This window comes from Ruditapes philippinarum, unplaced genomic scaffold (assembly GCF_026571515.1).
Source record: "Ruditapes philippinarum isolate M1 unplaced genomic scaffold, ASM2657151v2 ctg1663_1_1_1_1, whole genome shotgun sequence".
Classification (NCBI taxonomy): Eukaryota; Metazoa; Mollusca; class Bivalvia; order Venerida; family Veneridae; genus Ruditapes; species Ruditapes philippinarum.
The window spans coordinates 1-55,621 of record NW_026858070.1 but is presented as its reverse complement, the minus strand read 5'-3'; the positions used below and the strand labels follow the sequence as shown (position 1 = coordinate 55,621).

At 33.6% G+C, this 55,621-nt stretch overlaps 1 protein-coding gene across 1 annotated transcript; it reads right to left on the bottom strand.

Moving 5' to 3' along the window:
* Positions 1–1,684: 1,684 nt before the first annotated feature.
* Positions 1,685–45,372, bottom strand: LOC132752004 (uncharacterized). The gene is made up of 8 exons (XM_060742234.1): positions 45,262–45,372; positions 40,510–40,669; positions 37,840–37,893; positions 35,473–35,637; positions 33,569–33,628; positions 32,533–32,574; positions 11,985–12,099; positions 1,685–3,864 (listed from the first exon to the last, which is right to left on the bottom strand). Exons 1-8 carry the CDS (start codon positions 45,370–45,372, stop codon positions 3,264–3,266), a joined length of 1,308 nt encoding a protein of 435 aa, XP_060598217.1. The 3' UTR covers positions 1,685–3,263.
* Between the last annotated feature and the right edge of the window lie 10,249 nt (positions 45,373–55,621).

Sequence of the window (55,621 nt, the reverse complement as noted above, 5' to 3'; positions counted from 1 at the left end):
GCTGAATGAAGTATCATAGCACTTTCAACAACATATATGCACCAATAAGTTACATTTAATATACAGAATGTACATATATGAATTAGTGTTACATGTTGTATTCTTAATCATAATCATACATTTTTTTTATAGAAAAGTAAATAGTCAATGTAACATTTGACCTTCTATTAAAAAAAAACTAGAACTATCACTAAATGTGATTAATACCCCCACAAGACTGCTTCGGAAATGAGGATGTTACTAGTAAAAGAATATCTTGTAAAAGAATTGAAATATAGAGTTTATAATGGTTGTGGGCAATTAAAGATAGTTGTGGTTCTTGTATATTGCATTTCCTTTCAATGTGGCTGGCCATTGATGAAGTTTTATTGAATTACTCTGTAATAAGTCCAGAAAGACAAAGAAAAGGAACAAAGGGCAATAACTCTATAAATACTGAAGATGGAGTTAGAGTTCTTGTGCACTGCACTTCCTCTTTTTGTGCTTGACCATTGTATGAAGTTGTTTTGAATTTCAACCAGTACGTTTTAAGTTATGCTCCAGACACGGAAAAGTATCAAAGGGCAGTAACTCTGTATTTTGTCAAAATGGAGTTATGTCTCTTATGCACTGCACTTCCTTTTAATGTCCTTGACAACTGTATGAAGTTGTATTGAATTCCAAACAGTAGTTTTCAAGTTATGCTCTGGACAAGGAAAAGTAACAAAGGGCAATAACTCCTGTAATTTGTCAAGATGGAGTTATGGTTCTTGTGCACTGCACTTCCTCTCAATGTGCTTGACCATTGTATGAAGTTATATTGAATTCCAACCATTAGTCTTCAAAGTTATGCTCCGGACAAAAAAAAGCATGGAAAAGTAACAAAGGGCAGTAACTCTGTAATTAGTCAAAGATGGAGTTATGGTTCTTGTGCACTGCACTTCCTCTCAATGTGCTTGACAATTGTATGAAGTTATAATGAATTCCAACCATTAGTCTTCAAGTTATACTCCGGACAAAAGAAAGCAATGGAAAAGTAACAAAGGGCAATAACTCTGTAATTACTTTAGAAAGAGTTATGGTTCTTATGCACTGCACTTCCCCTTATTGTGGGGTTTGACAATTGTATGAAGTTGTTTTGAATTCCAACCAGTAGTGTTCAAGTTATGCCCCGGACAAGGAAAAGTAACAAAGGGCAGTAACTCTGTATTTAGTCAAGATAGAGTTATGGTTCTTGTGCACTGCACTTCCTCTCAATGTGCGTAGTTATATTGAATTCCAACCATTAGTCTTCAAGTTATGGTCCGGACAAAAGAAAGCAATGGAAAAGTAACAAAGGGCAATAACTCTGTAATTACTTTAGATAGAGTTATGGTTCTTGTGCACTGCACTTCCCCTTATTGTGTTTGACAATTGTATGAAGTTGTTTTGAATTCCAACCAGTAGTTTTTCAAGTTATGCCCCGGACAAGGAAAGTAACAAAGGGCAATAACTCTGTAATTAGTCAAGATAGAGTTATGGTTCTTGTGCACTGCACTTCCTCTCAATGTGCTTGACCATTGTATGTAGGTATATTGAATTCCAACCATTAGTCTTCAAGTTATGGTCCGGACAAGGAAAATGCAACGGACGTCTGGACCGACCGACCGACCGCCCGACCGACCGACCACCGGGTGACTCCTATATACCCCCCCAAACTTCGTTTTTGGGGGTATAATAAAGCTGGATTTCAGAATAAGATGGGTACCAATATACATCAATGGACTATTAACATATATAATACCATAATACTTAAAACTCCTGGAACCCGTTCTACCAGTGCAGACCAACATCAGTACATATCTTGCCCCAACATTATAAATGGTTTGATCCTCATAGTAAGTGAGACAAGTCCATTCTATATATCAAGCATGGTAAGGGCTAATGACTATATTCAATTAATTGGCACATGCCAACAAATATTAATTTATTTCAACATGACAAAAGAATAATTCAAGTACGTATCACTTTAGGCCTGGGTTAAATCTTCAACTCCACATTCAAGTTATTGTGATTTTAAAACCAGGAAAAATATTAACTAAGTTTAAATAATATTATTATTCAAACAATAGATGGCATACATGTATAGTTATTACTAATTTCTTCAAAATTGTTTTAAACCGAAGCTATTGAACTACATGAATTCACTCTTAAAACAGTTTCCTTGACTTACACAATCTTCATGCCATTACAAGAAAACAGGATCGTGAACATTTGTGAAATCCAAACAACAAACCCTAAACTCTGATCTTGTTGCAACTTAAAGTGATAAGCTTTTGACGCCTGTATAAAAACAGGCCAGATTTTCAACCTGTTATCCCTTAAATTGATAATGGACAGTTACCAAAATAGAAACTGGACAAGTCCATTAAAGAATTACAGCAGGTTAAGGGTTAAATGTAATCATTGTAACAAAGAGGCCACCATTTCTCCCCCCATCTTAAATTGTTATTTAAACAAAAATCATACAACTTGACTTTAACCAGTATAACCATCTGCCACCTACTACTATACTAAACACTAACAATTACAATTTAGCACCATTGAAACATATAACAGATGTAATGGCAGAACACTTACAATAAGTAACAGATTCACTTTCAGTATTGAAGTACTCAAGAAGCCTCTTCAAACAGAACAATGAACAATAGTATGTACAGTATCATAGGATAATATATTCAGAAACTTATCTTGGAAAAAGCTTTACAAAACCACACAATACATAACACTAATAGTGATGTTTAGAGAGGTTCTTTGAAAGCTATTAATGGAATTAAAGATATGATATGTGTATATACGTATGCTGTAGTCTGACATTATGTACAAAATACATGTATTATATACATGTGTATCATACCTTATTTCATAAATATGATCTAGAAGAAATTTTCACTTTTTTCAATTTCCCTAGTAGATGGCAGAGAAACATACCAGTTCCCTGAATCTACATGAAAATATCTGTGTATCATTTTATATTACCGGTACATTAAAAATAATGTAAACATAATAAATGCAGTAGTCATTACTAATCAAAATGTTATGTAAAATTTTAGTAAATTACTAAAAGAACATTTTTCAGAATAATTCTGAAATGCCATTTCTGTAATTTTATAGATCTCAATTTTGTAAACATAACAGTGTGAAAATCCCCAGCCAGATTGTGATTGGTCAATTTATAATCATAAAATAAATTTGACTAGAAAACTAACTAATTGCAAATTAAGTAAATAACTATTACATAACTATTACACGCTTTTCCTATATCCCGCCATGTCCTGCGATATATCCTCTATTCCTTTAACCGGAGCTGATTTTCTTTGTAAATATATCGGCTTTTTCTTCTTCGGTGATCTGATTCCATCATTTGAAGATTTACTTGTCCGAATAGACATATCTACAGGAGGTAATTTCTCTCCAGTTTTATGTTTCTGATCTGTTTCGTTTATTTTATTTAAAGAAGATCTTTCAATACTTGGCACCACATTAGGTAATCCTGACCCATCAATCATGTCAAACAATGGTGTCTGACTGTTAGCCCCAGGACTTTCTTCTCCATCCTTGTCAAAATTTTCATTATCATATGCTAACTTATCTTCTGATAACACACTTTTATTCATTTTATCAAATTCTCTTGGCGATTCCGGCTGTACTTCATCAGATGTTCTGTTTGATCCTTGTACATACTGCGCAGCTCCATTCTCTGGTGGAAGTGACCCATAGTGATTACCTTTACATGTTGAATCAGTAGTTAGTTGACTCAGTGATTGATTCCAAGAATGGTTGGCCCGCGCTTTGTTGTCTAGATAATTTGTATTGGTGTATTTTTCCATAGGTAGAGAGTTGATACTGAAATGCAAAATCACAGTTGATTTATTAATTTGTAAACATGAAATTTCTTCATTTATTACAATACATAAGTTTTTTAAAGATTTGTTTTTTTTAAGTCACTATATTCTATTTTTCATAGTTACTTCAATGTATTAATGCTTAAACATATTTGTGATTGTATCAAAACTTTTGTTTTGTTTAATTAAATCAACAATTATATCAGAAATTAACACATTAAATTTAAAATATTGACAATTAAAATATGAAATACTTTTTTCTGTTTTCATAGCATGACATATATTTCAAAAGAAATTTCTTTTCCAGAATATTTTTTTTTAACTGTGAGAAAACCGAAATAAAAGAACAATTTCTGACAATTTTAAGCATACTACAATTTTGCATAAAATTTAAAGAAGCTACTTTTGCTGGTAAAAACGAATATGATTTTTGCAGTAGTAATTAAAATCAGTTACAAGGAAATTGAATTTCCATTCTTTTTTTTTCCTTCAAAGAGTTTGTTGCACAGTATGTAAAATATCTATTGATTAATTCTTAGACATTACAAACTTTTTAACAAGAAAATTTTCAGTCAACATGTAGTTGTATAATGTTGATGTATTTGAAAAAAAATTGTAACCTGTATTCTCTCACATGACCTTTAACAGGGGCATTAATTATTATTAGCTTATTGTTTTTTCTAATAATATTTTCAATCCTATAAAATGCTTAACTTTTATAGTGGTCTTTGAGTGAACCAGCATTGTTAATTCAAACAATTTCAATAATTAGAGCCAGAAATATTATATTTTAACCATTATATCATAACCACAATTCTACATGTTACTGGTGACCTAGGCATGTCATTAATTAGTCGCCGGTAGAAACCGGCGACTATATTTGTAACAGTTTAATATTGTATCTATGGTAGGAGAAGGCCTTAAAATCTGAAAATAAAAGCAAATCATTATCAATTACTGAACAATTAAGGACCACAATTATTTTTCAGAATCTTAAAAATTCAAAAATAAATTAACGTTGCTAAATGAAATGAAATATACAAATATTGACATCTTAAAAAGCAACATTACAATTTTCATAAAATGAATTAATAACGTATCCCTATGGACCAGTCATTGAATGTAGGGATACTTTTACTTTTTTCTAAGTGTCAAGCGTTGCTATTTTATGATTGATAAATCATGAATGATATTTAAAATGACACATTTAAATTATCTGGTTGTTTTATATCTTATGACACCTATTATATTTCATTATTTTATCTAATTATAAACAGATTCTCCCTGTTCTATTGTAAGAATCACGTGACTACACGTTGTATGTTAGTGTTATAGAATCTATTAATAGTAACAGATTGCTGATAAGACATACTAGTTGGAAAACGGTATGGGGGCTAATTAGATGCAAATGTATAAATAATTACAAAGTTATCTTTCATTAATCAGTTTCATATTTTATATCATTAGAAAGGATTAGTACATTAAAGAATTAAATAAATTTTCAAAACCTTTTCATTTTATGTTGGTAAAGGGTTAAATTTTGCCCTTTCTGTCAATGTTCAATAGTTTAGTTTAGGTTGAACATCACAAAATAGATTTATGCTAAAGAGGCACATTTATTGAAATAAATAGTGGTAATCGTCGTCTTCGTTATATTCCGTCGATTTCCGTCGCGCAGGTTACCAAAACGGTACGACACATAATAATGAAAACTAATAAACTATCTTTTTGTTAATATTTTATCGAACTGAAAGGCAATTAAACGTTAACTATATATCGTATGTAACAACAGGAATATTGATTTCAACTAAATAGCTTATTTTTTTCGATAGCGCAAAAAAATAGTTTCATGAAAACTGCAAAAGGGATTTTCAAAGATTCGAATTTGGCCTACTAGGTCACAACTTCGTCCTATACTTACCACATATTAATTAATTTAATATCGAGATCTATACTATCAATAAAATCTTTAGCATAAATCATAATAAGTTACGTAAACTAACGTACGAAATACTTGCTTAATAATCATAGCAGTTCCTTAACAATATTGCTAAGCAAGTTTGCTTCATATATGATGTTTTATTGTGAATAAACAGTTACTCAACATAAATTGTACCTCTTTTCTTTATACCTGAACCATTAATTAAACTGATTTTTTTATATATTTATGATAATACAGTCATTTTCTATCCAGCGACTTGATGCTTTAGCATCAATATCTCTACTTGTACTTAATGAGCTAGTTTGTAGCTTGCTTTTTTTTTTGAGCTAGTCCCTGTAGCTTTTGTTAGTATTGTACTTTGTTACAAATACTTCCTAATGGTACTCTAATCAACAAAGTCTTTCACTGTAAAGATCAAGGAAGTTGATAAATAAAGCTTCATCTATTATATAAGATATCACTTGATCTAAAACAATTCAACTGGGGACCTGGTACTTTATATATAGCATCCATGCTTTACAAACAAATAAAACTGTGCAATGTACAAAAAAAATCATAACATCAAATAGGTGGGTTGTAAAAAAAATGCAAAACTGAAAATAATTATTAATATAACACTATAAGCATCATAATTACATAGATAAAATGAAAGGTTGGGAGGCAAGTCAAGGATCACAACAAACTGTGGTATAAAACATGTGAACATAGAACCTACATGTACTTACATAATCATGCTTACAACTACAAAAATCACCAAATATCTCAATATATCTCTACATATTATATAACAACCATTGTATATTATTTAAGTAAATTTGTAAATTACATATAATTTATAAACATTTTTGTGGTTTCCTGAATTACTATAATGATTGTATATATTGTACTTATTTTTTCTGGAATATGTAATTTCTTTTACAGATATTTTTCTCATATAAAAACACAACAAAATCATAATTAAATATTTCTCTCATTTTGTGTATATATGACTTTTGTGTATTAATATCCAAGTCTATATGAATTCACTACAAATGCCAATAAAATTATGTGTGCTCACAAGATACAAATTAATTAATTTTTTTTTTTAAATAATAAAATAAGCTTTAAATTTTCATGTCTGTAACAAGACAGAATCCAACCAGTGGCAGTGTATATAAAGCAGTCAGTATTAAAATCTGATTAAATTGGGAAAACAAAGGGTGATGCTCTATATACATAATGTGAAAAGCTGATCTTTCGTTAGCATACAAAGTCAGATGTTAAAATGGAAGAAAGAACAACTCTTGTTGAAAATGATGAAAAAAATCTAACAAATAAATCACACTACTAAGCAATTGTAAAATGAAATAATTCAAATACTATTAATTCTGAAATCCATTAAAATCCATTCTATGCAGCATTCAGAAAAATAGCACCAAGATGTTAACATCTCATAGAAGTACCCTTTAACCTTTATCACTATATTATTATTATTGTATTAATTATTTTATAATTGTTTAAAAAGTTTAAAACACTAGCCCGCATGCCACTGTCAATAACAAAATTATACTTAATATTCATATTTATATTTAATATTCATGCACATGCTGTTTGTAATTAATATTATATCAAATATATATAAAGTATATATAAATATACATTTCTTTTTACATAAATTCTTATTTTGAAATAGAAAATATGAAACAAAACAAAAAATATGATCAAGAACTGTCGGAGGACAGTAACGCTCGACTATTCGAAAAAGTTGTTACAAGGTTGTTTCATTGAGTATAATAATGCTTACCTATATGAATAATAAAATTGTTCAAAAAGGTACAAAGGCTTGTTTTGTCAGAAAAGGTACAAATGCTTGTTATTAAGATGTTTTAGCGAGTAAATCACTGCTTTATTATTATGAATGCATAAAATTGTCCCCCAAAAGGCACAAACCCTTCAGTAGTTATGGCCATACCAGCTAACAAAGGAAAACCTTTACCAAGAATTTCTAAGCCAAAAATGGGGCATAATTATGCAAAAAAGCAAATCAAGTGGGACTTGTGCCAATCATGTTAGATAATCACAGAGAACAAGTGTGTGAAGTTTCAATCCATTCCCTTCAGTAGTTATAGAGATACCAGCTTACACACAAAATATGATAAACAAGATCAACAAGGAAAGGCGGCGTTCAATGAACGCAACCCCCATATGACCCAGCAACAAGAACCAGTGGCAAGGAGCCAAGGCGGAACCCAAACAAAAACAGGGCAGGGCAAAGACAGAGCAATGACAGGTTAATCATTAAATGATAAATAATTTGTAACTGATTAGGAATTCAAAGAAAAGAATAATAACTTAACCAAGAATTTCTAAGTCGAAAAAGGGGCATAAATATGCAAAAAAGCAATCAGAGTTATGGGACTTGAGCCAATCATGTAAGATAATCATTGAGAACAAGTGTGTGAAATTTCAATCCAATCCCTTCAGTAGTTATGGAGATACCAGCTTTCAAGCAAAATCTTAAACAAGTCGAAAAAGGAGCATAAATATGCAAAAAAGCAAATCAGAGTTATGGGACTTGTGCCAATCATGTTAAATAATCACAGAGATCAAACGTGTGAAATTTCAATTCATTCCCATCAGTTGTTATGGAGATACTTGCTTACACGCAAAAACTTAACCACAGGGACCCCGATGCCAACAAATGGGTGACTGCATTAGCTTGATTATTCTGAGAATAGTTAAGCTAAAAACAACTTTCAAAACCATGTGATTGGTAAGAAGCATGAAGGTTAAAGTTAATACTAAAGTCTGTTTCAAAGTATCCTTTCTGATACATGTAACACATCTAATATTACATGGTCATTATAACATTAATAGTATGTTTCACTGCCAGACTGCAGTCCCTCTATACCACTGCTTCATTTAAAGACTGAATAGTTGTAATGGTGGCTGATTTCTGCCATTTCGTGTCTTAGCCCCTCAAAAGACTAACGATATTTTTATAAATCTTCTTCTGTAAAATTATTGTGTCAGCGGGTAGAAATCTTTGTATCAGCAATTCCTAATGAGAATTAAGTTTGGTAATTGTTTGATAATTGCATACATTTAATAAACTGCTGCTTGTTTACAATAAGACATGTTACTGGCATAGTCACTTGCCACAGTCACTATGTCATTTACTTGTTCTACAATCTCACCAGAAAACATTAATTAAAGGTCTTCTAGGCAATCATGCTATGACAAGGTTCATACAAACATCTAATGCCAAAATTCACACACTTTTTAAGCATGTTTTTTTTAATAGAAGAACAACTACAGTATATTCGTACCCAAACTAGTTTTGAATCAACTGCAATTTGTCTCCTTACTGTTACCATTGAGCAAACATTTCATTGATTTTGGTATTAAATTGGATTGCTTTTTTGTTAACTTTCACTCAATCATTATTTAGCATATTTTCAGCGAATTTAAGCAATTTTCAGGCACATTTCAAAATAGTTATCAAATTCAGGTACTTTTAAGCCTTTTTTTCCCCTTTTTTAAGAAAAGGGACTCAAATCTAAACACTTTTTAAGATATAAAAACCATGTATGGAATTTAGAGGTTGTGGTCAAATCATACTCAAATTACTGAACAGATACAAAATGGTATTCTGACTAATGGAGTAATAATACAGTGCATCCAACATTAATATGCGAGCCAATATACTCTTACTTTTTCAAAGTTGGACATAAATTAGCTTGTTTCTGTGTCCGATATTAAATTAGAAGACATATTTATCAGAAAGGTTGTATTTGAAACAGACAACCACTCACTAAACAACCACACTTCAATGTGTACCTACCAAAAACGAACAATCATACTTAAAATTTAAAATAAAACTTAACAAGGGCTAGATGTTGTTCAAAATCTAGTTTTTGTTCAAAATCTAGTTGATAATAGTTCTCTGTTTTAAGTTGCATTATTCTAATATTGTTATATTCTTCTTTGGAAGTCTCAAGTGTATCACCAATCAGGATCTCTTTTGACTTAACAATTCTACCATTCTTTGCTCTCACTAATTTCAAATATAGAAAATTACTTCAAAGTAAAACAAGGACTTGTTTAGTAAGCACACATGCCCTCGGTTTACCCATTTACTCAGTTATGACATAAAAATTGTCCCAAAAATTAAAATATAAACACAGTTATGTAACTTGACACTCATGGCCTTTGATATTTGTGAAAAATGTAAGTTGGCATGTCATTGCTATTTGATGAAGTTGAAAAATATTCAACTACCCAATAAAAGTTTATCACATAAGATATATCCAACCATTGCTTCTAAGGTTAACCATATCCATTTTCAAAGGGCAATAACTTGTAAAACAAGAGGGCCATGATGGCCCTGAGGTCGCTCACCTGTATATAGCCCCCCCCCCCCACCACCAGGCCAATTTTTACCCAAGGGCTTTTATTTGTTTATTTGAACAGACTTGGTAGACACCCATAAGAAGATGTTTCATGCTAAACATCTAAGTTCTAGCTCATTGGGTTTTTTAAAAGAAGATTTTTTAAGTTTTTACTATACACATATAGTTAAAAACAATGACACCCCTGGGGCAGGGCCAGTTTTGACCCCCGGGCTTTTATTTGAACAAACTTTGTAGATATTTACTAAAAGATGTTTCATGCTTAATATCTAAACTCTAGCTATTTGGGTTTTTTCAAAGAAGATTTTTAAGTTTTTGCTATACACAAAAAAGGAAAATCAATGACCCCCGGGGCAGGGCCAATTTTGACCCCGGGGTTTTTATTTGAACAAATTTTGTAGACACTGATTAGAAGATGTTTTATGCTTAATATCTAAACTCTAGCTATATGGGTTTTTTTAAAGAAGATTTTTAAGTTTTTGCCATACACATATAAGGAAAATCAATGACCCCCGGGGCGGGGCCAATTTTGACCCCAGGGCTTTTATTTGAACAAACTTGGTAGACACCCATTAGAACATGTTTCATGCTAAATATCTTAGCTCTAGCTCTTTGGGTTCTTTAAAAGAAGATTTTTTAAGTTTTTACTATATGCATATAGGGAAAATCAATGACCCCCTGGGGCGGGGGCAATTTTGACCCTAGGGCTTTTATTTGAACAAACTTGGTAGACACTCACTAGAAGATGATTCATGTCAAATATCTTAGCTCTAGCTCTTTGGGTTCTTTAAAAGAAGATTTTTTAAGTTTTTACTATATGCATTTAGGGAAAATCTATGACCCCCTGGGGCGGGGCCAATTTTGACCCCAGGGCTTTTATTTGAACAAACTTGGTAGACACTCACTAGAAGATGTTTCATGCCAAATAACTTAGCTCTAGCTCTTTGGGTTCTTTAAAAGAAGATTTTTTAAGTTTTTACTATATGCATATAGGGAAAATCAATGACCCCCTGGGGCGGGGCCAATTTTGACCCCAGGGCTTTTATTTGAACAAAGTTGGTAGACACTCACTAGAAGATGTTACATGCCAAATATCTAAGCTCTAGGTCTTAGGGTTGTTTTAAAGAAGATATATAAAGATTTTTCTTTTGGTTGCCATGGCAACCAGAGTTCTGCATGGAATTAAATTCTTTGAACAATTTTTAAAGGTGACCACCAAAGGAACATTCCTGTGAAGTTTGGATGAAATTGGCTCAGTGGTTGATGAGGAGATGTCATTTAAAGCAAAAGTTTACGGACGGACGACGGACGAGAGACGGACGCCAGACGAAAAGCGATCACAAAAGCTCACCCTGTCACTTTGTGACAGGTGAGCTAAAAAGGAAGCCATAGTTATGTAACTTGCAAAGATCATGTACTTTGTATGTGTCATGTATGAAGCCATTGGTACAGTAGAATATAAGATAAATCCAACTTGCCAGTTTATGTTAACCTTGTACAGACGGACGCTTCCATTACTATATGTCCAACTTTGCAGACCCTCTATGAAATTTATCAACTGATTTTAATAAAAAGCGCAGAAATTTCAATTTTGTAAGATCAATCATCAGAGAGAGGTGCACGAGTATACTGTCAGATTTTGACAACAGCTGAAGTAACATAATACAAGCATTCACTCCAGATCATTCACATATCTTGAATTCTTATTCTCAATTTAACTCAAAATATCAAAAAGTAAGATGGTTAGGAAAAGTCAAGCAAAAGAAAAGTCTACGACATACATTGTACCTTCCGGTCTTTCTTTTGTTACGCTTCCACAAGTACCACATGACTACGACCAGTGCTATCAGTACTAGCAGAACAAAAATAACACTCAATGCTATTGTAACTCCTGCTGTGGCAGCTGAAATAGAATAATATATAAACCACTTAAATATCAATCTGTACAAAAAAATTTGCTGATATAACCTATATGCCAGCTAGGCTAGTTTGCATTTCTAGTCTTTAATTATTCTGACTATAGTGCTGAAAAAAAAATCACAAACATACAGCAAAGAACAGTGAAAATTCTTAATTGCATTTGTCTGTGATTTATCATATGATTCTATGGCTGGTAGGTCAAGAATGCAAAAATATTGATTGATTCAAGCTTATAACAAGATATGTTTGTAAAACATGTATGCCCCCTATCAGCAGCCAATTAGTCATGTGATAAGGTTATTATGCATGACGTCTGACCCAGTGATCAAACAATTAATAAGGGTTATAAAGTATCTACTGGTCATGACCTTGACCTTTGACCCCTTGACCCAAAACTCAATAGGGGTCATCTGCTGGTCACGACCAATCATCATAGAAAGTTTGAAGTTCCTAGGCCTAGGCGTTTTTAGTAAATTGATCAGAAACCGTTTTTACCTACACGGTCAATGTGACCTTGACCTTTGACCCCTTGACCCCAAAATCAATAGGGGTCATCTGCTGGTCATGACCAATCACCATGCCAAGTTTGAAGTTCTTAGGCTTAAGGGTTCTCTTATTATTGATCGGAAACCGTTTTAACATACAATGTCAATGTGACCTTGACCTTTGACCCCAAAATCAATAGGGTCATCTGCTGGTCATGACCAATCACCATGCCAACTTTGAAGTTTCTAGGCCGAAGCGTTCTTTAGTTATTGATCAGAAACCGTTTTTACTTACAAGGTCATTGTGACCTTGACCTTTGACCCTTGATCCCAAAATCAATAGGAGTAATCTGCTGGTCATGACAAATCACCATACCAAGTTTGAAGTTCCTAGGCCTAAGCGTTCTTGAGTTATTGATCAGAAACCGTTTTTACTTAAAAGGTCAATGTGACCTTGACCTTTGACCCAAAATCAATAGGGGTCATCAGCTGGTCATGACCAATCACCATGCCAAGTTTGAAGTTTCTAGGACGAAGCGTTCTTTAGTTATTGATCAGAAACCGTTTTTACTTACAAGGTCATTGTGACCTTGACCTTTGACCCATTGATCCCAAAATCAATAGGAGTAATCTGCTGGTCATGACAAATCACCATACCAAGTTTGAAGTTCCTAGGCCTAAGCGTTCTTGAGTTATTGATCAGAAACCGTTTTTACTTAAAAGGTCAATGTGACCTTGACCTTTGACTCCTTCACCTAAAACTCAATAGGGGTCATCTGCTGGTCATGACCAATCATCACACAAAGTTTGAAGTTCCTAGGCCTAAGCGTTTTTTAGTTAATTGATCTGAAACCGTTTTTACCTACAAGGTCAATGTGACCTTGACCTTTGACCCCTTGACCCCAAAATCAATAGGTCATCTGCTGGTCATGACCAATCACCATACCAAGTTTGAAGTTCCTAGGCATAAGGGTTCTTAAGTTATTGATCCGAAAGCATTTTTACCTACAAGGTCAATGTGACCTTGACCTTTGACCCCTAGACCCCAAAATCAATAGGGGTCATCTACTGATCATGACCAATCACCATCTCAAGTTTGAAGTCCCTAGGCCTAAGGGTTCTTTCATTATTGATCGGAAACCGTTTTTACCTACAAGGTCAATGTGACCTTGACCTTTGACCCCTTGACCCCAAAATCAATAGGGGTCATCTGATTGGTCATAACCAATCACCATACCAAGTTTGAAGTTCCTAGGCCTAAGGGTTCTTTTGTTATTGATCAGAAACCGTTTTTAATTAAAAGGTCAATGTGACCTTGACCTTTGACCCCTTGACCCCAAAATCTATACGGGTCATCTACTGATCATGACCAATCACCATACCAAGTTTGAAGTTCCTAGGCCTTAAGGTTCTTTAGTTATTGAACGGAAACCATTTTTACCTACAAGGTCAATGTGACCTTGACCTTTGACCCCTTGACCCCAAAATCAATAGGGGTCATCTACTGATCATGACCAATCACCATACCAAGTTTGAAGTTCCTAGGCCTTAAGGTTCTTTAGTTATTGATCGGAAACCGTTTTTGCTTTTAAGGTCAATGTGACCTTGACCTTTGACCCCTTGACCCCAAAATCAATAGGGGTCATCTACTGGTCATGACTAATCACCATACCAAGTTTGAAGTTCCTAGGCCTCAAGGTTCTTTAGTTATTGATCGGAAACTGTTTTTGCTTTCAAGGTCAATGTGACCTTGACCTTTGACCCCTTGACCCCAAAATCAATAGGGGTCATCTACTGGTCATGACCAATCACCATACCAAGTTTGAAGTTCCTAGGCCTTAAGGTTCTTTAGTTATCACTCGGAAACCGTTTTTGCTTTCAAGGTCAATGTGACCTTGACCTTTGACCCCTTGACCCCAATATCAATAGGGGTCATCTACTGGTCATGACCTATCACCATACCAAGTTTGAAGTTCCTAGGCCTAAGGGTTCTTTAGTTATCACTCGGAAACCATTTGGTCTACGGACCGACGGACCGACAAGTGCAAAGCAATATACCCCCTTTTTTTCAAAATGGGGGCATAATAATAACTTGTCTAAATTTTAAAAGAAACAAGGAAATTATAAAATTGTCATTTGCATGTCTGACTCTAATAGTGTTAAAGCCTTGATCACAAATAAAATCATAAAATTTAAATATCCAACTGACAGAAAAATAACAATTCTTCAATTATCAAGCAGTAACATTCAGCTTCTCTGGCAATATTATATGATAGTTTAACTTGAAGCTGCTAACACAGGTCAGTGGGTGTGTGATAATGATGCTGGCAACCATAACCGGTCTAGTCAATTAAGAAGGCCTAATTCCGGAAGATTCAACCACAAAAATACTTCTTTAACTAGACAGACATCTCTACATGGGAATAGTAGATCAATAATGAATGAAATATATCTCCTTTCACATGAGGAAATTTAACTTAAAAGTACTCAATGTTGATAGAAAGTTTCCTCATTTATAAAGAACAAAGGGCCAATTGTATATTGTTCACATAAGTAAATGGTAAAGAAGACAAAAAGTTCCAAGGTTCAATGCCATTTTTGACCCCAAGACAAATCATTGTATAACTTACATAAAGGCCTACTATATAGACTGGCTTTTGAAGCAAAACTCTTTGGGCCTTTTCATTTGAAGAAGAACTTTAGTATGAGAAAAGTTATAATTTGAGTATAGAGTCAAATGTCAGCCAGAACATTTGTAAAACCTGCCAGGACTTGTTGCCTGCTTAAATCATAAATCATTATTCAACTCAAAGCAAAACATCAAGAACATCAATAATATTCAGCTATGTAAAAGCAAAGTACCATCTATTTTCATATTATAAAAGTCGATTTTTTAAAATTCTTGGCAAATTATACATTGAAACTAATGATGCGATTGCTAAATGTCAACACTGTTATTACAAATTGTTTATGTTAGATGTCAACCAATCAAAGCACAGTATTGATTGTTAGAAATAATAATGTTCATAAAATAATGACAGAATGTGATTATCTGAGAGGTTAGAATTTAATTAGAGAGATCTATATGAAAATTCATTCTCTGACAGTTATATACATGATGTAGTTTATTATTGAAGTAACACACAGGAGATGTTAAGGGTAAAATCAATACAAAAAGACAAGAATGAGAAAGTAGAAAACAGATTTCTCTAATTAACTAATTCAACAGTGAAGACCAGTTTTGGTAAATTAAATTGTTACATAAACTAATGTTCATTTATCACCATAGCAACCAAATGAGGGACAGAAAATCTTGACAAAGTGCTGGTGTATTAGATAATTATCAATCCTAGGTAAAGCGATTGATAATCAATCATGGAGGGTTAAATGAGAAATCCAATTACGTAAGAGTTCAATCAATCCCTAGTGTGAGTCAGTTTTCCTGTCACATATAACAATGTAGAACTGGTGTACATATTGAAATATTCATCTCCTACTCATCATCTAATGATGATGCTTTAAAAAAATTTCATGTCAATTCTAAGCATGACTGTCATATTTATCTGTTCATCAATGAAAAATGTGAATGGGGAAAAACCCTGCTTGTTGCAAAGTACTTCAAAGTTATAATATTATTATATTGTGTGGTTGGGTTTTTTTTGTGTGTGTTTTTTTACACTTTCATGTTTGATATGATTATAATCATTTTCTATCACACTTATTGTTTTATCATGTGAGAAAAATTAATGTATTTATGCCAGACAAAAATCTTTAATTTTCCCTTTGTTTTAGTTTCTTTGTTGGTTTTTTTGTTGTTTTTAGGGCAAGAAAAAAAGGAACTCTTAACATACTTTATTATATCAAGTAATATTGACAAGTAGAGAAATAGTTGGGATTTTTTAAGTAAAAAAACCACAAGGAAATTTCATGCAACAATCATTGTAGAGATGAAATCTTTCATGTCAATAAAATCATCCTTACTCATGTGTCTATAGACCATTCAACAGGTATGGAATACACTACAGTAAGATTTATAAACAAATATTAATACCCGGATAGGATATCAAATACCTTTAGAGTTAAATCTGTGTGAATATAGGTATTGCAACCCTGTATCTACAGACCACTGTAAAGGTAGCAAATACCTCCAAGTTAAGCTTCTTTCTACAGACCACTGTAAAGGTATGAAATACCTATAAGGAGTTAAACCTCTTTCTACAGACCACTGTAAAGGTATCAAAAACCTCTAAGTTAAACCTCTTTCTACAGACCACTGTAAAGGTATCAAAAACACCTCTAAGTTAAACCTCTTTCTACAGACCACTGTAAAGGTATCAAACATCTCTAAGTTAAACCTCTTTCTACAGACCACTGTAAAGGTATCAAATACCTCTAAGTTAAACCTCTTTCTACAGACCGCTGTAAAGGTATCAAACACCTCTAAGTTAAACCTCTTTCTACAGACCACTGTAAAGGTATCAAATACCTCTAAGTTAAACCTCTTTCTACAGACCACTGTAAAGGTATCAAACATCTCTAAGTTAAACCTCTTTCTAGAGGCCACTGTAAAGGTATCAAACACCTCTAAGTTAAACCTCTTTCTACAGACCACTGTAAAGGTATCAAACACCTCTTAAGTTCAACCTCTTTCTACAGACCACTGTAAAGGTATCAAATACCTCTAAGTTAAACCTCTTTCTACGGTCCACTGTAAAGGTATCAAACACCTCTAAGTTAAACCTCTTTCTACAGACCACTGTAAAGGTATCAAATACCTTCAAGTTAAACCTCTTTCTACAGACCACTGTAAAGGTATCAAATACCTCTAAGTTAAACCTCTTTCTACAGACCACTGTAAAGGTATCAAATACCTCTAAGTTAAACCTCTTTCTACAGTCCGCTGTAAAGGTATCAAATACCTTCAAGTTAAACCTCTTTCTACAGACCACTGTAAAGGTATCAAATACCTCTAAGTTAAACCTCTTTCTACGGTCCACTGTAAAGGTATCAAACATCTCTAAGTTAAACCTCTTTCTACAGACCGCTGTAAAGGTATCAAATACCTCTAAGTTAAACCTCTTTCTACAGACCACTGTAAAGGTATCAAATACCTCTAAGTTAAACCTCTTTCTACAGTCCACTGTAAAGGTATCAAATACCTCTAAGTTAAACCTCTTTCTACAGACCACTGTAAAGGTATCAAACACCTCAAAGTTAAACCTCTTTCTACAGACCACTGTTAAGGTATCAAATACCTCTAAGTTAAACCTCTTTCTACAGACCACTGTAAAGGTATCAAATACCTCTAAGTTAAACCTCTTTCTACAGACCATTGTAAAGGTATCAAATACCTCTAAGTTAAACCTCTTTCTACGGTCCACTGTAAAGGTATCAAATACCTCTAAGTTAAACCTCTTTCTACAGTCCGCTTTAAAGGTATCAAATACCTTCAAGTTAAACCTCTTTCTACAGACCACTGTAAAGGTATCAAATACCTCTAAGTTAAACCTCTTTCTACAGACCACTGTAAAGGTATCAAAGACCTCAAAGTTAAACCTCTTTCTACAGACCACTGTAAAGGTATCAAAGACCTCTAAGTTAAACCTCTTTCTACAGTCCGCTGTAAAGGTATCAAACACCTCTAAGTTAAACCTCTTTCTACAGACCACTGTAAAGGTATCAAATACCTCTAAGTTAAACCTCTTTCTACAGACCACTGTAAAGGTATCAAACATCTCTAAGTTAAACCTCTTTCTAGAGGCCACTGTAAAGGTATCAAACACCTCTAAGTTAAACCTCTTTCTACAGACCACTGTAAAGGTATCAAACACCTCTCAGTTCAACCTCTTTCTACAGACCACTGTAAAGGTATCAAATACCTCTAAGTTAAACCTCTTTCTACGGTCCACTGTAAAGGTATCAAACACCTCTAAGTTAAACCTCTTTCTACAGACCACTGTAAAGGTATCAAATACCTTCAAGTTAAACCTCTTTCTACAGACCACTGTAAAGGTATCAAATACCTCTAAGTTAAACCTCTTTCTACAGACCACTGTAAAGGTATCAAATACCTCTAAGTTAAACCTCTTTCTACAGTCCGCTGTAAAGGTATCAAATACCTTCAAGTTAAACCTCTTTCTACAGACCACTGTAAAGGTATCAAATACCTCTAAGTTAAACCTCTTTCTACGGTCCACTTTAAAGGTATCAAACATCTCTAAGTTAAACCTCTTTCTAAAGACCGCTGTAAAGGTATCAAATACCTCTAAGTTAAACCTCTTTCTACAGACCACTGTAAAGGTATCAAATACCTCAAAGTTAAACCTCTTTCTACAGTCCACTGTAAAGGTATCAAATACCTCTAAGTTAAACCTCTTTCTACAGCCCACTGTAAAGGTATCAAACACCTCAAAGTTAAACCTCTTTCTACAGACCACTGTAAAGGTATCAAATACCTCTAAGTTAAACCTCTTTCTACGGTCCACTGTAAAGGTATCAAATACCTCTAAGTTAAACCTCTTTCTACAGTCCGCTGTAAAGGTATCAAATACCTTCAAGTTAAACCTCTTTCTACAGACCACTGTAAAGGTATTAAATACCTCTAAGTTAAACCTCTTTCTATGGTCCACTGTAAAGGTATCAAACATCTCTAAGTTAAACCTTTTTCTACAGTCCACTATAAAGGTATCAAACATCTCTAAGTTAAACTCTTTCTACAGACCGCTGTAAAGGTATCAAAATACCTCTAAGTTAAACCCCTTTCTACAGACAACTGTAAAGGTATCAAAGACCTCTAAGTTAAACCTCTTTCTACAGTCCGCTGTAAAGGTATCAAACACCTCTAAGTTAAACCTCTTTCTACAGTCCGCTGTAAAGGTATCAAACACCTCTAAGTTAAACCTCTTTCTACAGACCGCTGTAAAGGTATCAAACACCTCTAAGTTAAACCTCTTTCTACAGTCCGCTGTAAAGGTATCAAACACCTCTAAGTTAAACCTCTTTCTACAGACCACTGTAAAGGTATCAAACATCTCTAAGTTAAACCTCTTTCTACAGACCACTGTAAAGGTATCAAAATACCTCTAAGTTCAACCTCTTTCTACAGACCATTGTAAAGGTATCAAACACCTCTAAGTTAAACCTCTTTCTACAGACCACTGTAAAGGTATCAAATACCTTCAAGTTAAACCTCTTTCTACAGACCACTGTAAAGGTATCAAATACCTCTAAGTTAAACCTCTTTCTACAGACCACTGTAAAGGTATCAAATACCTCTAAGTTAAACCTCTTTCTACAGTCCGCTGTAAAGGTATCAAATACCTTCAAGTTAAACCTCTTTCTACAGACCACTGTAAAGGTATCAAATACCTCTAAGTTAAACCTCTTTCTACGGTCCACTGTAAAGGTATCAAACATCTCTAAGTTAAACCTCTTTCTACAGACCGCTGTAAAGGTATCAAATACCTCTAAGTTAAACCTCTTTCTACAGACCACTGTAAAGGTATCAAATACCTCTAAGTTAAACCTCTTTCTACAGTCCACTGTAAAGGTATCAAATACCTCTAAGTTAAACCTCTTTCTACAGACCACTGTAAAGGTATCAAACACCTCAAAGTTAAACCTCTTTCTACAGACCACTGTTAAGGTATCAAATACCTCTAAGTTAAACCTCTTTCTACAGACCACTGTAAAGGTATCAAATACCTCTAAGTTAAACCTCTTTCTACAGACCATTGTAAAGGTATCAAATACCTCTAAGTTAAACCTCTTTCTACGGTCCACTGTAAAGGTATCAAATACCTCTAAGTTAAACCTCTTTCTACAGTCCGCTTTAAAGGTATCAAATACCTTCAAGTTAAACCTCTTTCTACAGACCACTGTAAAGGTATCAAATACCTCTAAGTTAAACCTCTTTCTACAGACCACTGTAAAGGTATCAAAGACCTCAAAGTTAAACCTCTTTCTACAGACCACTGTAAAGGTATCAAAGACCTCTAAGTTAAACCTCTTTCTACAGTCCGCTGTAAAGGTATCAAACACCTCTAAGTTAAACCTCTTTCTACAGACCACTGTAAAGGTATCAAATACCTCTAAGTTAAACCTCTTTCTACAGACCACTGTAAAGGTATCAAACATCTCTAAGTTAAACCTCTTTCTAGAGGCCACTGTAAAGGTATCAAACACCTCTAAGTTAAACCTCTTTCTACAGACCACTGTAAAGGTATCAAACACCTCTCAGTTCAACCTGTTTCTACAGACCACTGTAAAGGTATCAAATACCTCTAAGTTAAACTCTTTCTACGGTCCACTGTAAAGGTATCAAACACCTCTAAGTTAAACCTCTTTCTACAGACCACTGTAAAGGTATCAAATACCTTCAAGTTAAACCTCTTTCTACAGACCACTGTAAAGGTATCAAATACCTCTAAGTTAAACCTCTTTCTACAGACCACTGTAAAGGTATCAAATACCTCTAAGTTAAACCTCTTTCTACAGTCCGCTGTAAAGGTATCAAATACCTTCAAGTTAAACCTCTTTCTACAGACCACTGTAAAGGTATCAAATACCTCTAAGTTAAACCTCTTTCTACGGTCCACTTTAAAGGTATCAAACATCTCTAAGTTAAACCTCTTTCTAAAGACCGCTGTAAAGGTATCAAATACCTCTAAGTTAAACCTCTTTCTACAGACCACTGTAAAGGTATCAAATACCTCAAAGTTAAACCTCTTTCTACAGTCCACTGTAAAGGTATCAAATACCTCTAAGTTAAACCTCTTTCTACAGCCCACTGTAAAGGTATCAAACACCTCAAAGTTAAACCTCTTTCTACAGACCACTGTAAAGGTATCAAATACCTCTAAGTTAAACCTCTTTCTACGGTCCACTGTAAAGGTATCAAAATACCTCTAAGTTAAACCTCTTTCTACAGTCCGCTGTAAAGGTATCAAATACCTTCAAGTTAAACCTCTTTCTACAGACCACTGTAAAGGTATTAAATACCTCTAAGTTAAACCTCTTTCTATGGTCCACTGTAAAGGTATCAAACATCTCTAAGTTAAACCTTTTTCTACAGTCCACTATAAAGGTATCAAACATCTCTAAGTTAAACCTCTTTCTACAGACCGCTGTAAAGGTATCAAATACCTCTAAGTTAAACCCCTTTCTACAGACCACTGTAAAGGTATCAAAGACCTCTAAGTTAAACCTCTTTCTACAGTCCGCTGTAAAGGTATCAAACACCTCTAAGTTAAACCTCTTTCTACAGTCCGCTGTAAAGGTATCAAACACCTCTAAGTTAAACCTCTTTCTACAGACCGCTGTAAAGGTATCAAACACCTCTAAGTTAAACCTCTTTCTACAGTCCGCTGTAAAGGTATCAAACACCTCTAAGTTAAACCTCTTTCTACAGACCACTGTAAAGGTATCAAACATCTCTAAGTTAAACCTCTTTCTACAGACCACTGTAAAGGTATCAAATACCTCTAAGTTCAACCTCTTTCTACAGACCATTGTAAAGGTATCAAACACCTCTAAGTTAAACCTCTTTCTACAGACCACTGTAAAGGTATCAAATACCTTCAAGTTAAACCTTTTTCTACGGTCCACTGTAAAGGTATCAAACACCTCTAAGTTAAACCTCTTTCTAAAGACCACTGTAAAGGTATCAAACACCTCTAAGTTAAACCTCTTTCTACAGTCCGCTGTAAAGGTATCAAACACCTCTAAGTTAAACCTCTTTCTACAGACCACTGTAAAGGTATCAAAGACCTCTAAGTTAAACCTCTTTCTACAGACCACTGTAAAGGTATCAAAGACCTCTAAGTTAAACCTCTTTCTACAGTCCACTGTAAAGGTATCAAATACCTCCAAGTTAAACCTCTTTCTACAGACCACTGTATAGGTATCAAATACCTCTAAGTTAAAGCTCTTTCTACAGTCCACTATAAAGGTATCAAATACCTCTAAGTTAAACCTCTTTCTACAGACCGCTGTAAAGGTATCAAAGACCTCTAAGTTAAACCTCTTTCTACAGACCACTGTAAAGGTATCAAACACCTCTAAGTTAAACCTCTTTCTACAGACCACTGTAAAGGTATCAAATACCTCTAAGTTAAACCTCTTTCTACAGACCACTGTAAAGGTATCAAAATACCTCTAAGTTAAACCTCTTTCTACAGTCCGCTGTAAAGTTATCAAATACCTTCAAGTTAAACCTCTTTCTACAGACCACTGTAAAGGTATCAAATACCTCTAAGTTAAACCTCTTTCTACGGTCCACTTTAAAGGTATCAAACATCTCTAAGTTAAACCTCTTTCTAAAGACCGCTGTAAAGGTATCAAATACCTCTAAGTTAAACCTCTTTCTACAGACCACTGTAAAGGTATCAAATACCTCAAAGTTAAACCTCTTTCTACAGTCCACTGTAAAGGTATCAAATACCTCTAAGTTAAACCTCTTTCTACAGCCCACTGTAAAGGTATCAAACACCTCAAAGTTAAACCTCTTTCTACAGACCACTGTAAAGGTATCAAATACCTCTAAGTTAAACCTCTTTCTACGGTCCACTGTAAAGGTATCAAATACCTCTAAGTTAAACCTCTTTCTACAGTCCGCTGTAAAGGTATCAAATACCTTCAAGTTAAACCTCTTTCTACAGACCACTGTAAAGGTATTAAATACCTCTAAGTTAAACCTCTTTCTATGGTCCACTGTAAAGGTATCAAACATCTCTAAGTTAAACCTTTTTCTACAGTCCACTATAAAGGTATCAAACATCTCTAAGTTAAACCTCTTTCTACAGACCGCTGTAAAGGTATCAAATACCTCTAAGTTAAACCCCTTTCTACAGACCACTGTAAAGGTATCAAAGACCTCTAAGTTAAACCTCTTTCTACAGTCCGCTGTAAAGGTATCAAACACCTCTAAGTTAAACCTCTTTCTACAGTCCGCTGTAAAGGTATCAAACACCTCTAAGTTAAACCTCTTTCTACAGACCGCTGTAAAGGTATCAAACACCTCTAAGTTAAACCTCTTTCTACAGTCCGCTGTAAAGGTATCAAACACCTCTAAGTTAAACCTCTTTCTACAGACCACTGTAAAGGTATCAAACATCTCTAAGTTAAACCTCTTTCTACAGACCACTGTAAAGGTATCAAATACCTCTAAGTTCAACCTCTTTCTACAGACCATTGTAAAGGTATCAAACACCTCTAAGTTAAACCTCTTTCTACAGACCACTGTAAAGGTATCAAATACCTTCAAGTTAAACCTTTTTCTACGGTCCACTGTAAAGGTATCAAACACCTCTAAGTTAAACCTCTTTCTAAAGACCACTGTAAAGGTATCAAACACCTCTAAGTTAAACCTCTTTCTACAGTCCGCTGTAAAGGTATCAAACACCTCTAAGTTAAACCTCTTTCTACAGACCACTGTAAAGGTATCAAAGACCTCTAAGTTAAACCTCTTTCTACAGACCACTGTAAAGGTATCAAAGACCTCTAAAGTTAAACCTCTTTCTACAGTCCACTGTAAAGGTATCAAATACCTCCAAGTTAAAACCTCTTTCTACAGACCACTGTATAGGTATCAAATACCTCTAAGTTAAAGCTCTTTCTACAGTCCACTATAAAGGTATCAAATACCTCTAAGTTAAACCTCTTTCTACAGACCGCTGTAAAGGTATCAAAGACCTCTAAGTTTAACCTCTTTCTACAGACCACTGTAAAGGTATCAAACACCTCTAAGTTAAACCTCTTTCTACAGACCACTGTAAGGTATCAAATACCTCTAAGTTAAACCTCTTTCTACAGTCCACTGTAAAGGTATCAAACACCTCTAAGTTAAACCTCTTTCTACAGACCACTGTAAAGGTATCAAATACCTCTAAGTTAAACCTCTTTCTAGAGGCCACTGTAAAGGTATCAAACACCTCTAAGTTAAACCTCTTTCTACAGACCACTGTAAAGGTATTAAATACCTATAAGTTAAACCTCTTTCTACAGACCACTGTAAAGGTATCAAACATCTCTAAGTTAAACCTCTTTCTAGAGGCCACTGTAAAGGTATCAAACACCTCTAAGTTAAACCTCTTTCTACAGACCACTGTAAAGGTATCAAACACCTCTCAGTTCAACCTCTTTCTACAGACCACTGTAAAGGTATCAAATACCTCTAAGTTAAACCTCTTTCTACGGTCCACTGTAAAGGTATCAAACACCTCTAAGTTAAACCTCTTTCTACAGACCACTGTAAAGGTATCAAATACCTTCAAGTTAAACCTCTTTCTACAGACCACTGTAAAGGTATCAAATACCTCTAAGTTAAACCTCTTTCTACAGACCACTGTAAAGGTATCAAATACCTCTAAGTTAAACCTCTTTCTACAGTCCGCTGTAAAGGTATCAAATACCTTCAAGTTAAACCTCTTTCTACAGACCACTGTAAAGGTATCAAATACCTCTAAGTTAAACCTCTTTCTACGGTCCACTTTAAAGGTATCAAACATCTCTAAGTTAAACCTCTTTCTAAAGACCGCTGTAAAGGTATCAAATACCTCTAAGTTAAACCTCTTTCTACAGACCACTGTAAAGGTATCAAATACCTCAAAGTTAAACCTCTTTCTACAGTCCACTGTAAAGGTATCAAATACCTCTAAGTTAAACCTCTTTCTACAGCCCACTGTAAAAGGTATCAAACACCTCAAAGTTAAACCTCTTTCTACAGACCACTGTAAAGGTATCAAATACCTCTAAGTTAAACCTCTTTCTACGGTCCACTGTAAAGGTATCAAATACCTCTAAGTTAAACCTCTTTCTACAGTCCGCTGTAAAGGTATCAAATACCTTCAAGTTAAACCTCTTTCTACAGACCACTGTAAAGGTATTAAATACCTCTAAGTTAAACCTCTTTCTATGGTCCACTGTAAAGGTATCAAACATCTCTAAGTTAAACCTTTTTCTACAGTCCACTATAAAGGTATCAAACATCTCTAAGTTAAACCTCTTTCTACAGACCGCTGTAAAGGTATCAAATACCTCTAAGTTAAACCCCTTTCTACAGACAACTGTAAAGGTATCAAAGACCTCTAAGTTAAACCTCTTTCTACAGTCCGCTGTAAAGGTATCAAACACCTCTAAGTTAAACCTCTTTCTACAGTCCGCTGTAAAGGTATCAAACACCTCTAAGTTAAACCTCTTTCTACAGACCGCTGTAAAGGTATCAAACACCTCTAAGTTAAACCTCTTTCTACAGTCCGCTGTAAAGGTATCAAAACACCTCTAAGTTAAACCTCTTTCTACAGACCACTGTAAAGGTATCAAACATCTCTAAGTTAAACCTCTTTCTACAGACCACTGTAAAGGTATCAAATACCTCTAAGTTCAACCTCTTTCTACAGACCATTGTAAAGTATCAAACACCTCTAAGTTAAACCTCTTTCTACAGACCACTGTAAAGGTATCAAATACCCTTCAAGTTAAACCTCTTTCTACAGACCACTGTAAAGGTATCAAATACCTCTAAGTTAAACCTCTTTCTACAGACCACTGTAAAGGTATCAAATACCTCTAAGTTAAACCTCTTTCTACAGTCCGCTGTAAAGGTATCAAATACCTTCAAGTTAAACTCTTTCTACAGACCACTGTAAAGGTATCAAATACCTCTAAGTTAAACCTCTTTCTACGGTCCACTGTAAAGGTATCAAACATCTCTAAGTTAAACCTCTTTCTACAGACCGCTGTAAAGGTATCAAATACCTCTAAGTTAAACCTCTTTCTACAGACCACTGTAAAGGTATCAAATACCTCTAAGTTAAACCTCTTTCTACAGTCCACTGTAAAGGTATCAAATACCTCTAAGTTAAACCTCTTTCTACAGACCACTGTAAAGGTATCAAACACCTCAAAGTTAAACCTCTTTCTACAGACCACTGTTAAGGTATCAAATACCTCTAAGTTAAACCTCTTTCTACAGACCACTGTAAAAGGTATCAAATACCTCTAAGTTAAACCTCTTTCTACAGACCATTGTAAAGGTATCAAATACCTCTAAGTTAAACCTCTTTCTACGGTCCACTGTAAAGGTATCAAATACCTCTAAGTTAAACCCTTTCTACAGTCCGCTTTAAAGGTATCAAATACCTTCAAGTTAAACCTCTTTTCTACAGACCACTGTAAAGGTATCAAATACCTCTAAGTTAAACCTCTTTCTACAGACCACTGTAAAGGTATCAAAGACCTCAAAGTTAAACCTCTTTCTACAGACCCACTGTAAAGGTATCAAAGACCTCTAAGTTAAACCTCTTTCTACAGTCCGCTGTAAAGGTATCAAACACCTCTAAGTTAAACCTCTTTCTACAGACCACTGTAAAGGTATCAAATACCTCTAAGTTAAACCTCTTTCTACAGACCACTGTAAAGGTATCAAACATCTCTAAGTTAAACCTCTTTCTAGAGGCCACTGTAAAGGTATCAAACACCTCTAAGTTAAACCTCTTTCTACAGACCACTGTAAAGGTATCAAACACCTCTCAGTTCAACCTGTTTCTACAGACCACTGTAAAGGTATCAAATACCTCTAAGTTAAACCTCTTTCTACGGTCCACTGTAAAGGTATCAAACACCTCTAAGTTAAACCTCTTTCTACAGACCACTGTAAAGGTATCAAATACCTTCAAGTTAAACCTCTTTCTACAGACCACTGTAAAGGTATCAAATACCTCTAAGTTAAACCTCTTTCTACAGACCACTGTAAAGGTATCAAATACCTCTAAGTTAAACCTCTTTCTACAGTCCGCTGTAAAGGTATCAAATACCTTCAAGTTAAACCTCTTTCTACAGACCACTGTAAAAGGTATCAAATACCTCTAAGTTAAACCTCTTTCTACGGTCCACTTTAAAGGTATCAAACATCTCTAAGTTAAACCTCTTTCTAAAGACCGCTGTAAAGGTATCAAATACCTCTAAGTTAAACCTCTTTCTACAGACCACTGTAAAGGTATCAAATACCTCAAAAGTTAAACCTCTTTCTACAGTCCACTGTAAAGGTATCAAAACTACCTCTAAGTTAAACCTCTTTCTACAGCCCACTGTAAAGGTATCAAACACCTCAAAGTTAAACCTCTTTCTACAGACCACTGTAAAGGTATCAAATACCTCTAAGTTAAACCTCTTTCTACGGTCCACTGTAAAAGGTATCAAATACCTCTAAGTTAAACCTCTTTCTACAGTCCGCTGTAAAGGTATCAAATACCTTCAAGTTAAACCTCTTTCTACAGACCACTGTAAAGGTATTAAATACCTCTAAGTTAAACCTCTTTCTATGGTCCACTGTAAAGGTATCAAACATCTCTAAGTTAAACCTTTTTCTACAGTCCACTATAAAGGTATCAAACATCTCTAAGTTTAACCTCTTTCTACAGACCGCTGTAAAGGTATCAAATACCTCTAAGTTAAACCCCTTTCTACAGACCACTGTAAAGGTATCAAAGACCTCTAAGTTAAACCTCTTTCTACAGTCCGCTGTAAAGGTATCAAACACCTCTAAGTTAAACCTCTTTTCTACAGTCCGCTGTAAAGGTATCAAACACCTCTAAGTTAAACCTCTTTCTACAGACCGCTGTAAAGGTATCAAACACCTCTAAGTTAAACCTCTTTCTACAGTCCGCTGTAAAGGTATCAAACACCTCTAAGTTAAACCTCTTTCTACAGACCACTGTAAAGGTATCAAACATCTCTAAGTTAAACCTCTTTCTACAGACCACTGTAAAGGTATCAAATACCTCTAAGTTCAACCTCTTTCTACAGACCATTGTAAAGGTATCAAACACCTCTAAGTTAAACCTCTTTCTACAGACCACTGTAAAGGTATCAAATACCTTCAAGTTAAACCTTTTTCTACGGTCCACTGTAAAGGTATCAAACACCTCTAAGTTAAACCTCTTTCTAAAGACCACTGTAAAGGTATCAAACACCTCTAAGTTAAACCTCTTTCTACAGTCCGCTGTAAAGGTATCAAACACCTCTAAGTTAAACCTCTTTCTACAGACCACTGTAAAGGTATCAAAGACCTCTAAGTTAAACCTCTTTCTACAGACCACTGTAAAGGTATCAAAGACCTCTAAGTTAAACCTCTTTCTACAGTCCACTGTAAAGGTATCAAATACCTCCAAGTTAAACCTCTTTCTACAGACCACTGTATAGGTATCAAATACCTCTAAGTTAAAGCTCTTTCTACAGTCCACTATAAAGGTATCAAATACCTCTAAGTTAAACCTCTTTCTACAGACCGCTGTAAAGGTATCAAAGACCTCTAAGTTAAACCTCTTTCTACAGACCACTGTAAAGGTATCAAACACCTCTAAGTTAAACCTCTTTCTTACAGACCACTGTAAAGGTATCAAATACCTCTAAGTTAAACCTCTTTCTACAGTCCACTGTAAAGGTATCAAACACCTCTAAGTTAAACCTCTTTCTACAGACCACTGTAAAGGTATCAAATACCTCTAAGTTAAACCTCTTTCTAGAGGCCACTGTAAAGGTATCAAACACCTCTAAGTTAAACCTCTTTCTACAGACCACTGTAAAGGTATCAAACACCTCTCAGTTCAACCTCTTTCTACAGACCACTGTAAAGGTATCAAATACCTTCAAGTTAAACTTCTTTCTACAGACCACTGTAAAGGTATCAAATACCTTCAAGTTAAACCTCTTTCTACAGACCGCTGTAAAGGTATCAAATACCTCTAAGTTAAACCTCTTTCTACAGACCACTGTAAAGGTATCAAATACCTCTAAGTTAAACCTCTTTCTACAGTCCACTGTAAAGGTATCAAATACCTTCAAGTTAAACCTCTTTCTACAGACCACTGTAAAGGTATCAAATACCTCTAAGTTAAACCTCTTTCTACGGTCCACTGTAAAGGTATCAAACATCTCTAAGTTAAACCTCTTTCTAAAGACCGCTGTAAAGGTATCAAATACCTCTAAGTTAAACCTCTTTCTACAGACCACTGTAAAGGTATCAAATACCTCTAAGTTAAACCTCTTTCTACAGTCCACTGTAAAGGTATCAAATACCTCTAAGTTAAACCTCTTTCTACAGACCACTGTAAAGGTATCAAACACCTCAAAGTTAAACCTCTTTCTACAGACCACTGTAAAGGTATCAAATACCTCTAAGTTAAACCTCTTTCTACAGACCACTGTAAAGGTATCAAATACCTCTAAGTTAAACCTCTTTCTACAGACCATTGTAAAGGTATCAAATACCTCTAAGTTAAACCTCTTTCTACGGTCCACTGTAAAGGTATCAAATACCTCTAAGTTTAACCTCTTTCTACAGTCCGCTGTAAAGGTATCAAATACCTTCAAGTTAAACCTCTTTCTACAGACCACTGTAAAGGTATCAAATACCTCTAAGTTAAACCTCTTTCTATGGTCCACTGTAAAGGTATCAAAACATCTCTAAGTTAAACCTTTTCTACTACAGTCCACTATAAAGGTATCAAACATCTCTAAGTTTAACCTCTTTCTACAGACCGCTGTAAAGGTATCAAATACCTCTAAGTTAAACCCCTTTCTACAGACCACTGTAAAGGTATCAAAGACCTCTAAGTTAAACCTCTTTCTACAGTCCGCTGTAAAGGTATCAAACACCTCTAAGTTAAACCTCTTTCTACAGTCCGCTGTAAAGGTATCAAACACCTCTAAGTTAAACCTCTTTCTACAGACCGCTGTAAAGGTATCAAACACCTCTAAGTTAAACCTCTTTCTACAGTCCGCTGTAAAGGTATCAAACACCTCTAAGTTAAACCTCTTTCTACAGACCACTGTAAAGGTATCAAACATCTCTAAGTTAAACCTCTTTCTACAGACCACTGTAAAGGTATCAAATACCTCTAAGTTCAACCTCTTTCTACAGACCATTGTAAAGGTATCAAACACCTCTAAGTTAAACCTCTTTCTACAGACCACTGTAAAGGTATCAAATACCTTCAAGTTAAACCTTTTTCTACAGTCCACTGTAAAGGTATCAAACACCTCTAAGTTAAACCTCTTTCTAAAGACCACTGTAAAGGTATCAAACACCTCTAAGTTAAACCTCTTTCTACAGTCCGCTGTAAAGGTATCAAACACCTCTAAGTTAAACCTCTTTCTACAGACCACTGTAAAGGTATCAAAGACCTCTAAGTTAAACCTCTTTCTACAGACCACTGTAAAGGTATCAAAGACCTCTAAGTGAAACCTCTTTCTACAGACCACTGTAAAGGTATCAAAGACCTCTAAGTTAAACCTCTTTCTACAGTCCACTGTATAGGTATCAAATACCTCTAAGTTAAACCTCTTTCTACAGACCACTGTATAGGTATCAAATACCTCTAAGTTAAAGCTCTTTCTACAGTCCACTATAAAGGTATCAAATACCTCTAAGTTAAACCTCTTTCTACAGACCGCTGTAAAGGTATCAAATACCTCTAAGTAAAACCTCTTTCTACAGACCACTGTAAAGGTATCAAACACCTCTAAGTTAAACTTCTTTCTACAGACCACTGTAAAGGTATCAAAAACCTCTAAGTTAAACCTCTTTCTACAGACCACTGTAAAGGTATCAAATACCTCTAAGTTAAACCTCTTTCTACAGACCACTGTAAAGGTATCAAATACCTACAAGTTAAACCTCTTTCTACAGACCACTGTAAAGGTATCAAACACCTCAAAGTTCAACCTCTTTCTACATGCCACTGTTAAGGTATCAAACACCTCTAAGTTAAACCTCTTTCTACAGACCACTGTAAAGGTATCAAATACCTCTAAGTTAAACCTCTTTCTACGGTCCACTGTAAAGGTATCAAATACCTCTAAGTTAAACCTCTTTCTACAGACCACTGTAAAGGTATCAAATACCTCTAAGTTAAACCTCTTTCTACAGACCACTGTAAAGGTATCAAATACCTCTAAGTTAAACCTCTTTCTACAGACCACTGTAAAGGTATCAAACACCTCTAAGTTAAACCTCTTTCTACAGACCACTGTAAAGGTATCAAATACCTCTAAGTTAAACCTCTTTCTACAGACCACTGTAAAGGTATCAAACACCTCTAAGTTAAACCTCTTTCTACAGACCACTGTAAAGGTATCAAATACCTCTAAGTTAAACCTCTTTCTACAGACCACTGTAAAGGTATCAAAGACCTCTAAGTTAAACCTCTTTCTACAGACCACTGTAAAGGTATCAAAGACCTCAAAGTTAAACCTCTTTCTACAGACCACTGTAAAGGTATCAAATACCTCTAAGTTAAACCTCTTTCTACGGTCCAGTGTAAAGGTATCAAATACCTCTAAGTTAAACCTCTTTCTATAGACCACATAATTATAATGAAGAACAAATGAAATTTTTGACAAGAAATTTCACAAGACAAGTGGCATCATATTTAAAGGCAGCCATTGAGAAAGGTTTGGCTGTAAATTATTTCAAGTTAGCACAGAATATTTGACAGTAGGAGAATACAGAAGTTCTGAAATTATATTATGTCATCTTAGAATGAAGGCCTAGTACAAAAACACTTCAGTTTAATTTTATAATTTGAGTAAGTAAAGATATAGTAAGTATCATATAAGACATAATTATACAGAGAATGGGTGTTGATGCAAAATGGTAGCAACTTTGTTATTTAACTTAACATTATTTGCTTTTGCCTGATTAAAGAGGAAACTTGTTACTTTTTAAAGAGCTTTCCAAGCATTTCCCTAGTCTAGGCTAACCAGTTCTGGTGTCCTATGAGAAAACATGGCTGTGACATTTGTAGGTATCACACCCACATTTTCACTAGCTAGAGAGGCATTTATTTTAACCAATAAACCAACAAATTCATGATATTTAATATAATTTACAACCATTTTGCACCAAAAACCCTCAGGGATGCATTTATTACCCTTCTCCTCATTTAGTATGTGCGTTGTGGGTTGTATTGTAGCTGTAATATTAACTTTATACAAATATGGCAATATATATACAAATATATGTATACATATATTCTGACATTTTTTATTTTATGACCACATTATAGTTAAGGCTAGGTAAATATCATACATATTTCATACATATGAAATTCAAAAAAGATTTCATCATTTAGAAATTATGTAAGTATCCAACTATCAAATAAACATAAAGTTGATACATTTCACTGTGCATATCTAACAATGTGAACCTCATATACTTGTTGCAAGTGTTTCAAACCTGGTTTGTAAAATTCTTACATAAAATGAACAGCCTTCCCAACCAACATATAGTATTAGAGCTTGGTCTATACTGTTGACTGTCCGAACTCTTGATCTAGGTCAAAAATTGATTACTTGGCACCTGGACAAGTCCGTTACGTTATTTAGGTCTAAATAAAGCATTTGTTGTGAGCGACTTCATTCTAAATTGTCATTTCCACAAGACTGAGTTTACACTGGATTTATGGAAAAATGTAACAGCCTTACATGTTACATTAGAATAAAATATCCATTTCCTTCAAAAAATTATCAACCGCCATGTAACTTTCAGAAAATGATTTATTTGATGCTCATGCAAATATATTCGCCAGCCAAAGATACAGGTATTATATTAAATCAGATAAAATTTTTAGTTCTGTATGACAAACATTTCATACAAATAATGTATATAATATATGTAGTTTAAAGTTAATTCATACAAAGATAAAATATAGACATTCTAGTAATACAATATTAGCAATCAGCCCTATAGATTTGTCAAAACAAAGCACAGACTCTGACAAAGCGGCTCCATACATTGTTTAATATTCTGACAAATGTAAGATGTGCAAGTATTATAATAACATCATATATATAATATATACCATGTACATATGTAAAACAAACCATAATTATATGTATTTAGTATATTTAGTATGGAAATCCGACAAACATTTAGTTTGACAATTATTAAATTGTTTGCATTATTACCTGGTGTTGTTGTCAGTACAGAACTAAGGGTTGTAACTGCAGTAGTAGTTTGGGTAACTGCTGTACAATACAAACATAATGCAACCATAATATAATCATTTACATAAATTATATTGTATAAAATATTCATTCATACATGTATAATGAAAATAATTACCAAACTTAAAAGGTACAAAAAGGTAATTTGTAACATTTTTTGTATGGAGAGAAAATAAAAAGATTTATAAGTAACTATTCTATATCAATTATTAACATCAAATTGCTGTTTGTAAATTGTACAATGTGACCATCCATATTATTTCCATATTGGATGCTGTATAATGTATTCTTATGTGCTATGACCTATGTGCTATGGCAATGTTATAATAGCCATTGAAAAAAGCTTGTCTGACTGAATTTTACTAAGAGCATTGCAATATCTAACCATTACGATCTGCATTTCTTTAACATAATATGGATATAGAATAAACAAGTTATTAAACATTAAACAAGTACAATACGGAAATGTACATCTATATAATTAAATGTACTCGAAGACATCTTTAGCAATCCTATTAGCCTGGCAGCTCGTACAATATGGTTTCTCTAGCTATTTACTTGTCCAAATATAATCCTATATTATACAGTTTAATGTTAAATAACTTATGATTAAACCACACTAGCTTCTATAAAGTAAAACAATATTGAAAGAAACATTTGCAAATATACAAGTACAGAGAATAAAAAATACACATAGTTTACAGGTTTCAAAAAGGTAAGAAAGTTATAAATAAATGGAAAGGTGAAGGTCAGTATAAAGGAGAAATCACAACATGAAGATATCTCTGATCTGGCCTAGCTTTTAATTGCAGTAAAATAGAAATAAGTATAGCTGTAAGAAATAGAACAATCTGTGGTGATCATGTAGTAAAACATCATTCAGTGTTGACAAAGTTTTAAATCTCTTACTTCAGAATTCTTATCATGCTGTTGATGTACTTGTGACATAAATTTACAAGTTCATATAGTACCAATATGCTGCTGAATAAAACTGGATGGCAAACTTATGTTACATAATAAAGATTGAACCTAAATAAGGGACTTCAGTAGGTCCCAAAACTAATGTTGATACTCTTACAAGTAGAAATTCAGTCCTCCAAAAATTAGACATTTAAAAGAAAATTTACGAACAAAAACCCTCAAAGGAATAATATCTTCAAAGCCCACAGCACTTCAAAGCACACATGATTCTACAGGTTTCTAACATATAACATTACAGGGTTTGTATAATGGATTTGCCAGTCAAATTAAACAGTGTTGTTTATCACAGAAAAATTTAGTTTTGTATGAAGAATGATCCAGCTGGCCCTGGATTGAAAATCTGATACTCTCCTTGTTGAAGTCAGCAGGATGGATATGGAGAGATTACAGATGATAACACTGTGACTGATACAGATGATACTGAGGCTGACACAGTTGTAGATATACTGAAAACTTTATTTTGTTAATATGTTGTAACCATTATATGATGATGATGGTGATTGTTGAGACAGGTATGTTTCTAGTTTCTGGAAGTGAAGCACAAAGAGGAAAGGACACACAAAGATAACACATTGATGACACACATTTACATTCTCTGAGTAAAATATAGGTCACTTGAAACTTCAGACACTGGGGGAATACTGCATTTCTCCGTATCATTGCACTATATATTCTTTAATAGCTTATTCCCAGAGGAGATGGCAGAAATTTTTATTTCGTTTCATGCCCATGTAAGATATTGTTATCCTATCCTGCAACATTAGAAATTTCTTACTACATCTACCCGTTTTAAAACTAAGTTTGAAACTGAATTTTTTTCATTTATACAGTGTTAGTACAGTACAAGAGAAATACAACATTTTTACTTCAAGTATGCATTTTACCTGTACCATTTACATCTTTTATTGGTGAAGTTGTATTAATATTAGTTGGTGGCAGTAAGCTACTTAATCCTGGTATGGTTTCATGCTCAATTTTAGAATGAGTTGAATTGTCCAACATTGGTATTGTTGTATTTTCAGTAGCAATCGACAGCGTGAACTTAAAAGCTAGTTTTCATAAAATATTCATAAAAAAATTATTATATTTATTAACAAACCTTGCAACAGCTGAGAACAAGATGAAACATTTTCCTTTTCTCTCCCCCCCCCCCCAAAAAAAAAAACTTTGGAAAATCTATGTGCAATATTTGTCATAATTTTTCAGTTCAAATGGCTATACTTGGGAATAATTATTAAAGGCTCTCGTATTTCAAATGAAACAGGTTCTAAATTATTAATACATATATATGTTTCAATTTGGAAGTGAACTGTTTGTATTTTGTGTGGGTTAGGCAGATTTTTTTTATTAGTGATGATTTAAACAAAGTTAATGTTGACTAAAGGGTATAACTTGAATGTCTAGAGGCAGGTTGGTTTCTCCTTACAGATCATTATAAACCAATTAACCGGCTGTGGTGACCATTTGCCACTAGTAAACAGCCAGGTTGCAGCCTGCGATTATGTGCAGTCAGACATGGCTTCATACTGCTGACTGATAAAAACTTTCATCTTGATATCCCAAAAACTGAAAATGGACATTTCCAAATGTAATCAGGACAAGTCCATATCACAAAATAAACAAGTTGAGGTAATACAAATATTGTACTGCAGAGTTCTGCTGAGAACATCACAAAGTAATTCTGAGATAAGACTCTATAAATAGTTGTGCATGTATCATTGAGACTAAAATATAGCAACATTAATGTAATAGAAGACCCCTCCCATACTGACGGAAATTGTTGAATAATAAATAACTCCCACAGAAGATCAAATGCATTTAGATGGGATGAGTTAGTCTGTGACATATATGAAGATCTTTTGCCATGAATAAATACATATGTATGACACAGTAGAACTGTTATACATCCCGGAAGTCATCTTTCGACTCTCCCTGCTGAATGTCTGTTATTATGTTATGCTTCCTGGATTCAGGTTAGTAATATCAAGTCGATCAAATATTTGAAATTCCTATTGATTTCTACATGGAATGATCTTACCTATGCTGATATAATGATTATAGTGTATCCATTAACAACATCAGTGCATGCAGTGTTTATCCTGTCAGTGTCATGTCAATTTATTATACCAGAATGATGAAGTCAACAACAAAGCAATTAGAACTGGCACATATTTAACTTCATGTTTTGACATCTTAATTATCCATCATTATTATATTGATCACCTTATACTGACCAAACCATTGAGTTTGTGAAACAAAGATCTGATAGGCTATTTTCATAGATCTTCAGATAAATGTATTATATGTTTAACTGCCAATAAAATAGTAAAAGCATTACTGATTCTATGTATCTAATATACCATGGGATAGACTTATATAATCATTGTTATACAATATATATGTCCAAACAGCAAAAAAGTTACAGTCAAACTTGTCTGTGAAGGCAACCTCTGAAGGAGACATATAGAAATCTTGGATGACAGGTCATGAGATGGTCATAGTAACAGTGTTTACTTGATTAGACCCAGCTTTGACATTAGAACAGTCCATTCAAAGAGGTCACAATATCAAGGTGCAAAAATTTGAGATATTAACTGTATAGAGTTAGGCCAGATTGTACAGTAGTGCAGACTGTATTGGCTCTATACTGTTGGTAAAAGCTTATAACGTTTGGTTCCAGGAGGTTATTAGTTAATTAATCTGTAGCATAAATGCTTTAATTAAAAGCTAAAATTGAAATATAATCAGTGAAGTGACAGGTGATCTGTATTCAGAGGTGATCTCTATTCAGAAGGTTGTCTTAACATCATGTTTGACTGTATTATATAAAGTATATAACATAAATACAAATGTTTAAGTACTTGTTAAGTGTTTGGTGATTCATACATTAGAATCTTGCTATATATACTTTCATCATGCTGTATATATTGGATATCTTAATACATCAACACAACATATGGTTCACAGACTTTACCAGTAATTAAACAATATAAAACCTGACATGTATAGTTAAATAATATACATGTATAATTCAATACATTATTAATCCATGCTTAAAAATAAATATGTAGAAACATTGTACTAAGATAAACACCATTTCAGGACAGGACTTATGGGTCAACATACTGCTTAAAAAATTCTAAAACTTGAAGTAATGATTAATGAATTGAGGAAACACTTCTGACCGTAAGTTTTAGTTTCTCACAATTGTATATTAATAGGAAATTAAAGTTTTACTTGTGTATACTTACTTGATACTGAAGTTGAAGGTTTGATTGTGGGATAGGCCCATTCACTACACTCACCTAAAATGTTAAGGAAATAATGAAAATGAATGTTATTGAACAAACCCTTACAATGCTGAAACTGAAACAGCTATGTCAACGCTATAAATATGAAGCTATAAAACTGACTAAACAGTTTATAACGCTAAAATAGATATCACAACAGCAGTTTCATCATGGAAAATGGCCAAACCCATTCAGAAAACAAGAGCTGTCAATAAGAAGTTGCAATTGACTGTTTTCTGAGCTTGACAGTGAGAAAGAGGCATAACTCAGAGTTAAAAGGTAACTCAAGAGTTTTGAGACCTCTGCCCTTCATGTTACATATTCACTGAGAACAAATGTATGAAATTCCCTTAAGAAGTTTTGGAGATTTGGATACCAACTTTCACTCAATAATTTACCCAAAGTGAGACAGTGAATTGCCACGGTAAGTACAATAGCTCTACTTATTCTTTGAATCATCAAGCTAAAAATCAGCAGGCTAATAGTTTATTATTAGTTCACCATAAAACAATGATTTATAACGCTTACTTTATGTCCTTAAATAGTCTGTTTTCTTTCCTCAATGACATTGTTAATAGCAGTTAATATAGAAAGTGAAAACTTGACATTTCTTCCTCTCTTACCTAACTGGTATTGTATTTTGATATTTACAGAAAATTCTCAAAATCAACATTTTATTTTATATAATAATACAACAATTTGGTATTATACTATTCATAATTTAACATTGCTTAACGAGTGTTGGTGGAAGCTTAAACAAGAAATAATGAACAAATGTGTACCAGATGAAGCTACTCTAATCAAAGTATCAACAAATCTTTCTCATGAGAACTGAATGAACTGCCAATCTGCTGGAATCAACAGATACTGCACATGAAACCTGTGCAGACAAAGATGAACTGGCATATCTATGCCATCTGATCTTGGTCAGCACTGTTTGCAGCTCATTTTTCTTAAATTGCGTTCTACATGTTTCAGAACCATTTTATTCTCAATGAGTGGAGTAATTTCTGTATCTGATGCACAGTCAAAGTAAATTAATCCTTAGCTTTTTAGTCAACAACAGATTCCATGTGACCAGTACAGAACAAGATTAGCTGACACATCTTCATTGTCTAATCTTGGGTCAGTACTGTTTGCTATTCAGTCAGTACCTACTTTGAAATTTCCCCTTTAAATAATAACAAGAAACATGGCAATGCCATGAAACCAGGTTTTCAATTATCACCATTGTAGATAAATATGTTGTATTTGAAATACAAATACAAGCAACAAACAATGTAACTATGTGCAATGTAAAACATGAATAATGTAGGAGGAATTGCCACTGAAGAAGTGTTCACTATAATATTATGTATAAGGAAAAAAACAAAGGGCCATAATTAGGTCAAAAACTATCCAATCACAAAACCCCGACAATATGTGCCAGGGTGCTTGATGACAAAGCTTCTGTGAAAGTTTGAACAAAATCCGTTGAGAAATGTAGGACGAGTTCAGCACAGAAGAATTTGTTCACTATAATTATATTTGATAATTCTGTATAATGAAAAACAAGTTACAAAGTAGACATGAAATAATATATCATATCTTTTTTAAATTACCTCCAAAGATGATATGACCTTTGACTGCCAAATCAAGTTAAAATCATGTAAACAGGATTTTCAATGTTAATGTCACTGTGACCTTGACCTTGGAGCCAGCCATGCGGGAACATGCGTTCTGCACGTCATCTTGATGTGGTAAACATTTGTCTGAAGTTTCATCAAAATTCTTCAAAGGGTTGAAGAGTTACAGAGCGGACAGGATTTTCAATGTTAATGTCACTGTGACCTTGACCTTGGAGCCAGCCATGCGGAACATGCGTTCTGCACGTCATCTTGATGTGGTAAACATTTGTCTGAAGTTTCATCAAAATTCTTCAAAGGGTTGAAGAGTTACAGACGGACAGGATTTTCAATGTTAATGTCACTGTGACTTGACCTTGGAGCCAGCCATGCGGAACATGCGTTCTGCACGTCATCTTGATGGTGGTAAACATTTGTCTCTGAAGTTTCATCAAAATTCTTCAAAGGGTTGAAGAGTTACAGAGCGGACAGGATTTTCAATGTTAATGTCACTGTGACCTTGACCTTGGAGCCAGCCATGCGGAACATGCTTCTGCACGTCATCTTTGATGTGGTAAACATTTGTCTGAAGTTTCATCAAAATTCTTCAAAGGGTTGAAGAGTTACAGAGCGGACACAATTTCGTTTGACGCCCGCCCGCCCATCCGCCCATCCGCCCCCCAGACCCCAATCTAATAACCAGGATTTTCAAAATTGAAAACCTGGTTAATAAACGGCATGGACAAGTCCATTTAAGATATTTAGCATAGTATAAGTTAAAATCAAATCCCTCAAAACTAATAAACAATCTTGGGAAAAATCTATGTTCCCCAGGGCCAATTTTGACCTGAGGGCTTAGATTTGAAAATAATTTGTAGAGGTCCACTGTAGAGGTCATTTGAGCATCAGATTTATGATATAAAAATATAAAAAATTGTTACAGGGATATTTAGCAAGTATAGGTTAAATTCAAATCCCTAAAAACTAATTAACAATCTTGAGAAAAAGCCTCGTTTTATCCACTTACTTGTGTATTGTTGGTATATTTTTTTTCTTGTAATGTTTTTATAAATGAAATTGTTAAGATCTATCTTCTGTTGGTCAGAGATCCCCCTGGGAAATGGTGGTGGACTCCAAATCTGACACCAGCTAGACTTTCCTCTACAAAAACAAGTGCTGTCCTCCCCCTGAAATATAATGTATAATATTGTTCAATACAAAAATTAAATAAACAAATTTATCTCTGAAGATAATTTTTGGGGAAAAAAAAATACAATTGAGAACTGAGAAACATGCCTACAACTTGACCGTTTCATACATTTTATTTAACAACTAAATATAAGGACAATTATTATATTTTCATCTAATTCTGTCAATATCTACATACATGTATATTTACCATTAAAATGCCTTAGAAAATCAAAATATAAATTTAATCCTCATATGAATGAACAAATCATTATAATATCATCATAAATGGTGAATATAAATATAAACAATTATAATATATGTCTCTTGTGAATATAATACATATATATTGAAAATCACTGAGGGTATTCTACTTGAATAACAATAGTTTATCTATGTCACATGAAGATTCATATACTGCATAAGTGGATATTTATGCGTCACAAAAATTTTGCGAATGTCAAAAAGTGGACTTTTTGCATGCGAAATTAATTGCAAAATTATGATTTCTTTAATTAAATACTGTTTTTGTGATATCATTAATTAAACAGGTACATGCTAAGAATATGCTGTAATTGTCATCGTTCTATTCAACTGTTTAATACCTTTATTATTTATATAATTGTTTGAAATATACATTTTAAGTTTGATATTAAAAGGACCTGATGACACATGTCTTTGTGATATTTTGAAACATGCTTTTGTTATATGACTAGCCTATTGTGTTTCCGATTACTAATGTGTTATTTAAGAAATAATATATCCCAAACAGTGATTTTATCGCTCAATAACATCACTGTTTGGAGTTCGGATGCGAGGAATTATATCACGAGGGCGTAGCCCGAGTGATATAATGATGCGCATCAGAACGACAAACAGTGATGTTATCAAGCGATAAAACCACTGATTTGGATATATTATTTCGATTCTAACACGACATCAACAAATAAGTGTTGCCGTAATTGATAGATAAGCAAAATTGCGCCTGATTTGTTTCCGTACTTATTTTTAGGGCGTCGGATTTTTAGTGGTTACGTCACGTTTATAATGATTACGTCACATGTCTAAATATAGAACGTCAAACTGTGCATCTGTTGCATAATAACACACACTTTCTGTTATTCTATGTTCAATAGGGAAAAATGCGGGTCGTGTTAGAATAACACATATATTATGTTTCATTAAATCATTTGTGATTTGTTAAACTTAAACAAACGTCAGTGCCTTAACAGTCAAATTTATTCACTTTATATGCTGCATGAAAACATGTTTTCAAATTATAGAGGAAAGTTTGCATAAAAAAAGAAATAATATTTTTTGTGTGATTATATATTTGTGAATATTTTCAATTCGCAAAACTAGCAAACATTTCTACATCGCAAAATTAACCACTTATACAGTACATATTGTGTTCTTACATGCTAACACTTATCTCACTATATTTGTGCAATTGTTTCGCCTACATTGAAATTTGAACTGTCCATTGTTTACAAATATATACAATGAGTCTGGGCCTGCTGTGGCATGCTGATTTTTCTTGTGATTTTTCTTTGTATAATTTCTGGCCCATAACTATCTTTCTTTCATATAATTCTATATTCATTTATGGGCGGTTATGTGGCCTTATAAAATAATAAATGTGTTTGCCATAAGATATCTATAATTCTTTTATCATATCACTTTTTAGTAGTAAATATGGAGGCCTTATATTACAAATAAAAACATTGACATTAATTTTCAGAAAGTTTATTTCCTTTTCTTTGAGTTTATTTAACTAAGACCAGTCACATTAAAACAATAACTGTTATATTCCTACTGAGACGAATGATTATTAAACTGTGGCGAATCGTTATCACACTGTGGTGAATCATTATTGTGGCAAATCGTTATTGTGGCAAATCCTTACTAATTCTTTAGTCTATAGGTTAGGGGCATGATGGTAAACAACTTAGTGTGCAAAGTTTCAAAGCCATTTGTCAAAGGACTTTGAAAACATTTGAAGTAGTATACAAACTTTCACATAATTAAGTGGTTATGCCGATGCTTAGGCGACTAGGACAGCTCTACTTATTCTTATCGAATAGTTGAGCTAAGAAAGGTAAACAAAATCCTAAATATACAGATAAATACATAGGTATGGTGCATGATCATTTATAATTTCAAAGTATATCTACATACTTGATCATGTATTTTGTTGTTATTGAAGTGTTTTGTTGTTATTAAAAAAATTCCGATAATAAGATATGAAACTACTTAGAATAGTTTGAACATGAAAACTTAAAACAGCTTGAAAAAATAATTACCTCATGTCAAAATTGATATAATATAAATGAGTAGAAACTTGCAACAACACAGCAAATAGGTTATCAGTCATTATCAATATATTAATCAGACACCAGACAGGGTTATTGAACGGTAAAATAAACAGAAAGCAATGCATGCCAGAAACAATATAGTCAGAATGATCATGTTTATATATGGTTCATAGCACCAACAAATTAAAGATCCTGTAACACATTATTTTTATGGTTTTATATACAAATTATGATGCTCAAATTAAGATTTATAGATATTGTAAGTTTCAAAAAACATTATTTATAAAGATATTACCGAATTTAATATTTCATGTAAATAAAGGGAGGTAATTAGAATTTAGTTTTCTATAAATTCTAAGTCAATTTTTCCAATAAGAAATGAATGCATATAATTTAATTATTACCTTAAATATGTACCAATATTTGCAATACATATTTTACATATTCTTCCATGTTTGAAAATTGACAAATTTGCATAATTACATACATATATAATTCAATGAAGAGTGGTATGCAATCTCAAGGGTCCGTACTCCACAGCGAAAGCTGCTTTTTGTGCCCGGAAGGGCGGATGGACCCTCATTAAGCATTAACATACATACATATGCAATCTCAATTACAAAACATACAGGATCTTTAACTAGCCCGGTTAACACCCAAAATTTGATGAGCATATATATCGGATGAAAAAAGCTAACATTACAGCAGAGGTAAATAAAGCATTTTGTAAACATTTCCAATATATATGTTTGTGTATTTCAAATCCTAACAGAATATATTAACCTCTTTAATCAACAGATATACTGGAGATATATGCAAACATAACCTCTTGTATATTTATTTAGATTAAATCGAAGCAAGTATAGACAATAGTGAAGTGACATGATAAAATATGACAGGTGGACAAACCATTGTTGAAATCTTTAAGATAACTTAAGTTTCATCATAGTGATAGATTATCTCCTCTTGAACAAATATCACTCTCAAATTAGCACTTTAAATTGTCACTTGAACTCCAAAAGTCCACATAACCCTTGAACATAACAAAACAAGTAAAATGTTTCCTGCGGGGAATGTTTTTAATGATATAAAGATATTTCATTTAACTATTTTCAACATTGTTTGGGGGATAAATAAACGTTTGTATCAGGAATATAGTTAACAATAATCGATCAATATAGAAAGAAGGTCTTTGGAAACTGGTGACCGTTGAAGACCAGAGAAGGCCGAAGATAAAACAATTATTTCTTTTAAAAAAATGATTAAATAGGCCTACCATTTTATGAATTATTCCGAGCAAAAAAAATAAAGTAAACACACAAGTTTACGCAGAAAATATCTCTATTCATTATGGCAGATGCCACTACAAATATTTTAATTTTGTAGATTTTCAGTATTTGTAAAATTTGAGATAGATTTAAAGAAACATTGATAATTTCAAACACATCATTCAAGTTTTTTCACCCTAAACGGTAAAATATTATAGAAAATTAGAAATATCACGTAATAGTTTTTTATCGGACTAATTCCCTAAAGGTAAATCCGTAACGTATCGGCAAACGGTATTTAGCTAGGTTTTCGAAAAGGTCAATTAACCAATCATGTACGGTTTACAGATCACATGCTCCTCCATGTACCGAAAACAGGTCACGTGCTCCTCCATGCTTCAAAAGTTAAACGCGTACCAATACCCTGCGGTCTCCAGACCGCAGGGAATAAGGACAAGGTATATATCAGTTTTCTTACAGGATTATTTACAATTCACATTAACAGTCATCTACATGCAAAAGTAACATATCCCCAGTAAGTATAAACTAAACATGGCTGGTTTTTACAAGTTAGGTTTTATTTTATTCACACTAACACAGTATTATTAAATGGTCATACAAAACTCCATGCTTTCTCCATGCCTGTATGTTTTGATCTGGACATAAGAAACAATAGCCTGTTATAAATTTTCTCTCATTTTAATTACACTGGTAAAGATGATTCCATTGCCATTTTAAGATGTTATTAGTCAAAATACTGTAAAATTCACTAAAAAAGATTTTTATATTTACATAATCATACTCTTCAGTAAATGCAATTTAAAATATAAATACCAAGTTCGTAACTATCACTTTTGTTATTCCGTATCCATTTAGGTATCACAGGATTTCAATGTAAACAGAACTTAACATGTTAATGTCTTGTGACCCTTTCCTTTTTAAAAAGATTAAAACTTGAAATGTGTTTGGATAGGAGATCAGGGAAGAAAAACAATATTTAAAACTTACCATGACTTTACTGGCAACTATCTGGTGTTTAATATCCCTGACTCCATTTCTGGCATCTGGAATGATAAAATAGGTAACACTATAGCAAACACAATTTTCCTTTAAATCCATGTTTATCTTCTTCAATAAATGTAAATTGTACACATTAATCCAGAAGTTACTATAAGTTGCCAATAAATCATCAGATATCCCTGGTAAATGACTATATCGTTGTGGAGTAAAATTTTAATTCAAACACTGTAACTATGATGTTTATAATTTTCATTAACAATATAATAAAAACAAGGTTATAGACAATACAGACAGGAACTTAAAACATATTCAATACAAACATTTATAGGCACTTCATTAAAAGGCTAGATCCTACAAAATAACCCTTGATACTTCTAATTTCACCAACATAAGCATAAATGGGTCAAAATGAAACTATCAGTGGATTCTTTAAAAATAATTTCCACCAAAAATTCCCGATATTTGTTTCAACCAACAAGAGATTAACTCATAGTTAAGAAAATACATTACTGTTCAGTAATTTCCCTGGACAGGAAACAAAATACTAAATTTACAATCTAATGTTCCTATATAAACAACTTACTGAAAAACAGGATCCAGACCTATGTGTTATATATACCAAGTCAATGAATTTTTTAGAATGTTTCTAAAGAAAATCAGAGAGTTGATTTCCAATATATTCAGGAAGGAATGTTATAGGAAACACAAACAGTTAAAACCCCTGGCAGCAAACTGACAAGAATCTAAAGCTGGCTTCATTGCAAAAAAAACATTAGGTAAACAGCAACAGTAACAAAGTCTTGATCATAGTATCTAACAAAATAACATTGTTAGAGTCCAAGAGAATCAGGTATTTTTCTCAATCATGTTTTAATGACCTCTTTATTTCACACAAACCATTTTTTTGACACTTTGACAAAAACTTTGTTACTTCAATTACAATAAGGACATGATATGATTTAGGACTCTCAAAAATGGAAATGAGGCAAGATGGGGTGCAACATAGATTTGATATGAACCTTTTGGACTTGTGGTGGTCGCCTCTACCTACTGAGATAACCAGACGTCTAACCTTTTGGCTAACCTTTCGGACTCAAAATGAAAACAAAGCTATAAGGGGTGAGATATGGATTTGATATGGATGTTTTGAAATGGTTTATTTTAGCTTTATTAGCAATCTCAGAAACATTTCTTCTACAAAATCCTGCTTTCTAACCTCATATAAATTATCTTAAAACAAATCATTGACCTTTTTCAAAATATATTTAGTGATAGAAAAAAATGGCACCAGAGAAAACCCCAATAAAAATCCTGCAGCAATTACCATATTCAAATAAAAAACAAGAGGGCCATGATGGCCCTAGATCGCTCACCTGAATTATCAAACTCATCCAAACAATTACCTAGACAAGCATTCTGACCAAGTCTCATGACAGGTGAGTCAAAAATGTGACCACTACAGTGTTAACAAGGATTATCCATATTTGAGCAGTGCGACCTAGTTTTTTACCCAGGTGACACATATTCAAACTTGACCTGGAAATCATCAAAACAAACTTTCAGACCAATTTCCAGGATACTTGGATCAAAACAGTAGCAACTAGAGTGTTAACAAGATTTTTCTATTTTTAGCTCTGGTGACCTAGTTTCACATGCGATTTCGAACTCATCCAAGCAATTACCTAGACAAGCATTCTGACCAAGTTTGATGATAATGGAGTGAAAAATGTGACCACTAGAATGTTAACAAGGTTTTTCCATATTTGGGCGGTGTGACCTAGTTTTTCATCCAAGATGACCCATGTTCGATCTTGACTAAGAAATCATCAAAACAAACTTTCAGACCAATTTAACAGAATATTTTGGATCACAACAGTAGCCACTAGAGTGTTAACAAGATTTTTCTATTTTTAGCTCCTGTGACCTAGTTTTCATCCGAGATTCCCATGTTCGATTATTCCCAGCAATGACCTAGACAAGTTTCCTGACCAAGTTTGATGACAATTGAGTCAAAATTGTGACCACTAGAGTGTTAACAAGGTTTTCTATTTTTAGCTCCTGTGACCTAGTTTTTTCATCCGAGATGACCCATGTTCGAACTCATCCGAGTTATTACCTAGACAAGCATCTTGATCAAGTTTTGATGATGATTGATGCAAAAATGTGACCGCTAAAGTGTTAACAAGGTTTTTCTATTTTTAGCTCCGGTGACCTACTTTTTCATCCGAGATGACCCATGTTCGAACTCATCCAAGCTATCAACTAGATAAGCATCCTGACCAAGTTTGATGATGATTGATGCAAAAAATGTGACCGCTAGAGTGTTAACAAGGTTTTTCTATTTATAGCTCCGGTGACCTAGTTTTTCATCCGAGATGACCCATATTCGAACTCATCCGAGCTATTATCTAAAACAAGCATCCTGACAAAGTTTGATGATGATTGGGTCAAAAATGTGACCACTAGAGTGGTCACAAGGTTTTTTCTATTTTTAGCTCCTGTGACCTAGTTTTTCATCAGAGATGACCCATGTTCGAACTCATCCAAGCAATTGACTAGACAAGCATTCTGACCAAGTTTGATGATGATTGGTTCAAAAATGTGACCACTAGAGTGTTCACAAGGTTTTTCTATTTATAGCTCCTGTGACCTACTTTTTCATCCGAGATGACCCATGTTCGAACTCATCCGAGCTATCACCTAGACAAACATCCTGACCAAGTTTGATTAAGATTGGGTCAAAAATGTGACCTCTAGAGTGTTCACAATATTTTTATATTTTAAGCTCCTGTGAACTATTTTTTCATCTGAAATGACCCATGTTCGAACTCATCTGAGCTTTCAACTAGATAAGCATCCTGACCAAGTTTGATGATGATTGAGGCAAAAATGCGACCGCTAGAGTGTTCACAAGCAATTGTGGACGGCCGGACGGACGACGGACGACGGACATTCATCGATCCTAAAAGCTCACCCTGAGCAAGCTCAGGTGAGCTAAAAAGCTTTAACTTAATTGTTTTCGGTACAAATAATGAATAATGTAAATAAATATAATTATACCGGTAAATATATTTTACTTCTTATATCCAAAGAAATTAGTTTATAAAACACACTTTCACCTTGATGAGATAAATCTATATATCCTGTGTGAACACTTAAGTAAAAATATCAAAAGGCTTTTTTTAAAGCTAGCACATTTAACAGAAAAAGTCTAAAGAGCTATGAAACTTTAATTCCTCCTTTAAGATATACAAACTTTTTTTTCTTGCAACTTCCGTGTCTGTCTGCATATAGAAAATGCCTGACTTTAACATTCACTTTCTCCTGCCCACATAATTATACTAATTAGTCACTTGTTTTATTTCCATTATTGTCTTTTATCAAATTGAACTTCCTTAATTACTTGTCAGTCATTCAAAATAAAAATCTTTATATTACAAAACTTTAGGAACTAATACTTAAATACTGTTGTAATTTAACAGATATTGGGAATAAGTTATAACCATGAATACTCCTTTTTTATTGGCAAAGTTCTGTCAGTGTTTCTCTATTATTGCAGATAATCATAAAATGTCTTAGGTAATAAATTCTGACCAGAATCCAAAACTAAAGTGATGGAAAGGAAGAGAGCCTATCCTGCAAACATGTTGTAAAGTACATCTGTTTTTCAATTATTTATATCTAGATCCTTGAATGAGCAATGTCTGGAATATTGCATCCCACAAGTTTATTAGGTACATTATGTACAGTATGTAAAAAAAGTTGTCTTGAAGTGGCATAGTATATTATATTTTCTTTGACAATCAATGAAAGAACGAAGTTATTAATAATATCAACATCATGTAACTTATCTCACTTTTTACATGTTACATTAAGTAAAAGCTATATAACTAGAAATATATTCACATTCAAATGTGATTATGTTAAGGCTTCTAATGAAAACTAGAATAAAGCTTAGTATAATGACACACTCATCTGTCAGTCTTATTTCCATATATGCAAATGTTTTCCATCATTAACACACTATTTGAAAAAGGTTTGAATATTCTGCAAGAATAATTGTCACAAATTTGCTGTAGTTAATGAACCTGTGCGACTAAACTGAAAACATCAACAATCAATATAGGCAGGAAAACTTGATACGCCAACACAGCTTTTAATTGTCCATTGTATTTCAAAACCAGACAAATGAACATATGTTCAAATTTCACAAACTTTTATGTAAATATACTGCATGGCAGACTGTTTTGTTTCAATATAATTCATATATACAAAAATCAATATAAAGTATACATCTATGACAATACAGCATAGAGGAATTAATATGTACAAATAAAGATGGTGACACATGATGATGATCAATTTGTAAGCCACTCCCCTCCAACTTACAGCTTTATAAATTATATTATTTCCTATAATTATATAACTTAACTAATTTCTAATTTCAGAGCTTTCCGCTAATTTGGAGCCAATATTTATCAATATATCATTATAAATTAGGATTATGGTGACAAGGAAATATGTTTAAAAATTCATAAAACCTGTAAACCGTCGAAGTAATGTACTTATACATATCTAATGTAAGATACCTTTTATCATAGTCATTAACTGAACTTATTATGTACCTTTTTACATGTGCAGATTGATAAAAATTACTAATTAGCCAGAAAGACTATGCTATTAAGCCATAAATAATGCATAATTATGTATACATGTATAGTATGCAGTGTTTATAATAATATTCAGTATATGATAAGCAAGAATAAAAGTATGATGTGACTTGTTCTGTTGTTTAATTTTATCATTTTTGTCTATTAAAACTTATGTACTGGTATCGAAGCAGATTATCCGTCAGCTAGTAGTATCGGACAATACGATTATTTTCGTTTCAAAATTGAAGGTGAGCTTTTTTCAGAACGATATCAGTTCCTAGTTGCCAGAACATTAGAAATATTTGTTTCACCTTTTTTTTTAAATAGAAATTCACGATTTGGATGTAACTCAAAACATCTTTTTTGCCATCTTATGTTTTTGTATTTTCTGATCGCAGATCAGGAAATACAATGCTGACATTCAATCTCTGGCACAGAATTTCATTACAAACCTAACAACAAGTAGTTCTCAAAACAGCTTAAAACTTGCGATGTAAACGAAAGAAATATTTTTATTTTGTTACAAGTATCCAACAAATTACAGCGCATTCAAAGTTTAAAAGTAGCGTTGGCTTATAGAATTGTCAATAATTTCACAATCACAAATTACGCGGATGAATATCATTTTAATCAATGAAAATGCTATTTTTAGCGATGTTGATTACCGAATACTTCAGAGCATATTACATAAATAAATCTGACTGTCTGGTAGTCGAATATATACATGTCGGACTGTTTTGGCGCGAAGATTTTCACTAAATTATTCACATCAGTGTTAAACAAAATACCTCAAAATTAATAAAATGATTACAAACCCGAAATGGAAATTCCAAATTTAGAATTATTTGATTTTATTCAGGCCATCTTCGTATAACTTCCCCGTGGTGCAGGGGTAACGGCCGGTAACGCACTCGTTTAGGGTGTGAGAGGTCTCTGGTTCAAATCCCAGTTGAGGCAACTTTTTTTTAAAGTCTTTTTTAAGGAAGTAGCCAAGATATGCAAGGATAAAGTGTGGCTGTCATAAAACAAGAGCTTTCGGTAGGACAGCAACGCTCGACTATTCTTAGTGCTTAATAGTAAAAAAAAACTTTGATTAAAAGGTAAATTTTTTTTCAATAGAGAAAAAGGCAATTTTTTTCTTTAAATCCATATTACAGTTATAGGCCTTGGAGAGAGTCCTATTATGCTCTCAAAGAAGAGTATAAAATTTCAAAGCCTTATGTCAATGGACTTTGAAAATATTTGAACTATTACAAAAACTTTAACGTAAATTCTAAGTCGAAAAAGGGGCATAATTCTGTCAAAATGCTTGATACAGTTACCTTCTCCTGTCTACAGGTTGGGGTCATGATGGTGAACAAGTGTGCAAAGTTTCAAAGCCATATGTCAATGGACTTTGAAAATATTTGAACTATTACAAAAACTTTAACATAAATTCTAAGTCAAAAAGGGGCATAATTCTGTCAAAATGCTTGATACAGTTACCTCCTCCTGTCTGCAGGTTAAGGTCATGATGGTGAACAAGTGTGCAAAGTTTCAAAGCCATATGTCAATGGACTTTGAAAATATTTGAACTATTACAAAAACTTTAACATAAATTCTAAGTCAAACAAGAGCTGTCGGGTAGGACAGCAACGCTCGACTATTCTTAGTGCTTGATAGTAAAAAAATGCTTGATATAGTTACCTCCTCCTATTTACAGGTTGGGGTCATGATGGTGAACAAGTGTGCAAAGTTTCAAAGCCATTTGTCAATGGACTTTGAAAAATAATTGAACTATTACAAAAACTTTAACGTAAATTCTAAGTTTGAAAAAGGGCATTATTCTGTCAAAATGCTTGATAGAGTTACCTCCTCCTGTTTACAGGTTGGGGTCATGATGGCTGAACAAGTGTGCAAAGTTTCAAAGCCATATGTCAATGGACTTTGAAAATATTTGAACTATTACAAAAACTTTAACGTAAATTCTAAGTCGAAAAAGGGGCATAATTCTGTCAAAGTGCTTGATAGAGTTACCTCCTCTTGTCTACAGGTTGGGGTAATGATGGTGAACAAGTGTGCAAAGTTTCAAAGCCATATGTCAATGGACTTTGAAAATATTTGAACTATTACAAAAACTTTAACGTAAATTCTAAGTCGAAAAAGAGCATAATTCTGTCAAAATGCTTGATAGAGTTACCTCCTCCTGTCTACAGGTTGGGGTCATGATGGTGAACAAGTGTGCAAAGTTTCAAAGCCATATGTCTATGGACTTTGAAAATATTTGAACTATTACAAAAACTTTAACATAAGTGGTTACGCCGACGCCGACGCTCGTGTGACTGCAATAGCTCAACTTATTCTTATCGAATAGTCGAGCTAAAAAGGGGCATAATTCTGTCAAAATGCTTGATACAGTTACCTCCTCCTGTCTACAGGTTGGGGTCATGATGGCAAACAAGTGTGCAAAGTTTCAAAGCCATAATTATGTCAATGGACTTTGAAAAATATTTGAACTATTACAAAAACTTTAACATAAGTGGTTACGCCGACGCCCGGGTGACTACAATAGCTCTACTTATTCTTATCGAATAGTCGAGCTAAAAATGAACATAAACGACTTTTTGATGCAACTCTAGTCATGCAAAATTTCGTATACTTGTATCAAACTCAAACTGTTCTAGTAAAAAATTAAACACAGTCGCTGCATCTCAGTGCGCTGTATATAAATAAACTTATACAGGAAAATACATACAAATATACAGTACGCATTTAGCAAAAGTGGGGTGTAACTTTACCGATACCGTTATATTGCAATATGAAACAAGAGCTGTCGGTAGACAGCATATATTCTTAGTGCTTGATAGTAAAAAAAATGCTGATACAGTTACCTCCTCCTGTTTACAGGTTGGGGTCATGATGGTGAACAAGTGTGCAAAGTTTCAAAGCCATATGTCAATGGACTTTGAAAATATTTGAACTATTACAAAAACTTTAACGTAAATTCTAAGTCGAAAAAAGGGGCATAATTCTGTCAAAATGCTTGATACAGTTACCTCCTCCTGTTTACAGGTTGGGGTCATGATGTTGAACAAGTGTGCAAAGTTTCAAAGCCATATGTCAATGGACTTTGAAAATATTTGAACTATTACAAAAACTTTAACGTAAATTCTAAGTCGAAAAAGGGCATAATTCTGTCAAAATGCTTAATAGAGTTACCTCCTGCTGTCTACAGTTGGGTCATGATGTGAACAAGTGTGCAAAGTTTCAAAGCCATATGTCTATGGACTTTGAAAATATTTGAACTATTATACAAAAACTTTAACGGAAATTCTAAGTCGAAAAAGGGGCATAATTCTGTCAAAATGCTTGATAGAGTTACCTCCTCCTGTCTACAGGTTGGGGTCATGATGGTGAACAAGTGTGCAAAGTTTCAAAGCCATATGTCAATGGACTTTGAAAATATTTGAACTATTACAAAAACTTTAACGTAAATTCTAAGTCGAAAAAGGGGCATAATTCTGTCAAAATACTTGATAGAGTTACCTCCTCCTGTCTACAGGTTGGGGTCATGATGGTGAACAAGTGTGCAAAGTTTCAAAGCCATATGTCAATGGACTTTGAAAATATTTGAACTATTACAAAAACTTTAACGTAAATTCTAAGTCGAAAAAGGGGCATAATTTGTCAAAATGCTTGATAGAGTTACCTCCTCCTGTCTACAGGTTGGGGTCATGATGGTGAAACAAGTGTGCAAAGTTTCAAAGCCATATGTCAATGGACTTTGAAAATATTTGAACTATTACAAAAACTTTAACATAAGTGGTTACGCCGACAGCCGACGCTCGGGTGACTGCAATAGCTCTACTTATTCTTATCGAATAGTCGAGCTAAAAATAAATTTCGTACCACGGTACCGATTTTGGAAAAACCGGTATTTTTATAAAAATCATAATTTTCAATTAATTGCCTCTAATTTTGTACAAATTTCAACATAAAATCTTTAATTGGCAAATTTTGTTGGCGGCCACGTAAGATAAAAGTATCCGACAACTAGTACACTTAAAAGTCAATAAGCGGCCGCATAATTTACATAAGCGGCCCAGATGTGAAAGGTCACACGCGACTAGTTTTGTTTATATCAAATTGTGTTACACTTTACTTCTATTTATTCCTTACATTTTTATTAAGTTTCTACTAAAAATATATACATATAATAATAAAATATAAATGTTACTCCATCTTTACATCAAAACATATACAAGACAATACGTATTGCAATATATTGCAATACGCTTCAGCAAAATGGCAATATATTGCAATACGGTTTTTGCTGTATTGTTACACCCCTACTGCAAAGATCAGAAAATACCACAGAGCTTGCAGCCCTTTGATTTTTACTTGTTATTATAAACTTTGCAGACCTTGACCTGCACACAAAAGGGTTGAAAAACCACTGCTATTAGGACAAACACAATGTTAAACTTAAAAATGAGAATTTTTTGCTTATTCATGAACATTTTACTATAGCAGCATACATTTGTTTTATTTGTGTAAAAAAATTAACTCCCCATGGTGTTATTCATCATTTTTTCCCCCTAACATTATATAAAAAGAATATTTAAAATAGCACTGCATGTGTCAACATTTTTAGGGAAAGTACGATGTGAATTACAAAATTACTAAAACCTACAATGTTTAATGTTACATGTACCAATCATTTCATAAAACATTTTACAACACCAATTTACATAGTTATATTTATTTATGTATGGGTTTGACATCAATACTATGGTCTGTCTAGCTTGATTTACAGGCTGGGAAAATGCCATAAAATATGACCTGAACAGTGTCCATTAGACTCAAACCTTGACAGTGAACTATCTACAGATAATTATCTATCAACAGCTATTCCTATTGATTAATTAAGTAAATGACTACAACATTCTCTAAGCAAGCTGGATACTTGTAGAATCTTGAGGAAACTGTGCTGTACTTACTGCCTCTAGTATACACTGCTGTTTATGTTTTTCTAGTTTTAACACCTATTTTGGTCATATCTCAGTGGTTGATCAACCTAACAAGACTTTCCTGGATAACTAACCAAGTTGTAATTTTACCAATATTCTGCCATCTACTAACCCCACATGGTTTCTAAATCAGCAGTGAGAGACAAATGAACTATTACACTCATTGTGTCGAAGAATCAAGTATCAGCAAACGAAACTACACCTTGCCCCAGGATCGAATCAGGGACCCCTGGGCTGCTTACAAAACCCGATGCTCTCCAAGATCTAAGTGAGCTGACGGTTGACATGCCCCAAATGGTTAAATGTGAACAAAGAAATGCTGTCTTTTATTTTCAATGTAAAAAAACATTATATTTAAAAGACTTATTGCCTGAAATCTATCTTGTAATTTGAAATTTAGAGAGAAAAAAAAATGGCAATACATAACAAACATGTAATTATATTAATTTTGCCTAGTATATATAAAATACCACAATATATATCACATCACCATGCATGCACTTTTATAATGTGTATAACCACAGCAGACTAGTATAAATATTAATTTCATCATGTGTACCAACCACAATTTAACAATTAATGATTTTCTGTACTTAAATATCACCTTTAAACCATGTCAATTTGAGCTGCAATCAAACCAGTAGGCAGGGGATAGGAAGTCAACAGCAAGCAATACTAAACAATACC

What these genes read in the sequence shown, in the direction of transcription:
- LOC132752004 (XM_060742234.1), bottom strand. Translation starts at nt 45,372, where the DNA reads ATGGATTTAAAGGAAAATTGTGTTTGCTATAGTGTTACCTATTTTATC. An exon ending in ACCTTCAACTTCAGTATCAA is followed by an intron (nt 35,638 to 37,839) that starts GTAAGTATACAC and finishes TATGAAAACTAG; the next exon opens with CTTTTAAGTTCACGCTGTCG. An exon ending in TGTACTGACAACAACACCAG is followed by an intron (nt 32,575 to 33,568) that starts GTAATAATGCAA and finishes TTAATATTACAG; the next exon opens with CTACAATACAACCCACAACG.